General features: G+C 35.5%; 2 protein-coding genes and 2 long non-coding RNA genes across 4 annotated transcripts; all 4 read left to right on the top strand.

Moving 5' to 3' along the window:
• The first annotated feature begins 10,715 nt into the window (after positions 1-10,715).
• On the top strand, positions 10,716-14,717 carry LOC143614800 (serine carboxypeptidase-like 2). The gene is made up of 8 exons (XM_077088127.1): positions 10,716-10,871; positions 11,464-11,609; positions 12,232-12,305; positions 12,408-12,530; positions 13,394-13,496; positions 13,596-13,633; positions 14,542-14,643; positions 14,685-14,717. Exons 1-8 carry the CDS (start codon positions 10,747-10,749, stop codon positions 14,715-14,717), a joined length of 744 nt encoding a protein of 247 aa, XP_076944242.1. The 5' UTR covers positions 10,716-10,746.
• Positions 14,718-14,770: 53 nt separating this feature from the next.
• On the top strand, positions 14,771-21,579 carry LOC143614799 (uncharacterized). The gene is made up of 3 exons (XR_013150354.1): positions 14,771-14,812; positions 20,631-20,705; positions 21,480-21,579. It is a non-coding gene; the product is annotated as an uncharacterized LOC143614799 (long non-coding RNA).
• A 137-nt stretch (positions 21,580-21,716) lies between these two features.
• Positions 21,717-22,706, top strand: LOC143614798 (uncharacterized). Its single transcript, XR_013150353.1, has 3 exons — positions 21,717-21,831; positions 22,330-22,384; positions 22,580-22,706. It is a non-coding gene; the product is annotated as an uncharacterized LOC143614798 (long non-coding RNA).
• Positions 22,707-33,839: 11,133 nt separating this feature from the next.
• Positions 33,840-45,812, top strand: LOC143614797 (serine carboxypeptidase-like 13). Its single transcript, XM_077088126.1, has 14 exons — positions 33,840-33,973; positions 34,566-34,711; positions 35,334-35,407; positions 35,510-35,632; positions 36,496-36,598; positions 36,698-36,735; positions 37,644-37,745; positions 37,827-37,913; positions 43,744-43,818; positions 44,433-44,504; positions 44,581-44,729; positions 44,818-44,931; positions 45,427-45,481; positions 45,676-45,812. The coding sequence occupies exons 1-14, from the start codon at positions 33,849-33,851 to the stop codon at positions 45,778-45,780; spliced, it is 1,368 nt and encodes a 455-aa protein (XP_076944241.1). The 5' UTR covers positions 33,840-33,848; the 3' UTR covers positions 45,781-45,812.
• The last annotated feature ends 26,277 nt before the right edge of the window (positions 45,813-72,089 follow it).

The following is a 72,089-nucleotide window of genomic DNA, read 5'->3' as shown; positions in this document are numbered from 1 at the left end:
CTCCCACCTTATTATGCTTCTTGTGTTCAATGTATCACTATATGGACATTAAAAATATTTTCTATATATATACAGGATCAAAATAGGTTAACACAAACAAATCATACACACAACGAGATTCAAGGGGAAATTGATTTCAACAAAAAACAAAAGACAATTGAGTCATTTTTCAAGAAACCTTCATAAATCATTCATGTAATATGCTATATATAAGGAAGGGTGAGGTTAAAATAAAAAGTGAAGTGTGTCTAGTAAGTGTATGAAGAAATCTTGTGCGTTAGATTGAATGATTTGATGATTAAGATTGAAAGTGTGTTTATTTGTGGGTGTGTTATATTTTTATAATTGTTTTATAACACTCTAAGGGCATAATCGTCTAATGTGTTATTTTATATATAAAAACTATTAATATGTAATTAATTATTATGATCTTTAGGATATATAAAATCTAAAATTCCAAAAATACATTTTTTTTCCAGAATCATTGTGTTATTTTATTCATATATTTCAAATATCAACATTTTGGTAGATTCGTTCATGATCGATCATTCAACTTCATTGTGTTGTAGTTCATGTGTTAGAGTTTCAATATATTTTGATAAACTAAAACACATTGCGTGTCTAAAACACAAATATATTGCTATAACATATTTTTAACGAGTTAAAACACGATAACATTATTGAATATACAATAAACGTTAACATTTTTAATGAATTAAAACTATACATTATATAATGAACAAAAACACTATATACAAACTATGAAGTAAAACAACACATAAAGAAAACAAACACATCAACAACAACCACCCAATCACTATGACTATGAACTAAAACACTACGAAGAAAACTTGCTTTGCTGATGAACTTAACACACTAGTGTCGTCCTTGGTTTTAACTTGTGAGATGCGCTCCGTTATGTTTGGCAAAAAAATTAACGTTCGATAAACATAAACAAAATAACATAATTTCCTTAGCGCGTTTCTTTTCTTCTTTGAAGATCATCATCGCCTTAATAAAGCAAAAAAAAAAAGAAAAAACTCACTTTGAGTTAACAATAACCAACATATTAAAACAAAATTCAAAAGGTAACATACCAATTAAGCGTAACAGAAGCATTAAACCAAAAAGTAAAAAATAATCATTAGTTGTAATTCACTAAAACATCAAGTTACGTATTGTAATTTTGATTCGGCAAATTAAAATGTTTTGTTGCTGTGAACAGTATAATTCTAATTAATTGCCATCGGTTTTGAGAATAAAAAACACAATCGTATAGTGGCAATCATGCGTTGGGTTTGTGAATCCACACCTTTTTCTTTAGTTATTGCTTCAGCACCGTAATGTGGATTTCTTCTCATATTTGGAGATATTGAATGCCAAATGAATATGACGAGCGCTATGCCGATTTAATCTTTGTTTCGTATGTAGATCTGGTTCGGTTTATGGAATGAGAGCTCACTGATTTCAAGCAAAAAGATAGGAGGCATTTAGGAATAATTACCAATTAATTACTAAAATTAAAGAAAAAGTATATGGACGATCATGCCCTTGTATGTTATACTCAATTCAAGGATCAAGATCATTTCCTACATTTCTCACAAAACATTCACTTTTTATTTTAACTTTCCTCGTATAAGGAATTAATTATTTATATTTTATATGGGGTCTAAAGAAATTATCAAAAATGTATTATTTTATAATTTTAGCGAATTATTAATTTAGCACCCTATTATTGAGTTTCTTAAATAATCGAGTATTAATTTGTCGAGATTCTACTGTATATGAATGGTTGTGACAAAATAAAACTAGCGTATGTATTCTAGAAAATCTGGAAAAACATCTGGAAAAAAGCGGGGAATACGGAAAAAAAAATTATAAATGACAGAGACTTTTAGGGACACCGGGCATCGTCCCTAATACCCACCGGATTGTTGCAAGAGTTTAGCCGAAATCGTTTTACCGGCGACACTAATAGAGATGACATATGCTTTTAGGGACGACACCTTTTAGGGGAGACTATAGCACTATTAAGGACGACGGAAGGGTTATTAGTGACGGGGTACTAGGGTCGCTCCTAAAAGGGGTGACCCGTCGTCCCTAAAAGTATTAGAGTCGACATATTAGGGTTTTAGGAACGACGGGATCCTAAAATCGCATTTTCTTGTAGTCAAAGTTGTGATCCATTATATAGGACTTAAAAAAAATATAGTGATAATAATAAATAATGGTTTGATAGAGACATCAATGCGAGTAATCACCAATGTGGAAATGGGTTAGGTACGGTATAACCATCATACGTATATGGACACAAGTTTGCACGATAGGCATGTTAGCATAACTATCTTACTATCTTAGAATATTTCTGATCTGTTCGATCCGTTTCAAATTAAGTTAAATATTTTATTTTAAATTTACAATGTTCTTTTTATTACTAAAATAAAAGGATAACAAGCTTTCGTTTATATTATTATTGTCTCCCTAACATGTTTCACGCATACAACTAATTATGTATTTGAACGTGAAGGTTAGCTGGAGATTGGCCTAGTGGGTATAATGAAAACAATTGATAAGCTTTTAAAATTGGGGTAAACGTGTATCATGCTGAATTTAATATAAAAACAGCTATATATATATATATATATTAACAGATATAATAATAGGGGTAGGTCTTACGTTTTTTATGCGAATAAATTTGCTATATAAGTATCATCCATCTACCTAGCCATTGTTAAGACAGAAAGAAACGATGATGAAATATGTTATTTTCTTTCTTACTATTCAATCCTGCATGATAATCAAATCATATTCTAAGTCGATTATCAGAACGCTTCCGGGATATTCCGAAGATCTTCCTTTCAAATTAGAAACCGGGTATGTATCATCTCTATGTCTTATTCATTCTAGCTTCTGATTTGTAGGAATTGTAGTCTAGTGTCTTTCAGTCATTGTATCTACACCTTTTAAGTGTAAGCTTGAAGAATTCTATACACATTTAATCGTGTGTTATTATTTAATTAAGCCAAATAATAATAAGTAGGGTGATAGACTTGAACATAAAACATGAACTTAAGTGTGATAATAGGCCTAAAGTCCATAGGCGTAGACTATGAAAGCTCCTTAAATCTCCCTAAAACACTAGATCTCATAATACACACTTTCCATCTTTAGCCCACACACACACACACTTTATCAAAACCGTTTACGGATCTAAAGCAAGAACAAGGATTTAGAATCATTGGTGTTTGTTGTGTCGTGTATTTATAAGAAAGGTTAAAATAAAACACGTGTCAGGATTTAGATATGAACCGACCTCGAACCAAATCTGATCAACCAACATCGAAAAGGTATGTTTTAGTTAAAGTGGTTATGTATTTAATGTCGGGTCACCATACAAATTGGTAGGACGTTGATCAGGTTGTAGTGAGTGTTAAAGTTGGAAACTTTATCATAAAAGAGATGATTGGTTCGGTTTGGGTTAAATGAGTGAAGTTCATTTCGTTAAAAGGACGGGTAAACAAAGTCAATGTAGTGCATGTTGTGGGTCGATTTCTCTACTAAGATCCTGAATAATATCCTGACATCCGTGATCCTTAGCAGGTTTGGAGTCCTGAACCTTGTTTTATTTAAACTAACTAAAATTCTTCTAGGTTACTCTTTGGCAAACAACTTATAACAGCCAGAAGACTCAGTCCGGATGGTAATTCGAAAGATCAGTTGAACTAGGATGACACATCAGCTTTTACCTAACGGAGTTAGTGCTCCGTTAGTCGCGGACTGGTGGAGTCAACGTATGCGAAAGTTGGGACCGTTGCCAGCCAAAATGATAGTTGGGACCAGCGTCGGCAAAAATAAAATAGTTGGGACCAATAAAAACCAATTTTCCTATTATATATATATATAGAAAATGGTTAAAATAAAAATACATAGTTTTGTAGGAAGAGTAAGAATAACACATAATTTAGAGTTAAGAAACTATGTAGCATAAATCCTTAATCTTAGGAAACTATTTGGTAGTTTAAAAACTATCAATCTCAACCATTAGATTATAAATCCAATGGCCTAGATTGATTCTTACTCTTCCTAGAAAACTATTTCTTTTTATTATAACCCACCCCTATATATATATATATATATATATATATAGAATTGGGATTGTGAACTATTTTGAAATTGAAAATTTTGAGAACTATTTTTTACCACAAAAAACATAAAAATAAAAAAATTCATAAAACAAAAGAAAAACTAAAAAATAAAACAAGTAAAAAAATCAAAATTCTTATTTATTATCCCGGTTTCATAAAAAAACATCTCGGCTTAGCTGAATTATACATATATGTATAATATGTACATATATGTACATACATGTTTTTTTATTATACACATATGTACAATTTAAGGTAAATGATAATGTACATATGTGTACATTACGTAACTTGATATTAAATGAAATTATACACATGTGTATAATACGAAGTCAAATCAAACAATCAATTATCCCTATCCCTATCGTTCACATATCTTTTCTTTCTCATTAACATATATCATTTAATCATACACTCTACCTTTACTGATCTTGCTTGAGTGACACATGGCATTCTTGAACTGGCATCTTCTTTCTTTTCTTACTTAAATCACATTCTCTGTTCGAGTCTAAGCATGTAGGATGCTTAAATCTCTCGAAATTCGCTCTGATACCAACTTGTAAGGCCCGGTTACCGGTAGCCCTACTTTCGTGTTGGATTTACTCATAAACGCAGCTCTAAATATCAGAGTTAATTAAAACATTCGCAGAATAATAAAACTTTAATAAAACATTTCATAGCAATCCAAAACTTGTCTTAAACAACCAACTTGTCTTTCAAAATAAACAAAACATCAACTTAAACGCCTTGAGTCTTCCGATGCCAGCCTCTTATTCAGTGCCACGTGTCCCCTCAAGCGAGCTGCCTCATCCTACTCACCTGCGTGCATACTAAAAGTCACCTACGCTGAGTGAGTTCTAGTTAATCATACATTATACAATACACACAAACTTGTACTCTTTCATTCATACTTTCATACTTTCATACTTTCGTTTGTACTAACTTGCTTTCATATCTTACGTTATGAAGAGCATTACGCCCTACATTCCTCGAGTATTATTAGGTCTCGGTACCCTCCTTCCTCGAGTATTATTAGGGCTCGGTACCCTCCTTCCTCGAGTATTATTAGGGCTCGGTACCCTCTTTCCTCGAGTATTATTAGGGCTCGGTACCCTCTTTCCTCGACTATTAGTAGGGTTCGGTTCCCTAGTTCTCGAATATTAGTAGGGTTCGATTCCCTCTTCGTTACCATACAACCATACATCATACCTCGAGTATTATTAGGGCTCGGTACCCTTTTCGTAACCATACAACCATACAACCATCCTTTCCTTCTTTTATTAACTTTATCACGTTCATACACATAAGCATACATATCATACTTACCTTATACATAGCGTTACAACCTGACAGTACGTGCAATATCCGAAGATCGTTCACGTACCATCAAGCAATCATTCATACATTTCACATTATCCACATAAGGCATACACTTATCTCTTAGGATAAGCGTATTAACAAACATATTGAGTATGCACACAGCCCCGAAAACATAACACATAAATGGGGCTAGAAACTCACATGAATCCTGTTACGCTCTCCGTTAATCGTTATTCCCTTCTTGAGCTGTGCACGGCTAACTGTATAATATTTACATGTATCAATTAACTACTACTACTACTACTCATGTTGTATTTCTATCTTTATATAACCCACAACGAATGGGGGTCCGGGGGCAGCGCCCCTGGCAGCGGGGTCTAGGGGAGGCAGCCCCTAGCAGGGTCCAAGGGGCAGAGCCCCTGGCTAGGGTCGAGCTGCCAGGTCAGCTTGGAAAAATTTTATTTCCATTAACTGTCTTAACACATTTTTCATTAGGTTTTTAATTTATTTTCTAATTTGCTAACTCCAGCGAACTTATCATTAAGCGAACTTAACAATAAGCGAACTTACTGTAAGCGAACTTACTGTAAGAGAACTTAGTGTTAAGCGAACTTATCATTCAGCGAAGTTAAGCATTCAGCGAACTTAACTCAGGCGAAGTTAAGCTTGGCGAAGTTAAACATCAGCGAACTTGGGGTCCAGCGAAGTTAATTACAGGCGAACTTGTCAACAAGCGAAGTTGTCAGTTAGGCGAACTTGGCCTTAGGCGAAGTTACCAGTTAGGCGAACTTACATGAAGGCGAAGTTATGGCTTGCGGGCGAAGTTGCCCAGCTGCCGTCTCTGTTCAATCTTAATCACCAAAATCACCCTTATTTCATCGAGAATTTCTTGGATATTACGTTAACTAACTCCGCGATCATTCCCATGGTCTAGTTCGGGTAAAACTTAGCCCGGAAAGACATAAAGTTTGGACCTTTATGGTAAAAACGTTCAATACTAATGTTAAGGGTTCATTAATTGAGCCGTTTCCATTTTCGGGTTCATTACACTCGTATTTATCATCAAGTTTACAACTTTATGTTTCGTTTATACCCGATCTACTCTCGTTCTAAGTTTCAAGACTAAACGTTTATAAAAACGAAATATTTAGGATCAAAACATACCTTTTATACGTTCAGTGTGGTCGCGGTTTGCTTGGTTATCTCGTATATTGAAGATCTAATAATGGTCGGCTTGATTTTTGGACTCGAATCCGCTCTCTCTCTCTCGGCCGTATGAGGTGTAGTGTATGTGTATGTTTTTTGAGTGTGTAGAGATTTATGAAAGATGGAAATGATAGTTAGGGTTTTAGGATGGTTTAAGGGGATATTTATATCCCTTAAAGCCTATGGACCTAAGGCCCATTACCCTTAATCCATCTTAATTAATCTAAGTTCATGATCCGTTCTTTACTCGGCATTACTTACTTAATAACGCGAAATCACTAAACGTAAATTTCTTTATTTATCATTATAATATTCAGGATGTTACAATATATATATATATATGGTTAGAATAAAATAAAAACCCATTTAAGTGGTGAAAATTTTAGCAACTCATTCTCAATCACATGTTTTTAATTAAAGGTTGAAACTTTTGGTTCACAATTAAAGTTAATAAAAAAATGTAAAAATAAAGTTACGATTTCCTCTCCTGAAAAATATGTTTAAAAGTTAAAAAAATGTAAAAAAAATATGTTGCAAATTTTTTTCCTGATGTTTTGTATTCAAGGTAACAACATATATTACATATGTAAAAAAATTTAAAAAAACGCTATTACATAGGGTTTTCTTAACTCAAAAAAGTTTCAAACTATACTTCTCATATATATGGATCTTGCTAGAAGTGATATTACAGCGAGAAGTGAAGTTGTAACTCCATTAATCCCTCATTTTTCACTCTCTTTCTTATGATGTTACCTACATGTATGTAGGTTGGTTGTATTTATGTCTTAATACACATTCAAACCTACCCACACACATACAAATGTACCGAGCTACATTGAAACCTACGTACATACACACGCACAAACATACACATATACAAACATATGTACCTACACACGTACATATGCACCTACACAACACACCTACACATAAGAAATTGAGTGAAATTAGGGATTAATGGAGCGAGGATGATATGGATGAGGGCGACGAATGATAGTATGGATTTTAACTAGTTAACTAAAAACTCTATCGGTTTAAAGGTTGTTTTAGTACTAGTATGCTGACGTTTTTGTACTTTTATAGGTTTATATGTATATATAGTAGAAACTCTATAAAATAATACACTTGGGACCACTAAATTTATTAATTAAAAGAGTTATTAATTAATCGATAAATTAATAATTATTAATTTATATATTAATTAATATTTTAATAATTTATAGTATAATACTTAGTTTACAAACACCTTTCAACCTTCCACTTAATTATTGTATACAATGCATGTATATCAAATGAACGGCCCAATTTGAAAGACACCTTCAATCTCCCACCTTATTATGCTTCTTGTGTTCAATGTATCACTATATGGACATTAAAAATATTTTCTATATATATACAGGATCAAAATAGGTTAACACAAACAAATCATACACACAACGAGATTCAAGGGGAAATTGATTTCAACGAAAAACAAAAGACAATTGAGTCATTTTTCAAGAAACCTTCATAAATCATTCATGTAATATGCTATATATAAGGAAGGGTGAGGTTAAAATAAAAAGTGAAGTGTGTCCAGTAAGTGTAGGAAGAGATCTTGTGCGTTAGATTGAATGATTTGATGATTAAGATTGAAAGTGTGTTTATTTGTGGGTGTGTTATATTTTTATAATTGTTTTATAACACTCTAAGGGCATAATCGTCTAATGTGTTATTTTATATATAAAAACTATTAATATGTAATTAATTATTATGATCTTTAGGATATATAAAATCTAAAATTCCAAAAATACATTTTTTTTCCAGAATCATTGTGTTATTTTATTCATATATTTCAAATATCAACATTTTGGTAGATTCGTTCATGATCGATCATTCAACTTCATTGTGTTGTAGTTCATGTGTTAGAGTTTCAATATATTTTGATAAACTAAAACACATTGCGTGTCTAAAACACAAATATGTTGCTATAACATATTTTTAACGAATTAAAACACGATAACATTATTGAATATACAATAAACGTTAACATTTTTAATGAATTAAAACTATACATTATATAATGAACAAAAACACTATATACAAACTATGAAGTAAAACAACACATAAAGAAAACAAACACATCAACAACAACCACCCAATCACTATGACTATGAACTAAAACACTACGAAGAAAACTTGCTTTGCTGATGAACTTAACACACTAGTGTCGTCCTTGGTTTTAACTTGTGAGATGCGCTCCGTTATGTTTGGCAAAAAAATTAATGTTCGATAAACATAAACAAAATAACATAATTTCCTTAGCGCGTTTCTTTTCTTCTTTGAAGATCATCATCGCCTTAATAAAGCAAAAAAAAAAAAGAAAAAACTCACTTTGAGTTAACAATAACCAACATATTAAAACAAAATTCAAAAGGTAACATACCAATTAAGCGTAACAGAAGCATTAAACCAAAAAGTAAAAAATAATCATTAGTTGTAATTCACTAAAACATCAAGTTACGTATTGTAATTTTGATTCGGCAAATTAAAATGTTTTGTTGCTGTGAACAGTATAATTCTAATTAATTGCCATCGGTTTTGAGAATAAAAAACACAATCGTATAGTGGCAATCATGCGTTGGGTTTGTGAATCCACACCTTTTTCTTTAGTTATTGCTTCAGCACCGTAATGTGGATTTCTTCTCATATTTGGAGATATTGAATGCCAAATGAATATGACGAGCACTATGCCGATTTAATCTTTGTTTCGTATGTAGATCTGGTTCGGTTTATGGAATGAGAGCTCACTGATTTCAAGCAAAAAGATAGGAGGCATTTAGGAATAATTACCAATTAATTACTAAAACTAAAGAAAAAGTATATGGACGATCATGCCCTTGTATGTTACACTCAATTCAAGGATCAAGATCATTTCCTACATTTCTCACAAAACATTCACTTTTTATTTTAACTTTCCTCATATAAGGAATTAATTATTTATATTTTATATGGGGTCTAAAGAAATTATCAAAAATATATTATTTTATAATTTTAGCGAATTATTAATTTAGCACCCTATTATTGAGTTTCTTAAATAATCGAGTATTAATTTGTCGAGATTCTACTGTATATGAATGGTTGTGACAAAATAAAACTAGCGTATGTATTCTAGAAAATCTGGAAAAACATCTGGAAAAAAGCGGGGAATACGGAAAAAAAATTATAAATGACAGAGACTTTTAGGGACACCGGGCATCGTCCCTAATACCCACCGGATTGTTGCAAGAGTTTAGCCGAAATCGTTTTACCGGCGACACTAATAGAGATGACATATGCTTTTAGGGACGACACCTTTTAGGGGAGACTATAGCACTATTAAGGACGACGGAAGGGTTATTAGTGACGGGGTACTAGGGTCGCTCCTAAAAGGGGTGACCCGTCGTCCCTAAAAGTATTAGAGTCGACATATTAGGGTTTTAGGAACGACGGGATCCTAAAATCGCATTTTCTTGTAGTCAAAGTTGTGATCCATTATATAGGACTTAAAAAAAATATAGTGATAATAATAAATAATGGTTTGATAGAGACATCAATGCGAGTAATCACCAATGTGGAAATGGGTTAGGTACGGTATAACCATCATACGTATATGGACACAAGTTTGCACGATAGGCATGTTAGCATAACTATCTTACTATCTTAGAATATTTCTGATCTGTTCGATCCGTTTCAAATTAAGTTAAATATTTTATTTTAAATTTACAATGTTCTTTTTATTACTAAAATAAAAGGATAACAAGCTTTCGTTTATATTATTATTGTCTCCCTAACATGTTTCACGCATACAACTAATTATGTATTTGAACGTGAAGGTTAGCTGGAGATTGGCCTAGTGGGTATAATGAAAACAATTGATAAGCTTTTAAAATTGGGGTAAACGTGTATCATGCTGAATTTAATATAAAAACAGCTATATATATATATATATATATTAACAGATATAATAATAGGGGTAGGTCTTACGTTTTTTATGCGAATAAATTTGCTATATAAGTATCATCCATCTACCTAGCCATTGTTAAGACAGAAAGAAACGATGATGAAATATGTTATTTTCTTTCTTACTATTCAATCCTGCATGATAATCAAATCATATTCTAAGTCGATTATCAGAACGCTTCCGGGATATTCCGAAGATCTTCCTTTCAAATTAGAAACCGGGTATGTATCATCTCTATGTCTTATTCATTCTAGCTTCTGATTTGTAGGAATTGTAGTCTAGTGTCTTTCAGTCATTGTATCTACACCTTTTAAGTGTAAGCTTGAAGAGTTCTATACACATTTAAGTGCATGGGCATGCATGTGTTAGTGAGACCTGATTATTATGTGATATATTTTGTAAAAAGATATTTAGCCTTCATTTAAGATGTTGTAATTATCTATCAAATTACTCTCTACAATACTCTAAAGTGATCGTTATAGTGATTTGTACACATGGATGCCCATGGGTACGTAGGATATGCATTTGCGACCTGTGTTATTTAATATGTATATAGTATATATGTATGGAACTTTGTAAGACATATATACTTTCAAGATATATAATTCTTTTTTAATTTTCTTTCTGGATATGGCAAAGATTAAAAACATATAAAAAAAGAAAAAATAGAATTAAAAAAATTATTGTTTTAAAATAAGTTTCACGAGTTTTCAAGTATCCTTAAGTAATTTTTTACTAAAACAATGTACGTTACTTACCTTCCAATAATAAAATGAGCTCTAAATGTTGATTATATTGTATTGATTATTGAAGTTATGTTGGAGTAGGGGAAAATGAAGACGTACAATTGTTTTATTATTTTGTTGAATCGACGAGTAACCCAAAAGAAGACCCCCTTATATTTCATATACCCGGAGGTCCGGGAGCTTCCGCTTTAGTTACCCTCTTGTATGAAATAGGTATGTTTTCTCTTTTTCAATTTTGTAGTATGGCCAAGTGCCCAAGTATGTAATATTTTTATGTTCACACTCCAGACTAAAATTATTTATGTAATTATTTGTGACGTAACTTTTTACTCGCTTACTTGTTAATTGGTCTATTGTAATTAGACATAAACTAATGGAAAAAATGATTTATATCTGTAAAATAAATTATAAGGTGCAAAAAATCCGCTTGCCATAACAATCAAAAATAATCGTGTAACAAGTAAAAACAAGAATTTCTAAGTATACCGTTTTAAATCATTATAGTAAAATTATATGTATCGCATTGAAGAATGTATCTGCTTTTTTACACCAAAGGGTAGTTGATCAGATAGTGTCTTGGTGTGTTAAAAGATGTCTATTTTTTTTAGCACGTCGAGTGTTTAAGTTTCCAATGGATATTGATGTAGTATTATTAGGAGTAGGTTAAACTGCCGTTAAAACACTGCTATTTAACATCAAATTTATTGTTTGTATAATCTTAATTTTTAAACTCTGGACCGTTTTTATCATTTACAACTTTTTGGCTTAGTATTTGACTTGACTTGGTATAAATATGAAAATTCACATGCCTCATGCATTTTTTTCATATATGTAGGTCCACTTAGCCTTAATTTGGATGATGGCATAGATAATCTCAAATTAACATTGAATCCAAACGCATGGACGCAGGTTCACAAAATAAATTTATTACATTATTATACGTGTAAATGTTTGATATATCTGTCACGGCGAACCAATTATATTTAAGTTTGGTTGGTTGTTATATTACAGATGGCTAATATTTTAGTTGTGGATATACCTGCTGGCACCGGTTTTTCCTATTCAGAAACCAAGGAAGGATGGATTAGCAGTGATAGTATTCTAACCACTCACGCTGTTGACTTTATCAAAAAGGTTGAAGTCAAATTTAGCGATTATACAACATTTCGCTTTGTGCTTTTCGTTACAGGGTTGTTTTAACTGTGTATGGGTTGGCGGGTCTAAGAGATATGTATATTAAAATTTGACATAAATTAAATAAGAATACAACACGAGCCTTCGGAAACATAAACCTAAATACAACAAGAGTTTTCTTTTGTTGAAACTATATATCACATCCGTTACATTTTTCTTTTTTGGAACTGTAAACTTTATTTACAAAAGAAATCACACATCAAAGATAAAAATCTAAAATGACACCACGTTGATATGTTTTTAAACCACCCACCAATAATGTTTTCAAACTTGATATCCTTGCACTTGTATATTTTGTTTTTTTTTTCAAATTCTTTAACAAGATATGATAAATTGATAACAATACCATGGAACACCTCCTTCTCAATACTTCCCCGGCCCACCTACTCGTGAATGTTCAACAGATCTCTCATTGAAAAGGCACGCATAAAAATTGTGATCCACAGGGTTGGGACCCGAATCATGACATATGTTGTATTTAGCCGGAACCAAATACCCCATTTCATGACATAGCACCAACATCACTGTTTGAAACCAAAATATCGTAACCGACCTCAAAGAGAACTTCCCCGAAGGGTCTCCCAAACCGGCCGAATTAATAGCTCTTAAACTACTTTCCATTCGATCATTTAGCTAACAAATTTACATGTTCAACTAGAAATTGGTTCGCCTTATTAAAACTAAAGTTAAACCCATGAAAAGAACTTTGTTGTAGATTAGTATCTTGTTTAAAGTTCAGACCCGTGTTTTGAGACATATATATAGATTTTGTTGTGACGTTCACATAATTATCTCACGTACAGTTTTTGAAGGACCATCCCAAGTTTTCAAGGAATCCACTATATATAGCAGGAATTTCTTACATTGGCATTATCGTTCCAAAAGTCACTTTAGAATTATATGAAGGTACGCAATTGATAATTTCCTTTTCTTTTCTTAGTTAATTTGATGGTGGATGAATTTGTGATACACGATCATTTTCACTTTAATCTATTATCTATATAGGTAATGAGCTTGAAGATGATCAAACGGTCAACATCCAGGTAAATCACTAAACCCTCTAATATATGCATAATATTTTCTCACTTAATTAGAGATAACCTTTGGATAATTTAACATGATGAAAACCCTTAAAACTTTTTTACAATGTAAACAACATTCGTATAATTTTTATTTTCATTGATGTGAATACATAATTATTATTTTAGATCTTAAACCTGAACAAGTATTTTTTACCTACGCATTGTGGCGGAGCACGTTAAATATATAAATGCTCAAAAGCTACCACACTTTTTGATGTGGATGTGGTGAGAACAAGGAAGGTATTGGTCTGATTCGTTACGGTAAAACTTATGTGACTTAAGTTAAAAGTCTAAAAGTTTTATTGTAAAAATGTAAACATTATGTGATTAAAGTTGTGAAGCTAAAAGTTTTGTTGTAAAAATTTGGTAGCCAAAGATAAGACTAAAAATATTGTGGCAAAAGCTGAAAAAATTAATTACCAAAGTTGAGAGAACAAAAGGTAAAAGATTTAAAACTTAGTTGGCCAATTTATAAAGAACTAAAGTTTCAAAGTTGAGATGTTAATAGATAAAGATCGAAAACTTAGGTGTTCAAACTATGAGGAACTAAAGTTTAAAAGATGAGTTTTAACATATCTATATTTGTTTGCTTTCTAATAAAAACTTACAATGCTTCTATCACCGGTCACTCTTTCTATAATCCTTACAATTTGAAGCCAACAAAATTAATTCATAAATAATTATTTACTAATTATTTATTAATTGATAACTAATAAATAAATTTTAAGAAAGAAAAAACTAAATACAAACTTAAATTATTTTGAAGACTATTGTAAAATGTTTGTCTCTTTTATAATAATTTTGTTACATTTTGTACTTCGTTAGTTATTAAGTATTCTTTTCTCAGGCTACTATAATTTAATATGTAGGGCTACATTCTTACTAGTCCTCTCACTGATAAGTTCATGGACTTTAATTCAAGATTTGAATATGCTCATCGTATGGCACTCATATCAGATGATATTTACCAGGTGATCTCATACTTTTATAATATAAAATTGTCTATATTTAGATTTTTGGTCAAGCCTTGTGTATAACAACTTAACTTGCAGTCGGCAATAGACAATTGTCATGGGAATTATGTAAACGCTAGTTTTCTCCAACAAAGCATGTTCAAATAGCCTTCAAGGTTATGAAAAGGTGAGTATTATATAGAAAATTGGTTTTTATTGCTCCCAACTATTTTATTTTTGCCAGCGCTGGTCCCAACTATCATTTTGGCTGGCAACGGTCCCAAGTTTCGCATACGTTGATTCCACCAGTCCGCGACTAACGGAACACTAACTCCGTAAGATAAAAGCTGATGTGTCGTCCTAGTTGTCATAATCAGATGACATGGGCATCCTACATGGACCGGCTGTGTATTATACATACTCTTCAAATCCCCAACGTTCGAATACATCAAAATCCCCAAATTACACTAAAGCCCTAATTGAATCAATTTCACTCTTAACATTCTCCAATTTGGTTTTCTGTTCAACAATCTGCTCAAACGCAAGCTTCTGCTACCGTAACTCGTTCATTGCATCCTGCAAATCCTTCGAAACCAAACTCTTCTCATTAACTAAACACTAAATCCTCCTCTCGGTTTCTTTCTTCTCTTCAACCAAATCATCAATTCTACTCTTCATCTCCGCTTCATTATCCAACCTTGCAGCATACTTCTTCTCCAAATCAGCAATCTTCTCACACAATACTCCGTCTTCGGTTCAATTAGGGCTTTATTGTAATTTGGGGATTTTGATGTATTCGAACGTTGGAGATTTTGGGAGTATGTATAATACACAGTCGGTCCACGTAGGATGCTCATGTCATCTGATTTTGACAACTAGGATGACACATCAGCTTTTACGTAACGGAGTTAGTGCTCCGTTAGTCGCGGACTGGTGGAATCAACGTATGCGAAAGTTGGGACCGTTGCCAGCCAAAATGATAGTTGGGGACCAGCGTCGCAAAAATAAAATAGTTGGGACCAATAAAAACCAATTTTCCTATTATATATATAGAAAATGGTTAAAATAAAAATACATAGTTTTGTAGGAAGAGTAAGAATAACACATAATTTAGAGTTAAGAAACTATGTAGCATAAATCCTTAATCTTAGGAAACTATTTGGTAGTTTAAAAACTATCAATCTCAACTATTAGATTATAAATCCAATGGCCTAGATTGATTCTTACTCTTCTTAGAAAACTATTTCTTTTTATTATAACCCACCCCTATATATATATATATATATATATATATATATATATATATATAGAATTGGGATTGTGAACTATTTTGAAATTGAAAATTTTTGAGAACTATTTTTTACCACAAAAAACATAAAAATAAAAAAATTCATAAAACAAAAGAAAAACTAAAAAATAAAACAAGTAAAAAAATCAAAATTCTTATTTATTATCCCGGTTTCATAAAAAAACATCTCGGCTTAGCTGAATTATACATATATGTATAATATGTACATATAAGTACATACATGTTTTTTTATTATACACATATGTACAATTTAAGGTAAATGATAATGTACATATGTGTACATTACGTAACTTGATATTAAATGAAATTATACACATGTGTATAATACGAAGTCAAATCAAACAATCAATTATCCCTATCCCTATCGTTCACATATCTTTTCTTTCTCATTAACATATATCATTTAATCATACACTCTACCTTTACTGATCTTGCTTGAGTGACACATGGCATTCTTGAACTGGCATCTTCTTTCTTTTCTTACTTAAATCCCATTCTCTGTTCGAGTCTAAGCATGTAGGATGCTTAAATCTCTCGAAATTCGCTCTGATACCAACTTGTAAGGCCCCGTTACCGGTAGCCCTACTTTCGTGTTGGATTTACTCATAAACGCAGCTCTAAATATCAGAGTTAATTAAAACATTCGCAGAATAATAAAACTTTAATAAAACATTTCATAGCAATCCAAAACTTGTCTTAAACAACCAACTTGTCTTTCAAAATAAACAAAACATCAACTTAAACGCCTTGAGTCTTCCGATGCCAGCCTCTTATTCAGTGCCACGTGTCCCCTCAAGCGAGCTGCCTCATCCTACTCACCTGCGTGCATACTAAAAGTCAGCTACGCTGAGTGAGTTCTAGTTAATCATACATTATACAATACACACAAACTTATACTCTTTCATTCATACTTTCATACTTTCATACTTTCGTTTGTACTAACTTGCTTTCATATCTTACGTTATGAAGAGCATTACGCCCTACATTCCTCGAGTATTATTAGGGCTCGGTACCCTGCTTCCTCGAGTATTATTAGGGCTCGGTACCCTCCTTCCTCGAGTATTATTAGGGCTCGGTACCCTCTTTCCTCGAGTATTATTAGGGCTCGGTACCCTCTTTCCTCGACTATTAGTAGGGTTCGGTTCCCTAGTTCTCGAATATTAGTAGGGTTCGATTCCCTCTTCGTTACCATACAACCATACATCATACCTCGAGTATTATTAGGTCTCGGTACCCTTTTCGTAACCATACAACCATACAACCATCCTTTCCTTCTTTTATTAACTTTATCACGTTCATACACATAAGCATACATATCATACTTACCTTATACATAGCGTTACAACCTGACAGTACGTGCAATATCCGAAGATCGTTCACGTACCATCAAGCAATCATTCATACATTTCACATTATCCACATAAGGCATACACTTATCTCTTAGGATAAGCGTATTAACAAACATATTGAGTATGCACACAGCCCCGAAAACATAACACATAAATGGGGCTAGAAACTCACATGAATCCTGTTACGCTCTCCGTTAATCGTTATTCCCTTCTTGAGCTGTGCACGGCTAACTGTAGAATATTTACATGTATCAATTAACTACTACTACTACTACTCATGTTGTATTTCTATCTTTATATAACCCACAACGAATGGGGGTCCGGGGGCAGCGCCCCTGGCAGCGGGGTCTAGGGGCGGCAGCCCCTAGCAGGGTCCAAGGGGCAGAGCCCCTGGCTGGGGTCGAGCTGCCAGGTCAGCTTGGAAAAATTTTATTTCCATTAACTGTCTTAACACATTTTTCATTAGGTTTTTAATTTATTTTCTAATTTGCTAACTCCAGCGAACTTATCATTAAGCGAACTTAACAATAAGCGAACTTACTGTAAGCGAACTTACTGTAAGAGAACTTAGTGTTAAGCGAACTTATCATTCAGCGAAGTTAAGCATTCAGCGAACTTAACTCAGGCGAAGTTAAGCTTGGCGAAGTTAAACATCAGCGAACTTGGGGTCCAGCGAAGTTAATTATAGGCGAACTTGTCAACAAGCGAAGTTGTCAGTTAGGCGAACTTGGCCTTAGGCGAAGTTACCAGTTAGGCGAACTTGCATGAAGGCGAAGTTATGGCTTGCAGGCGAAGTTGCCCAGCTGCCGTCTCTGTTCAATCTTAATCACCAAAATCACCCTTATTTCATCGAGAATTTCTTGGATATTACGTTAACTAACTCCGCGATCATTCCCATGGTCTAGTTCGGGTAAAACTTAGCCCGGAAAGACATAAAGTTTGGACATTTATGGTAAAAAACGTTCAATACTAATGTTAAGGGTTCATTAATTGAGCCGTTTCCATTTTCGGGTTCATTACACTCGTATTTATCATTAAGTTTACAACTTTATGTTTCGTTTATACCCGATCTACTCTCGTTCTAAGTTTCAAGACTAAACGTTTATAAAAACGAAATATTTAGGATCAAAACATACCTTTTATACGTTCGGTGTGGTCGCGGTTTGCTTGGTTATCTCGTCTATTGAAGATCTAATAATGGTCGGCTTGATTTTTGGACTCGAATCCGCTCTCTCTCTCTCGGCCGTATGAGGTGTAGTGTATGTGTATGTTTTTTGAGTGTGTAGAGATTTATGAAAGATGGAAATGATAGTTAGGGTTTTAGGATGGTTTAAGGGGATATTTATATCCCTTAAAGCCTATGGACCTAAGGCCCATTACCCTTAATCCATCTTAATTAATCTAAGTTCATGATCCGTTCTTTACTCGGTATTACTTACTTAATAACGCGAAATCACTAAACGTAAATTTCTTTATTTATCATTATAATATTCAGGATGTTACAATATATATATATATATATATGTGGTTAGAATAAAATAAAAACCCATTTAAGTGGTGAAAATTTTAGCAACTCATTCTCAATCACATGTTTTTAATTAAAGGTTGAAACTTTTGGTTCACAATTAAAGTTAATAAAAAAATGTAAAAATAAAGTTACGATTTCCTCTCCTGAAAAATATGTTTAAAAGTTAAAAAAATGTTAAAAAAATATGTAGCAAATTTTTTTCTTGATGTTTTGTATTCAAGGTAACAACATATATTACATATGTAAAAAAATTTAAAAAAACGATATTACATAGGGTTTTCTTAACTCAAAAAAGTTTCAAACTATACTTCTCATATATATAGATCTTGCTAGAAGTGATATTACAGCGAGAAGTGAAGTTGTAACTCCATTAATCCCTCATTTTTCACTCTCTTTCTTATGATGTTACCTACATGTATGTAGGTTGGTTGTATTTATGTCTTAATACACATTCAAACCTACCCACACACATACAAATGTACCGAGCTACATTGAAACCTACGTACATACACACGCACAAACATACACATATACAAACATATGTACCTACACACGTACATATGCACCTACACAACACACCTACACATAAGAAATTGAGTGAAATTAGGGATTAATGGAGCTATACCTTCACTTTTCGCTGTAAAAAAACTTTTGAAATGATTCAATACATATATATATATATATATATATATATATATATATATATATATATATATATATGAGAGATGTTTGATTAATGAGAGAACCACCAAGTTACGAGAAAAACAAGAAAACTACTTTCAATCAAACATTTATTATTTATTATTAATTCTTCTTGTTAATTATAATTGTCAAAAATATAAATTTGAAACACAAGAAGTTATATATATTTAACTTGTGAAGTTAGATTATGTTTATCATACAAGAAATATATAGATGTCACTTATGAGTTACATATATGTAACTCGCTGATTATATATCGTATTTATTTTTTTAAAAGATTAATAAAAGTGTTTTTTTTTTCAAAATTTTTCTACTCTTCATAAGTTTGGTCATTGTTATTCTCTCTCTATGCGTGTCTATATAGACACACACACATATATATATATATATATAATGAGTATTAAGGTATTAAGGTGTTATCAAGTGAAAACTCATATTAAGAATTATAATTAACTTTTTTTTAAAAAAAATATTTTATAAATTTTTTTTGTAATTATTTTTATATGTTGATATTGTTAAAAAAAACATAACCCTTGTTTTTAATTTCGTCAGTGTAGTGCATATGTGCAATAGTGTGTATTGTATATATGCAAGAGTGTTATATTGCATAGTATATAACACTATTGCACATATTTGATACACAATACTGTATATATGTAATATAAAAATAATGCATACATCGAATACACGTTAGTTTATATGTGCAATACAACACTAATGCACATATGCAATACATCGACTTTTATTTGTATTTTTATTTTTTTCATATAATAAAACATTACTGCACATATACAAATACACAAATATTGAATATATGCAATTAAACACAATTAAACACAATTAAACATAAAAGTATACACTGTTGTACATGTGTAATATAGCAGTATTGCATAATAATACATATGTGCATTATAGCTTTTTATTACTTTTTCTTTCTCCTGTTGATGAGCAATAAATTATATGAAGAATGGAAGAAACGAAAATTTGAAAATATTTTCTTATTTTTAATTAAAAATAATTCTTTAAGAATTTTTAAGTTTTCTTTCTACGAAAGAGTTTTCTCATACACACATACACAGTAGATGAGAATCATATAATGCTACGAATTCATTTGTAGTGCACAAGAGCTATTAATTTGGAAAACGTTTTGGAGCCATTTTGTGATGAGAATGATCCGACGCAAGATTGTGAGGTAATCTCTCTCTCTCTCTCTCTCTCTCTCTCTCTCTCTCTCTCTCTCTCTCTCTCTCTCTCTCTCTCTCTCTCTCTCTCTCTCTCTCTCTCTCTCTCTCTCTCTCTCTCTCTCAGAGCATTGACGCTTATTAAGAGGGGTGAAGTATAAACTCTTTTAAGGCATGCATATTATCAAGTACATAGTAAACTCTAGGATCCGGTGCCTAGATCATGGGTTCTGAGGGCACCACCCTCTTGGTCGGATTTGGGGCACCAACCAGGCGGGGTCCATGGGATGAGCAATCATTGCTCAGCAAAACTATGGGCATTAGTGGTCGTAACTTCTAATTAGGTGTCTATTGTGGTTTATCTTGATAACTGACAACTTTTTCACCACGTAAAAATGAAAAATTTGGTCTGTATAAACACACCAAGTTAGAACTTTGTCATCTAATTAAATAAATGAATTCGTGTGCTTTAAAAAAGCTTTTATGTTATCTGATTAAAGATTTCATTCACTCAAAATATATAATTTGATAGTGACACAATACATGGTTTATAAAGCTATCTATAAAAATACGAAATCCACATCTCCCTTTCTATTTGAAAATTAAAGAATCTAAACCGTTATTTTGCTTGATTTAGAGCGATTTAAACAAGGCCTTAAGCAAATGGGCGAACAACGAAGCAGTACAGCAAGCTCTCAACATTCGCCAAGTATGTAGCAATATTTTTGCAAATAATATAATCTGTATATCATTATATCTCATTCCGTAATTTATTTATTTATTAGGGAAAGGTTGGAAAATGGGAGGCGCTCAACAGTACCTTGCACTACAATCAAAGAAAAAATGACACATTTTGTTATTCCTATGATATTTTTAGTAGTTTTTTCCTATCATAAGAAACTTTTGAGTAAAAAATGCAGTGCTTTGATTGTAAGGTAATGTAATATTGCTTATGTTTCCCACACAAACTCTTTAACATAATTGAACGCATGCATATCATTTTTTTTATTGGTGGATATATTGTGGTGATCATGATTTTACATTTCCATATGTTGGTGTTGAGCAATGGATAACTTCTCTCTCTATCAAAGTTGATGTGCCATGGAAACCGTTCTACATTGATCGCCAAGTTGGAGGGTGAGATCACTATGCTTTATATACAGGGTTGTGTTCCTTTTAACAATTCAAAATAAAAATTAAGATCATAAAAAATTTTTAACAAGCAATTATTTTTAATTATTTATATATATATTATATATAAATATTATTTAAGTGTCATTTAATCATTTTTTATATATATAAATTTCTGATTACATATAAAAATCACAACTGTAATACTGTATACATGGATAAATAAACGAATTAGATATATATTATCTCCTTTTATATTTCAAAGAAACATATAAAATAATTTTATAATTGTAATAAAAAAATATAAATGTAATAAGTTATAAAACTACTTTCAAATAATATTAATATTAAAAGAATTATTAAGTGATTGGTTATTAAAAGTTCTTAAACTTATTAAATTATATTAAAAATTAATTAAATTATTAATTCTTAAATATAATTAGTGATAAAAATACACTCAAATAACGTTAATATATACATAACAATTTTGGTTTCCTTATGCAGATATGTAACAAGATATGCACAAAATGATTATTCATTGACATTTGCTACGGTTAAGGTTAGAATCACCGACCACTACATTTTCGCTATTGAATTCGCCTATTGTGTCATATTTTGAAATGATAATATAATAATTTAAACAACTGATGTGTGAGACTGACATCGTAATATCTTGCAATACTTAAGAAATTATTCTTGTGTGATGAAATTATAATAAATATAAAGCATGTTTCATGTACTTGGTGGTGTGCAGGGCGCAGGACATTTAGTTCCACTTGACAAGCCTAAACAAGCCATGGTATTAACTCAAGTGTGGTTTTCCTCACAAACTTATTCAAGTGATTATTTGAGAAAATAAGATGGGGCAACTAGTCATACATTACTCGAGTGGCCGATGTTTTAAAAAATCTGTGGACATTCGTCTACATGAGTTGATCCTTTGTGTCCTTAGTATACCATTTATGTAATATCCTACTTCTATTAAAATAATAATGAAAGGAAATTTATTTATAATCGTGTGTTATTATTTAATTAAGCCAAATAATAATAAGTAGGGTGATAGACTTGAACATAAAACATGAACTTAAGTGTGATAATAGGCCTAAAGTCCATAGGCGTAGACTATGAAAGCTCCTTAAATCTCCCTAAAACACTAGATCTCATAATACACATTTTCCATCTTTAGCCCACACACACACATAGAGGTGGTCAAAAAAACCGGTCCGGGAACCGGTTTGGCGGTTTAAACCGGAAACCGGTTTTTAAGAAAACCGGTTTTTTAAAAACCGGTTTGACCGGTTTACAAACCGCCGGTTTGTATATCGGTTACACGTTTTAGAGCCAAAACCGGTTAACGAACCGGTTATAAAAAAAACCGGTTTTTTTTAATAACCGGTTTTAAAAAAACCGGTTAACCGGTTTTTTTATAAACCGGTTTCTGACCGTTATAAAAAAAAACCGGTTAACCGGTTTTTTATAACCGGTTAACCGGTTAAAAACCGGTTTTTTTTCCGTTGTATAACGGCTATATAGCCGTTTTTTTTTTTTTTTTTTACCATTTTACCCCCACAAACATCTATATATAGTTTAGGTTGGGTATTGGTTAGATCACACTCGATTATACAACTCCAAACGCTCTAAACGTTTATTTCATACGCGATTATTTTGTTATCTCACGCTCAATTATACCACATTACCACTGCATACGTTCTTATTTCGTAGTCGATTATCATGGCCTCCCAAAGTGCTGCTTCATCCGTCAACGTGGGTGCCTCGAACACGGGAGAAACGGTCGTTCGGGTCATCCCCACGAAACGAAACCAAGATGTTTGGCAACATTTCGACCTATGCGAAATGTCTAACGGTAGCCAAAAAGCTCGATGCAAGCATTGTTTGAAGTTTTATGGCAAAGATGCAAACTCCACTTTAAAAGCGCATGTACAAAGGCCCTTTTGCAAGGCCTTGAAGGACGAATCGGGAAGTAGTTCGCAGCCGGAGATGACGAATCAAGGAACGGTGTTTACGTACGACCTTGAAGCGGTACGTCAACAGTTTTCAAACTTTGTGATTCAACAAACACTTCCTTTCAACCACTTCGACAACCCTCAATTCACGGAGATGATGCAAAAGTATGTTCAACCACGCTACCAACACGTAAGTCGTTCGACCCTTAGAAGAGATTGTCTTAAAGCATGGAAAAACGCTAAATCCGAACTAATTTCATACTTTTCAAACTTACAAACTGGTGTAAACTTAACAACGGATGTGTGGTCGGTACCTAATGGTTCGCCCGACTCATACATTTGTGTGACGGCTCATTGGGTTGACCCCGAGTCGTGGCAAATGATGAAACGAACCGTTGCGTTTCAATTGTTTGATTACCCGCACACGGGTAGAAATATTTTTAAACTCTTGGATAAAGTCATTCGACAATACAAGATTGAACATAAAATCTTTTCAATTTCGTTTGATAACGCGTCCAACAATACGGCCGCGGTTGGCCATTTAAAATTAAAGTATAAACCTATTTGTGATGGAGCGTTTTTTCATAACCGATGCATTGCACATATTATCAACTTGGCCGTGCAAGATGGGTTAAACGTGATCGAAACGAAAAGAAACAATTTTAAAAGAATGTTACGAGATGTTTTTAGCAACAATACAACATTTTCAAGATACAAAAAATTTTGTGTAGAAGCTAATTGTCAATGGTTGGGGCCAAATTGGGATTGTCCAACAAGATGGAACTCGACTTGTGATATGTTTGAGAAAGCCATCCAACAAAAAGAATCATTAATTGCGTTTCATCAAATTTTGTCAAGTAGGGGTAAATGTGCACCGTACGATCCTAGAAACTGGTTATTGATTGAGATCGTTACGGAGGTCCTTCAAATTTTTAAATCTTGCACAAGTAGTTTATCCGGGGTTTACTATCCAACAAGCCCCATTGCTTTACCAAAAATTGCTGTCATGTGCACAAAGTTGAGTGAACTTCATTGTAGGGGTGCACCTTATTTTGATATGGGTGTAAAAATGAAAGAAAAATTTAGAAAATATTTTCAAGAACTACCCGCTGTTTTGACATGTGCTGCTGCGTTAAACCCTTGCATCAATGTTGGTGGTGTTGAAGCTTTAATAGAAAAAATTTGTGATGAGCTAGAGTTAAACGACGATCAAAACCCCTATTATAACCAAACTTTAAAGAATGCTTTCAACACCACCTTGTCAAACATGTATGATGTTTACCTTACAAAATACGGGTCGTCTTCCCAAATTCATGACTCGTTAAGAGCTGTTGCCCAATCCCAATCCCAAACCGACCTTGAAATGGGGATGTACTACATGATTTGGGAAGACGCCGGTAAACGTCAAAAGGTAAACACCCCAAGCAGTGAACTTGGAAGGTATGGTGGTACCAACTTTGTGAAACACATGACTCCGGATGAATTTAGAAGTCTTGATTTGCTGGCTTGGTGGAGAGGTAAGGAGGATGAGTTTCCGATCCTCGCCGCCATGGCCAAAGATTTACTAACGGTCCAAGCTTCCACGGTAGCTTCGGAGTCTGCTTTTTCTGTTTCTGGCAGGGTTATATCGATTAGGAGGACTCGACTCACTCCAGCAGCTGTAGAGATGTCGATTTGCTACAAGGATTACTTGGACTCTTTAGATAGGGCACAACATCAACGCTCACTCGAGGGGGAAATGGACTATGAGGCGGGCTTGTATGAAGACGAGGTCAATCAAGGACACACTCAACCAATGACCGATGAAGAAGCCGCGTACGACGATTACCTAAGGAATAGCTCGGGATCGGGTAGCGAAGAAAATTAGTTAAAGAAACAACAAACATGGAGGCAAATAATGAGTAAGAAACAGTAAGTTGTTAATGTAATCGTGTCTAAGCATTCTTTAATGTTTGTATTTTTGAGTTACGAATATGCGATAACGATTTAATGTTTGTATTTTTAATGTAAAAGCTATAAATGAAAGTTATGTGTTTTTAATCTTCCAAGCAAAGAACCCTAACAACGAAAGCAAAGAATGGAGTCAGTCCGTTTTGCCTTGTAGTTACCGGTTTGCCTTGTAGTTACCGGTTTGTTTATACTATGAAAAAATAATGGTTATTTAAACCCTAAACCCTAAACCCTAATTTAAAAAGAAAAAAAAAAAAAAAAAAAAACCAGTTAACCTAAAAACCGGTTATTAGAAAACCGGTTAATAAAAAAACCGGTTTATTAACCGGTTCTAACCGGTTTCTAAACCGGTCCTAACCGGTTAGACCGGTTAGGGTTTTCAGCTACAAAAACCGGTTATTAACCGGTCCGGTTATTAACCGAACCGGTTTTTTTCCGGGCCAAAAAAACCGGTCCGGTTAATAACCGAACCGGTTTTTTTAAAAAAACCGATTTGTGCACCTCTACACACACACACTTTATCAAAACCGTTTACGGATCTAAAGCAAGAACAAGGATTTAGAATCATTGGTGTTTGTTGTGTCGTGTATTTATAAGAAAGGTTAAAATAAAACACGTGTCAGGATTTAGATATGAACCGACCTCGAACCAAATCTGATCAACCAACATCGAAAAGGTATGTTTTAGTTAAAGTGGTTATGTATTTAATGTCGGGTCACCATACAAATTGGTAGGACGTTGATCAGGTTGTAGTGAGTGTTAAAGTTGGAAACTTTATCATAAAAGAGATGATTGGTTCGGTTTGGGTTAAACAAGTGAAGTTCATTTCGTTAAAAGGACGGGTAAACAAAGTCAATGTAGTGCATGTTGTGGGTCGATTTCTCTACTAAGATCCTGAATAATATCCTGACATCCGTGATCCTTAGCAGGTTTGGAGTCCTGAACCTTGTTTTATTTAAACTAACTAAAATTCTTCTAGGTTACTCTTTGGAAAACAACTTATAACAGCCAGAAGACTCAGTCCGGATGGTAATTCGAAAGATCAGTTGAACTAGGATGACACATCAGCTTTTACCTAACGGAGTTAGTGCTCCGTTAGTCGCGGACTGGTGGAATCAACGTATGCGAAAGTTGGGACCGTTGCCAGCCAAAATGATAGTTGGGACCATCGTCGGCAAAAATAAAATAGTTGGGACCAATAAAAACCAATTTTCCTATTATATATATAGAAAATGGTTAAAATAAAAATACATAGTTTTGTAGGAAGAGTAAGAATAACACATAATTTAGAATTAAGAAACTATGTAGCATAAATCCTTAATCTTAGGAAACTATTTGGTAGTTTAAAAACTATTAATCTCAACCATTAGATTATAAATCCAATGGCCTAGATTGATTCTTACTCTTCCTAGAAAACTATTTCTTTTTATTATAACCCACCCACCCATATATATATATATATATATATATATATATATATATATATATATATATATATATATATATAGAATTGGGATTGTGAACTATTTTGAAATTGAAAATTTTGAGAACTATTTTTTACCACAAAAAACATAAAAATAAAAAAATTCATAAAACAAAAGAAAAACTAAAAAATAAAACAAGTAAAAAAATCAAAATTCTTAATTATTATCCCGGTTTCATAAAAAAACATCTCGGCTTAGCTGAATTATACATATATGTATAATATGTACATATATGTACATACATGTTTTTTTATTATACACATATGTACAATTTAAGGTAAATGATAATGTACATATGTGTACATTACGTAACTTGATATTAAATGAAATTATACACATGTGTATAATACGAAGTCAAATCAAACAATCAATTATCCCTATCCCTATCGTTCACATATCTTTTCTTTCTCATTAACATATATCATTTAATCATACACTCTACCTTTACTGATCTTGCTTGAGTGACACATGGCATTCTTGAACTGGCATCTTCTTTCTTTTCTTACTTAAATCCCATTCTCTGTTCGAGTCTAAGCATGTAGGATGCTTAAATCTCTCGAAATTCGCTCTGATACCAACTTGTAAGGCCCCGTTACCGGTAGCCCTACTTTCGTGTTGGATTTACTCATAAACGCAGCTCTAAATATCAGAGTTAATTAAAACATTCGCAGAATAATAAAACTTTAATAAAACATTTCATAGCAATCCAAAACTTGTCTTAAACAACCAACTTGTCTTTCAAAATAAACAAAACATCAACTTAAACGCCTTGAGTCTTCCGATGCCAGCCTCTTATTCAGTGCCACGTGTCCCCTCAAGCGAGCTGCCTCATCCTACTCACCTGCGTGCATACTAAAAGTCAGCTACGCTGAGTGAGTTCTAGTTAATCATACATTATACAATACACACAAACTTATACTCTTTCATTCATACTTTCATACTTTCATACTTTCGTTTGTACTAACTTGCTTTCATATCTTACGTTATGAAGAGCATTACGCCCTACATTCCTCGAGTATTATTAGGGCTCGGTACCCTGCTTCCTCGAGTATTATTAGGGCTCGGTACCCTCCTTCCTCGAGTATTATTAGGGCTCGGTACCCTCTTTCCTCGAGTATTATTAGGGCTCGGTACCCTCTTTCCTCGACTATTAGTAGGGTTCGGTTCCCTAGTTCTCGAATATTAGTAGGGTTCGATTCCCTCTTCGTTACCATACAACCATACATCATACCTCGAGTATTATTAGGTCTCGGTACCCTTTTCGTAACCATACAACCATACAACCATCCTTTCCTTCTTTTATTAACTTTATCACGTTCATACACATAAGCATACATATCATACTTACCTTATACATAGCGTTACAACCTGACAGTACGTGCAATATCCGAAGATCGTTCACGTACCATCAAGCAATCATTCATACATTTCACATTATCCACATAAGGCATACACTTATCTCTTAGGATAAGCGTATTAACAAACATATTGAGTATGCACACAGCCCCGAAAACATAACACATAAATGGGGCTAGAAACTCACATGAATCCTGTTACGCTCTCCGTTAATCGTTATTCCCTTCTTGAGCTGTGCACGGCTAACTGTAGAATATTTACATGTATCAATTAACTACTACTACTACTACTCATGTTGTATTTCTATCTTTATATAACCCACAACGAATGGGGGTCCGGGGGCAGCGCCCCTGGCAGCGGGGTCTAGGGGCGGCAGCCCCTAGCAGGGTCCAAGGGGCAGAGCCCCTGGCTGGGGTCGAGCTGCCAGGTCAGCTTGGAAAAATTTTATTTCCATTAACTGTCTTAACACATTTTTCATTAGGTTTTTAATTTATTTTCTAATTTGCTAACTCCAGCGAACTTATCATTAAGCGAACTTAACAATAAGCGAACTTACTGTAAGCGAACTTACTGTAAGAGAACTTAGTGTTAAGCGAACTTATCATTCAGCGAAGTTAAGCATTCAGCGAACTTAACTCAGGCGAAGTTAAGCTTGGCGAAGTTAAACATCAGCGAACTTGGGGTCCAGCGAAGTTAATTACAGGCGAACTTGTCAACAAGCGAAGTTGTCAGTTAGGCGAACTTGGCCTTAGGCGAAGTTACCAGTTAGGCGAACTTACATGAAGGCGAAGTTATGGCTTGCGGGCGAAGTTGCCCAGCTGCCGTCTCTGTTCAATCTTAATCACCAAAATCACCCTTATTTCATCGAGAATTTCTTGGATATTACGTTAACTAACTCCGCGATCATTCCCATGGTCTAGTTCGGGTAAAACTTAGCCCGGAAAGACATAAAGTTTGGACCTTTATGGTAAAAACGTTCAATACTAATGTTAAGGGTTCATTAATTGAGCCGTTTCCATTTTCGGGTTCATTACACTCGTATTTATCATCAAGTTTACAACTTTATGTTTCGTTTATACCCGATCTACTCTCGTTCTAAGTTTCAAGACTAAACGTTTATAAAAACGAAATATTTAGGATCAAAACATACCTTTTATACGTTCAGTGTGGTCGCGGTTTGCTTGGTTATCTCGTATATTGAAGATCTAATAATGGTCGGCTTGATTTTTGGACTCGAATCCGCTCTCTCTCTCTCGGCCGTATGAGGTGTAGTGTATGTGTATGTTTTTTGAGTGTGTAGAGATTTATGAAAGATGGAAATGATAGTTAGGGTTTTAGGATGGTTTAAGGGGATATTTATATCCCTTAAAGCCTATGGACCTAAGGCCCATTACCCTTAATCCATCTTAATTAATCTAAGTTCATGATCCGTTCTTTACTCGGCATTACTTACTTAATAACGCGAAATCACTAAACGTAAATTTCTTTATTTATCATTATAATATTCAGGATGTTACAATATATATATATATATGGTTAGAATAAAATAAAAACCCATTTAAGTGGTGAAAATTTTAGCAACTCATTCTCAATCACATGTTTTTAATTAAAGGTTGAAACTTTTGGTTCACAATTAAAGTTAATAAAAAAATGTAAAAATAAAGTTACGATTTCCTCTCCTGAAAAATATGTTTAAAAGTTAAAAAAATGTAAAAAAAATATGTTGCAAATTTTTTTCCTGATGTTTTGTATTCAAGGTAACAACATATATTACATATGTAAAAAAATTTAAAAAAACGCTATTACATAGGGTTTTCTTAACTCAAAAAAGTTTCAAACTATACTTCTCATATATATGGATCTTGCTAGAAGTGATATTACAGCGAGAAGTGAAGTTGTAACTCCATTAATCCCTCATTTTTCACTCTCTTTCTTATGATGTTACCTACATGTATGTAGGTTGGTTGTATTTATGTCTTAATACACATTCAAACCTACCCACACACATACAAATGTACCGAGCTACATTGAAACCTACGTACATACACACGCACAAACATACACATATACAAACATATGTACCTACACACGTACATATGCACCTACACAACACACCTACACATAAGAAATTGAGTGAAATTAGGGATTAATGGAGCGAGGATGATATGGATGAGGGCGACGAATGATAGTATGGATTTTAACTAGTTAACTAAAAACTCTATCGGTTTAAAGGTTGTTTTAGTACTAGTATGCTGACGTTTTTGTACTTTTATAGGTTTATATGTATATATAGTAGAAACTCTATAAAATAATACACTTGGGACCACTAAATTTATTAATTAAAAGAGTTATTAATTAATCGATAAATTAATAATTATTAATTTATATATTAATTAATATTTTAATAATTTATAGTATAATACTTAGTTTACAAACACCTTTCAACCTTCCACTTAATTATTGTATACAATGCATGTATATCAAATGAACGGCCCAATTTGAAAGACACCTTCAATCTCCCACCTTATTATGCTTCTTGTGTTCAATGTATCACTATATGGACATTAAAAATATTTTCTATATATATACAGGATCAAAATAGGTTAACACAAACAAATCATACACACAACGAGATTCAAGGGGAAATTGATTTCAACGAAAAACAAAAGACAATTGAGTCATTTTTCAAGAAACCTTCATAAATCATTCATGTAATATGCTATATATAAGGAAGGGTGAGGTTAAAATAAAAAGTGAAGTGTGTCCAGTAAGTGTAGGAAGAGATCTTGTGCGTTAGATTGAATGATTTGATGATTAAGATTGAAAGTGTGTTTATTTGTGGGTGTGTTATATTTTTATAATTGTTTTATAACACTCTAAGGGCATAATCGTCTAATGTGTTATTTTATATATAAAAACTATTAATATGTAATTAATTATTATGATCTTTAGGATATATAAAATCTAAAATTCCAAAAATACATTTTTTTTCCAGAATCATTGTGTTATTTTATTCATATATTTCAAATATCAACATTTTGGTAGATTCGTTCATGATCGATCATTCAACTTCATTGTGTTGTAGTTCATGTGTTAGAGTTTCAATATATTTTGATAAACTAAAACACATTGCGTGTCTAAAACACAAATATGTTGCTATAACATATTTTTAACGAATTAAAACACGATAACATTATTGAATATACAATAAACGTTAACATTTTTAATGAATTAAAACTATACATTATATAATGAACAAAAACACTATATACAAACTATGAAGTAAAACAACACATAAAGAAAACAAACACATCAACAACAACCACCCAATCACTATGACTATGAACTAAAACACTACGAAGAAAACTTGCTTTGCTGATGAACTTAACACACTAGTGTCGTCCTTGGTTTTAACTTGTGAGATGCGCTCCGTTATGTTTGGCAAAAAAATTAATGTTCGATAAACATAAACAAAATAACATAATTTCCTTAGCGCGTTTCTTTTCTTCTTTGAAGATCATCATCGCCTTAATAAAGCAAAAAAAAAAAAGAAAAAACTCACTTTGAGTTAACAATAACCAACATATTAAAACAAAATTCAAAAGGTAACATACCAATTAAGCGTAACAGAAGCATTAAACCAAAAAGTAAAAAATAATCATTAGTTGTAATTCACTAAAACATCAAGTTACGTATTGTAATTTTGATTCGGCAAATTAAAATGTTTTGTTGCTGTGAACAGTATAATTCTAATTAATTGCCATCGGTTTTGAGAATAAAAAACACAATCGTATAGTGGCAATCATGCGTTGGGTTTGTGAATCCACACCTTTTTCTTTAGTTATTGCTTCAGCACCGTAATGTGGATTTCTTCTCATATTTGGAGATATTGAATGCCAAATGAATATGACGAGCACTATGCCGATTTAATCTTTGTTTCGTATGTAGATCTGGTTCGGTTTATGGAATGAGAGCTCACTGATTTCAAGCAAAAAGATAGGAGGCATTTAGGAATAATTACCAATTAATTACTAAAACTAAAGAAAAAGTATATGGACGATCATGCCCTTGTATGTTACACTCAATTCAAGGATCAAGATCATTTCCTACATTTCTCACAAAACATTCACTTTTTATTTTAACTTTCCTCATATAAGGAATTAATTATTTATATTTTATATGGGGTCTAAAGAAATTATCAAAAATATATTATTTTATAATTTTAGCGAATTATTAATTTAGCACCCTATTATTGAGTTTCTTAAATAATCGAGTATTAATTTGTCGAGATTCTACTGTATATGAATGGTTGTGACAAAATAAAACTAGCGTATGTATTCTAGAAAATCTGGAAAAACATCTGGAAAAAAGCGGGGAATACGGAAAAAAAATTATAAATGACAGAGACTTTTAGGGACACCGGGCATCGTCCCTAATACCCACCGGATTGTTGCAAGAGTTTAGCCGAAATCGTTTTACCGGCGACACTAATAGAGATGACATATGCTTTTAGGGACGACACCTTTTAGGGGAGACTATAGCACTATTAAGGACGACGGAAGGGTTATTAGTGACGGGGTACTAGGGTCGCTCCTAAAAGGGGTGACCCGTCGTCCCTAAAAGTATTAGAGTCGACATATTAGGGTTTTAGGAACGACGGGATCCTAAAATCGCATTTTCTTGTAGTCAAAGTTGTGATCCATTATATAGGACTTAAAAAAAATATAGTGATAATAATAAATAATGGTTTGATAGAGACATCAATGCGAGTAATCACCAATGTGGAAATGGGTTAGGTACGGTATAACCATCATACGTATATGGACACAAGTTTGCACGATAGGCATGTTAGCATAACTATCTTACTATCTTAGAATATTTCTGATCTGTTCGATCCGTTTCAAATTAAGTTAAATATTTTATTTTAAATTTACAATGTTCTTTTTATTACTAAAATAAAAGGATAACAAGCTTTCGTTTATATTATTATTGTCTCCCTAACATGTTTCACGCATACAACTAATTATGTATTTGAACGTGAAGGTTAGCTGGAGATTGGCCTAGTGGGTATAATGAAAACAATTGATAAGCTTTTAAAATTGGGGTAAACGTGTATCATGCTGAATTTAATATAAAAACAGCTATATATATATATATATATATATTAACAGATATAATAATAGGGGTAGGTCTTACGTTTTTTATGCGAATAAATTTGCTATATAAGTATCATCCATCTACCTAGCCATTGTTAAGACAGAAAGAAACGATGATGAAATATGTTATTTTCTTTCTTACTATTCAATCCTGCATGATAATCAAATCATATTCTAAGTCGATTATCAGAACGCTTCCGGGATATTCCGAAGATCTTCCTTTCAAATTAGAAACCGGGTATGTATCATCTCTATGTCTTATTCATTCTAGCTTCTGATTTGTAGGAATTGTAGTCTAGTGTCTTTCAGTCATTGTATCTACACCTTTTAAGTGTAAGCTTGAAGAGTTCTATACACATTTAAGTGCATGGGCATGCATGTGTTAGTGAGACCTGATTATTATGTGATATATTTTGTAAAAAGATATTTAGCCTTCATTTAAGATGTTGTAATTATCTATCAAATTACTCTCTACAATACTCTAAAGTGATCGTTATAGTGATTTGTACACATGGATGCCCATGGGTACGTAGGATATGCATTTGCGACCTGTGTTATTTAATATGTATATAGTATATATGTATGGAACTTTGTAAGACATATATACTTTCAAGATATATAATTCTTTTTTAATTTTCTTTCTGGATATGGCAAAGATTAAAAACATATAAAAAAAGAAAAAATAGAATTAAAAAAATTATTGTTTTAAAATAAGTTTCACGAGTTTTCAAGTATCCTTAAGTAATTTTTTACTAAAACAATGTACGTTACTTACCTTCCAATAATAAAATGAGCTCTAAATGTTGATTATATTGTATTGATTATTGAAGTTATGTTGGAGTAGGGGAAAATGAAGACGTACAATTGTTTTATTATTTTGTTGAATCGACGAGTAACCCAAAAGAAGACCCCCTTATATTTCATATACCCGGAGGTCCGGGAGCTTCCGCTTTAGTTACCCTCTTGTATGAAATAGGTATGTTTTCTCTTTTTCAATTTTGTAGTATGGCCAAGTGCCCAAGTATGTAATATTTTTATGTTCACACTCCAGACTAAAATTATTTATGTAATTATTTGTGACGTAACTTTTTACTCGCTTACTTGTTAATTGGTCTATTGTAATTAGACATAAACTAATGGAAAAAATGATTTATATCTGTAAAATAAATTATAAGGTGCAAAAAATCCGCTTGCCATAACAATCAAAAATAATCGTGTAACAAGTAAAAACAAGAATTTCTAAGTATACCGTTTTAAATCATTATAGTAAAATTATATGTATCGCATTGAAGAATGTATCTGCTTTTTTACACCAAAGGGTAGTTGATCAGATAGTGTCTTGGTGTGTTAAAAGATGTCTATTTTTTTTAGCACGTCGAGTGTTTAAGTTTCCAATGGATATTGATGTAGTATTATTAGGAGTAGGTTAAACTGCCGTTAAAACACTGCTATTTAACATCAAATTTATTGTTTGTATAATCTTAATTTTTAAACTCTGGACCGTTTTTATCATTTACAACTTTTTGGCTTAGTATTTGACTTGACTTGGTATAAATATGAAAATTCACATGCCTCATGCATTTTTTTCATATATGTAGGTCCACTTAGCCTTAATTTGGATGATGGCATAGATAATCTCAAATTAACATTGAATCCAAACGCATGGACGCAGGTTCACAAAATAAATTTATTACATTATTATACGTGTAAATGTTTGATATATCTGTCACGGCGAACCAATTATATTTAAGTTTGGTTGGTTGTTATATTACAGATGGCTAATATTTTAGTTGTGGATATACCTGCTGGCACCGGTTTTTCCTATTCAGAAACCAAGGAAGGATGGATTAGCAGTGATAGTATTCTAACCACTCACGCTGTTGACTTTATCAAAAAGGTTGAAGTCAAATTTAGCGATTATACAACATTTCGCTTTGTGCTTTTCGTTACAGGGTTGTTTTAACTGTGTATGGGTTGGCGGGTCTAAGAGATATGTATATTAAAATTTGACATAAATTAAATAAGAATACAACACGAGCCTTCGGAAACATAAACCTAAATACAACAAGAGTTTTCTTTTGTTGAAACTATATATCACATCCGTTACATTTTTCTTTTTTGGAACTGTAAACTTTATTTACAAAAGAAATCACACATCAAAGATAAAAATCTAAAATGACACCACGTTGATATGTTTTTAAACCACCCACCAATAATGTTTTCAAACTTGATATCCTTGCACTTGTATATTTTGTTTTTTTTTTCAAATTCTTTAACAAGATATGATAAATTGATAACAATACCATGGAACACCTCCTTCTCAATACTTCCCCGGCCCACCTACTCGTGAATGTTCAACAGATCTCTCATTGAAAAGGCACGCATAAAAATTGTGATCCACAGGGTTGGGACCCGAATCATGACATATGTTGTATTTAGCCGGAACCAAATACCCCATTTCATGACATAGCACCAACATCACTGTTTGAAACCAAAATATCGTAACCGACCTCAAAGAGAACTTCCCCGAAGGGTCTCCCAAACCGGCCGAATTAATAGCTCTTAAACTACTTTCCATTCGATCATTTAGCTAACAAATTTACATGTTCAACTAGAAATTGGTTCGCCTTATTAAAACTAAAGTTAAACCCATGAAAAGAACTTTGTTGTAGATTAGTATCTTGTTTAAAGTTCAGACCCGTGTTTTGAGACATATATATAGATTTTGTTGTGACGTTCACATAATTATCTCACGTACAGTTTTTGAAGGACCATCCCAAGTTTTCAAGGAATCCACTATATATAGCAGGAATTTCTTACATTGGCATTATCGTTCCAAAAGTCACTTTAGAATTATATGAAGGTACGCAATTGATAATTTCCTTTTCTTTTCTTAGTTAATTTGATGGTGGATGAATTTGTGATACACGATCATTTTCACTTTAATCTATTATCTATATAGGTAATGAGCTTGAAGATGATCAAACGGTCAACATCCAGGTAAATCACTAAACCCTCTAATATATGCATAATATTTTCTCACTTAATTAGAGATAACCTTTGGATAATTTAACATGATGAAAACCCTTAAAACTTTTTTACAATGTAAACAACATTCGTATAATTTTTATTTTCATTGATGTGAATACATAATTATTATTTTAGATCTTAAACCTGAACAAGTATTTTTTACCTACGCATTGTGGCGGAGCACGTTAAATATATAAATGCTCAAAAGCTACCACACTTTTTGATGTGGATGTGGTGAGAACAAGGAAGGTATTGGTCTGATTCGTTACGGTAAAACTTATGTGACTTAAGTTAAAAGTCTAAAAGTTTTATTGTAAAAATGTAAACATTATGTGATTAAAGTTGTGAAGCTAAAAGTTTTGTTGTAAAAATTTGGTAGCCAAAGATAAGACTAAAAATATTGTGGCAAAAGCTGAAAAAATTAATTACCAAAGTTGAGAGAACAAAAGGTAAAAGATTTAAAACTTAGTTGGCCAATTTATAAAGAACTAAAGTTTCAAAGTTGAGATGTTAATAGATAAAGATCGAAAACTTAGGTGTTCAAACTATGAGGAACTAAAGTTTAAAAGATGAGTTTTAACATATCTATATTTGTTTGCTTTCTAATAAAAACTTACAATGCTTCTATCACCGGTCACTCTTTCTATAATCCTTACAATTTGAAGCCAACAAAATTAATTCATAAATAATTATTTACTAATTATTTATTAATTGATAACTAATAAATAAATTTTAAGAAAGAAAAAACTAAATACAAACTTAAATTATTTTGAAGACTATTGTAAAATGTTTGTCTCTTTTATAATAATTTTGTTACATTTTGTACTTCGTTAGTTATTAAGTATTCTTTTCTCAGGCTACTATAATTTAATATGTAGGGCTACATTCTTACTAGTCCTCTCACTGATAAGTTCATGGACTTTAATTCAAGATTTGAATATGCTCATCGTATGGCACTCATATCAGATGATATTTACCAGGTGATCTCATACTTTTATAATATAAAATTGTCTATATTTAGATTTTTGGTCAAGCCTTGTGTATAACAACTTAACTTGCAGTCGGCAATAGACAATTGTCATGGGAATTATGTAAACGCTAGTTTCTCCAACAAAGCATGTTCAAATAGCCTTCAAGGTTATGAAAAGGTGAGTATTATATAGAAAATTGGTTTTTATTGCTCCCAACTATTTTATTTTTGCCAGCGCTGGTCCCAACTATCATTTTGGCTGGCAACGGTCCCAAGTTTCGCATACGTTGATTCCACCAGTCCGCGACTAACGGAACACTAACTCCGTAAGATAAAAGCTGATGTGTCGTCCTAGTTGTCATAATCAGATGACATGGGCATCCTACATGGACCGGCTGTGTATTATACATACTCTTCAAATCCCCAACGTTCGAATACATCAAAATCCCCAAATTACACTAAAGCCCTAATTGAATCAATTTCACTCTTAACATTCTCCAATTTGGTTTTCTGTTCAACAATCTGCTCAAACGCAAGCTTCTGCTACCGTAACTCGTTCATTGCATCCTGCAAATCCTTCGAAACCAAACTCTTCTCATTAACTAAACACTAAATCCTCCTCTCGGTTTCTTTCTTCTCTTCAACCAAATCATCAATTCTACTCTTCATCTCCGCTTCATTATCCAACCTTGCAGCATACTTCTTCTCCAAATCAGCAATCTTCTCACACAATACTCCGTCTTCGGTTCAATTAGGGCTTTATTGTAATTTGGGGATTTTGATGTATTCGAACGTTGGAGATTTTGGGAGTATGTATAATACACAGTCGGTCCACGTAGGATGCTCATGTCATCTGATTTTGACAACTAGGATGACACATCAGCTTTTACGTAACGGAGTTAGTGCTCCGTTAGTCGCGGACTGGTGGAATCAACGTATGCGAAAGTTGGGACCGTTGCCAGCCAAAATGATAGTTGGGACCAGCGTCGGCAAAAATAAAATAGTTGGGACCAATAAAAACCAATTTTCCTATTATATATATAGAAAATGGTTAAAATAAAAATACATAGTTTTGTAGGAAGAGTAAGAATAACACATAATTTAGAGTTAAGAAACTATGTAGCATAAATCCTTAATCTTAGGAAACTATTTGGTAGTTTAAAAACTATCAATCTCAACTATTAGATTATAAATCCAATGGCCTAGATTGATTCTTACTCTTCTTAGAAAACTATTTCTTTTTATTATAACCCACCCCTATATATATATATATATATATATATATATATATATATAGAATTGGGATTGTGAACTATTTTGAAATTGAAAATTTTGAGAACTATTTTTTACCACAAAAAACATAAAAATAAAAAAATTCATAAAACAAAAGAAAAACTAAAAAATAAAACAAGTAAAAAAATCAAAATTCTTATTTATTATCCCGGTTTCATAAAAAAACATCTCGGCTTAGCTGAATTATACATATATGTATAATATGTACATATAAGTACATACATGTTTTTTTATTATACACATATGTACAATTTAAGGTAAATGATAATGTACATATGTGTACATTACGTAACTTGATATTAAATGAAATTATACACATGTGTATAATACGAAGTCAAATCAAACAATCAATTATCCCTATCCCTATCGTTCACATATCTTTTCTTTCTCATTAACATATATCATTTAATCATACACTCTACCTTTACTGATCTTGCTTGAGTGACACATGGCATTCTTGAACTGGCATCTTCTTTCTTTTCTTACTTAAATCCCATTCTCTGTTCGAGTCTAAGCATGTAGGATGCTTAAATCTCTCGAAATTCGCTCTGATACCAACTTGTAAGGCCCCGTTACCGGTAGCCCTACTTTCGTGTTGGATTTACTCATAAACGCAGCTCTAAATATCAGAGTTAATTAAAACATTCGCAGAATAATAAAACTTTAATAAAACATTTCATAGCAATCCAAAACTTGTCTTAAACAACCAACTTGTCTTTCAAAATAAACAAAACATCAACTTAAACGCCTTGAGTCTTCCGATGCCAGCCTCTTATTCAGTGCCACGTGTCCCCTCAAGCGAGCTGCCTCATCCTACTCACCTGCGTGCATACTAAAAGTCAGCTACGCTGAGTGAGTTCTAGTTAATCATACATTATACAATACACACAAACTTATACTCTTTCATTCATACTTTCATACTTTCATACTTTCGTTTGTACTAACTTGCTTTCATATCTTACGTTATGAAGAGCATTACGCCCTACATTCCTCGAGTATTATTAGGGCTCGGTACCCTGCTTCCTCGAGTATTATTAGGGCTCGGTACCCTCCTTCCTCGAGTATTATTAGGGCTCGGTACCCTCTTTCCTCGAGTATTATTAGGGCTCGGTACCCTCTTTCCTCGACTATTAGTAGGGTTCGGTTCCCTAGTTCTCGAATATTAGTAGGGTTCGATTCCCTCTTCGTTACCATACAACCATACATCATACCTCGAGTATTATTAGGTCTCGGTACCCTTTTCGTAACCATACAACCATACAACCATCCTTTCCTTCTTTTATTAACTTTATCACGTTCATACACATAAGCATACATATCATACTTACCTTATACATAGCGTTACAACCTGACAGTACGTGCAATATCCGAAGATCGTTCACGTACCATCAAGCAATCATTCATACATTTCACATTATCCACATAAGGCATACACTTATCTCTTAGGATAAGCGTATTAACAAACATATTGAGTATGCACACAGCCCCGAAAACATAACACATAAATGGGGCTAGAAACTCACATGAATCCTGTTACGCTCTCCGTTAATCGTTATTCCCTTCTTGAGCTGTGCACGGCTAACTGTAGAATATTTACATGTATCAATTAACTACTACTACTACTACTCATGTTGTATTTCTATCTTTATATAACCCACAACGAATGGGGGTCCGGGGGCAGCGCCCCTGGCAGCGGGGTCTAGGGGCGGCAGCCCCTAGCAGGGTCCAAGGGGCAGAGCCCCTGGCTGGGGTCGAGCTGCCAGGTCAGCTTGGAAAAATTTTATTTCCATTAACTGTCTTAACACATTTTTCATTAGGTTTTTAATTTATTTTCTAATTTGCTAACTCCAGCGAACTTATCATTAAGCGAACTTAACAATAAGCGAACTTACTGTAAGCGAACTTACTGTAAGAGAACTTAGTGTTAAGCGAACTTATCATTCAGCGAAGTTAAGCATTCAGCGAACTTAACTCAGGCGAAGTTAAGCTTGGCGAAGTTAAACATCAGCGAACTTGGGGTCCAGCGAAGTTAATTATAGGCGAACTTGTCAACAAGCGAAGTTGTCAGTTAGGCGAACTTGGCCTTAGGCGAAGTTACCAGTTAGGCGAACTTGCATGAAGGCGAAGTTATGGCTTGCAGGCGAAGTTGCCCAGCTGCCGTCTCTGTTCAATCTTAATCACCAAAATCACCCTTATTTCATCGAGAATTTCTTGGATATTACGTTAACTAACTCCGCGATCATTCCCATGGTCTAGTTCGGGTAAAACTTAGCCCGGAAAGACATAAAGTTTGGACATTTATGGTAAAAACGTTCAATACTAATGTTAAGGGTTCATTAATTGAGCCGTTTCCATTTTCGGGTTCATTACACTCGTATTTATCATTAAGTTTACAACTTTATGTTTCGTTTATACCCGATCTACTCTCGTTCTAAGTTTCAAGACTAAACGTTTATAAAAACGAAATATTTAGGATCAAAACATACCTTTTATACGTTCGGTGTGGTCGCGGTTTGCTTGGTTATCTCGTCTATTGAAGATCTAATAATGGTCGGCTTGATTTTTGGACTCGAATCCGCTCTCTCTCTCTCGGCCGTATGAGGTGTAGTGTATGTGTATGTTTTTTGAGTGTGTAGAGATTTATGAAAGATGGAAATGATAGTTAGGGTTTTAGGATGGTTTAAGGGGATATTTATATCCCTTAAAGCCTATGGACCTAAGGCCCATTACCCTTAATCCATCTTAATTAATCTAAGTTCATGATCCGTTCTTTACTCGGTATTACTTACTTAATAACGCGAAATCACTAAACGTAAATTTCTTTATTTATCATTATAATATTCAGGATGTTACAATATATATATATATATATGTGGTTAGAATAAAATAAAAACCCATTTAAGTGGTGAAAATTTTAGCAACTCATTCTCAATCACATGTTTTTAATTAAAGGTTGAAACTTTTGGTTCACAATTAAAGTTAATAAAAAAATGTAAAAATAAAGTTACGATTTCCTCTCCTGAAAAATATGTTTAAAAGTTAAAAAAATGTTAAAAAAATATGTAGCAAATTTTTTTCTTGATGTTTTGTATTCAAGGTAACAACATATATTACATATGTAAAAAAATTTAAAAAAACGATATTACATAGGGTTTTCTTAACTCAAAAAAGTTTCAAACTATACTTCTCATATATATAGATCTTGCTAGAAGTGATATTACAGCGAGAAGTGAAGTTGTAACTCCATTAATCCCTCATTTTTCACTCTCTTTCTTATGATGTTACCTACATGTATGTAGGTTGGTTGTATTTATGTCTTAATACACATTCAAACCTACCCACACACATACAAATGTACCGAGCTACATTGAAACCTACGTACATACACACGCACAAACATACACATATACAAACATATGTACCTACACACGTACATATGCACCTACACAACACACCTACACATAAGAAATTGAGTGAAATTAGGGATTAATGGAGCTATACCTTCACTTTTCGCTGTAAAAAAACTTTTGAAATGATTCAATACATATATATATATATATATATATATATATATATATATATATATATATATATATATATATATATATATATATGAGAGATGTTTGATTAATGAGAGAACCACCAAGTTACGAGAAAAACAAGAAAACTACTTTCAATCAAACATTTATTATTTATTATTAATTCTTCTTGTTAATTATAATTGTCAAAAATATAAATTTGAAACACAAGAAGTTATATATATTTAACTTGTGAAGTTAGATTATGTTTATCATACAAGAAATATATAGATGTCACTTATGAGTTACATATATGTAACTCGCTGATTATATATCGTATTTATTTTTTTAAAAGATTAATAAAAGTGTTTTTTTTTTTCAAAATTTTTCTACTCTTCATAAGTTTGGTCATTGTTATTCTCTCTCTATGCGTGTCTATATAGACACACACACACAGATATATATATATATATAATGAGTATTAAGGTATTAAGGTGTTATCAAGTGAAAACTCATATTAAGAATTATAATTAACTTTTTTTAAAAAAAATATTTTATAAATTTTTTTTGTAATTATTTTTATATGTTGATATTGTTAAAAAAAACATAACCCTTGTTTTTAATTTCGTCAGTGTAGTGCATATGTGCAATAGTGTGTATTGTATATATGCAAGAGTGTTATATTGCATAGTATATAACACTATTGCACATATTTGATACACAATACTGTATATATGTAATATAAAAATAATGCATACATCGAATACACGTTAGTTTATATGTGCAATACAACACTAATGCACATATGCAATACATCGACTTTTATTTGTATTTTTATTTTTTTCATATAATAAAACATTACTGCACATATACAAATACACAAATATTGAATATATGCAATTAAACACAATTAAACACAATTAAACATAAAAGTATACACTGTTGTACATGTGTAATATAGCAGTATTGCATAATAATACATATGTGCATTATAGCTTTTTATTACTTTTTCTTTCTCCTGTTGATGAGCAATAAATTATATGAAGAATGGAAGAAACGAAAATTTGAAAATATTTTCTTATTTTTAATTAAAAATAATTCTTTAAGAATTTTTAAGTTTTCTTTCTACGAAAGAGTTTTCTCATACACACATACACAGTAGATGAGAATCATATAATGCTACGAATTCATTTGTAGTGCACAAGAGCTATTAATTTGGAAAACGTTTTGGAGCCATTTTGTGATGAGAATGATCCGACGCAAGATTGTGAGGTAATCTCTCTCTCTCTCTCTCTCTCTCTCTCTCTCTCTCTCTCTCTCTCTCTCTCTCTCTCTCTCTCTCTCTCTCTCTCTCTCTCTCTCTCTCTCTCTCTCAGAGCATTGACGCTTATTAAGAGGGGTGAAGTATAAACTCTTTTAAGGCATGCATATTATCAAGTACATAGTAAACTCTAGGATCCGGTGCCTAGATCATGGGTTCTGAGGGCACCACCCTCTTGGTCGGATTTGGGGCACCAACCAGGCGGGGTCCATGGGATGAGCAATCATTGCTCAGCAAAACTATGGGCATTAGTGGTCGTAACTTCTAATTAGGTGTCTATTGTGGTTTATCTTGATAACTGACAACTTTTTCACCACGTAAAAATGAAAAATTTGGTCTGTATAAACACACCAAGTTAGAACTTTGTCATCTAATTAAATAAATGAATTCGTGTGCTTTAAAAAAGCTTTTATGTTATCTGATTAAAGATTTCATTCACTCAAAATATATAATTTGATAGTGACACAATACATGGTTTATAAAGCTATCTATAAAAATACGAAATCCACATCTCCCTTTCTATTTGAAAATTAAAGAATCTAAACCGTTATTTTGCTTGATTTAGGGCGATTTAAACAAGGCCTTAAGCAAATGGGCGAACAACGAAGCAGTACAGCAAGCTCTCAACATTCGCCAAGTATGTAGCAATATTTTTGCAAATAATATAATCTGTATATCATTATATCTCATTCCGTAATTTATTTATTTATTAGGGAAAGGTTGGAAAATGGGAGGCGCTCAACAGTACCTTGCACTACAATCAAGGAAAAAATGACACATCTTGTTATTCCTATGATATTTTTAGTAGTTTTTCCTATCATAAGAAACTTTTGAGTAAAAAATGCAGTGCTTTGATTGTAAGGTAATGTAACATTGCTTATGTTTCCCACACAAACTCTTTAACATAATTGAACGCATGCATATCATTTTTTTTATTGGTGGATATATAGTGGTGATCATGATTTTACATTTCCATATGTTGGTGTTGAGCAATGGATAACTTCTCTCTCTATCAAAGTTGATGTGCCATGGAAACCGTTCTACATTGATCGCCAAGTTGGAGGGTGAGATCACTATGCTTTATATACAGGGTTGTGTTCCTTTTAACAATTCAAAATAAAAATTAAGATCATAAAAAATTTTTAACAAGCAATTATTTTTAATTATTTATATATATATATATAAATATTATTTAAGTGTCATTTAATCATTTTTTATATATATAAATTTCTGATTACATATAAAAATCACAACTGTAATACTGTATACATGGATAAATAAACGAATTAGATATATATTATCTCCTTTTATATTTCATAGAAACATATAAAATAATTTTATAATTGTAATAAAAAAATATAAATGTAATAAGTTATAAAACTACTTTCAAATAATATTAATATTAAAAGAATTATTAAGTGATTGGTTATTAAAAGTTCTTAAACTTATTAAATTATATTAAAAATTAATTAAATTATTAATTCTTAAATATAATTAGTGATAAAAATACACTCAAATAACGTTAATATATACATAACAATTTTGGTTTCCTTATGCAGATATGTAACAAGATATGCACAAAATGATTATTCATTGACATTTGCTACGGTTAAGGTTAGAATCACCGACCACTACATTTTCGCTATTGAATTCGCCTATTGTGTCATATTTGAAATGATAATATAATAATTTAAACAACTGATGTGTGAGACTGACATCGTAATATCTTGCAATACTTTTGAAATTATTCTTGTGTGATGAAATTATAATAAATATAAAGCATGTTTCATGTACTTGGTGGTGTGCAGGGCGCAGGACATTTAGTTCCACTTGACAAGCCTAAACAAGCCATGGTATTAACTCAAGTGTGGTTTTCCTCACAAACTTATTCAAGTGATTATTTGAGAAAATAAGATGGGGCAACTAGTCATACATTACTCGAGTGGCCGATGTTTTAAAAAATCTGTGGACAGCTTGTCCCTTGTTTATAAACATTCGTCTACATGAGTTGATCCTTTGTGTCCTTATTAGTATACCATTTATGTAATATCCTACTTCTATTAAAATAATAATGAAAGGAAATTTATTTATAATCGTGTGTTATTATTTAATTAAGCCAAATAATAATAAGTAGGGTGATAGACTTGAACATAAAACATGAACTTAAGTGTGATAATAGGCCTAAAGTCCATAGGCGTAGACTATGAAAGCTCCTTAAATCTCCCTAAAACACTAGATCTCATAATACACACTTTCCATCTTTAGCCCACACACACACACACACACACACACTTTATCAAAACCGTTTACGGATCTAAAGCAAGAACAAGGATTTAGAATCATTGGTGTTTGTTGTGTCGTGTATTTATAAGAAAGGTTAAAATAAAACACGTGTCAGGATTTAGATATGAACCGACCTCGAACCAAATCTGATCAACCAACATCGAAAATGTATGTTTTAGTTAAAGTGGTTATGTATTTAATGTCGGGTCACCATAAAAATTGGTAGGACGTTGATCAGGTTGTAGTGAGTGTTAAAGTTGGAAACTTTATCATAAAAGAGATGATTGGTTCGGTTTGGGTTAAACGAGTGAAGTTCATTTCGTTAAAAGGACGGGTAAACAAAGTCAATGTAGTGCATGTTGTGGGCCGATTTCTCTACTAAGATCCTGAATAATATCCTGACATCCGTGATCCTTAGCAGGTTTGGAGTCCTGAACCTTGTTTTATTTAAACTAACTAAAATTCTTCTAGGTTACTCTTTGGCTAACAACGTAAAACAGCTAGAAGACTCAGTCCGGATGGTAATTCGAAAGATCAGTTGAACTGCACGTGGAGTTGAAGAATAAGTCATACAACAGTCACATAGTTAGGGTTCTTGGATTTATAGCTTAGTTTGTTATTTCAATTCTCTATAAAAGGAGGCTAATGAGAACATTTAGAACACATCATCTCTGCACTCACTACTTACACTTATGTATTTAGCGATTGTTCTCATTCAGTTCTCGAGTTGTACTCTATATTTACTTATTAATAAATTGAGGCACAAGATAGTTTTCCCCTCCCGAGGTTTTTTTCCAAAAATCCTCAGTGGGATCCTAGGTTTTTCCTTGCTACATCGTTGTGTCACCCTTTACTTATACCGCATTTGTTTACCATATTATTGAAGATCACACTACCCCACTTAACGAATTGCTCAATTATTGCTTTGGTAATTTTTGACCAAAACAGTGTGGTACCCACCATGGGGAAGTGGGGGTTTTCATACACAAATCCATATTCACTTTCATCCTAAACCGTTACCTTGCGAAACTATACTCAAATATGGCCTCTCAATCAAAAGCTACATCTTCATCAATGCAAGTTTTCGGAGTTGCTCAACCACTTCCTCCTCGGCCTGCTATCCAGAGGAAGCCGACTATTGCCGGTGTTAACATCTTAGGAGCCGGAGGATCAAGCAACATGCTTCCTCCCACAACAAGGCCTTATACCGGCGTGCCCATTCAAAGATCTGGATCTCCCAACACAAGGCCAGTCCTTATGTCTAACGATGAAATTTTTTGTGACATCCGGCATTTTTAGGTTAACTCCGTTAACTAAACCCAGTTAAATCTTGTTGACTATGTTTGTAAACTCAGTTAGTTCTGTTAACAATGTTAATGAACTCTTATACATGTAGTGTCATGTATGCGTACATTTAAGTTAATGTGTCGTTGGTGACTTAAACAAGAATAAGTGACTAGTTATTGATATCTAGGATAATAAACTTGTCACACATGATAGGTTACTTGTATTATATATGATAGATATAATTGTGTTACATGTTTAATATGTTACATGATTAGTTGTTGTATAATTAAAATAATACAACATATGATATAATGCATGACAATTAGGTAAAGGAACTATTAAACCTTAGGTTAACAGATTACTTAGAAAATACTTTTTAAAAATGTAACAGGTCACAAATTAAATAAAATAAAGTTTAATAAGATTGATGATGACTTAATGAGGGTGTAAATGAATGTGTAATGAGGATTAAATAACAATGATGATTAAAACTTTTCTTTTCTTCTTTTGGCCGTCCAATTCACACACACATACACACATTTTATTTTCTCAAAATCTCTCTCAACAATCATAAACAATTTGGTGAATTTGGAAGAAAGAATATTGGATTCTTGGACCAAGCAATAGGTAAATATGGTTTAGTACATATTCTTATTCATATTTTGATTTGGATCAATCAAGTGAGTAGGTTATTATGTTTTATTTTATAAAATGAACCTTGTATCCAAATGATTTGGATCATAGAAAGGGGATGATCAAAGTTTGATAAGTCAAAAGAGTTGTATGTGTTTTGGTCTAGAAGTTTGAATCTTTTATAAGTATATTTGTTATTGTTATGAAATTAAATGGATAATAGAAAGACAAGAAATTTGATTGTGTGATAATGATCTTTGATGATTTAGAATCATAAGGGTGTAAAAATCATGGTTTTTGTGGATTGTGGTTTGAATCTGCTTGCTGGCAGACATTTTGTTTTAGATTGTATGGTTAATAACTTGATGATAAATTTGTGTTTCTGGTAGAGTTTTGATTCTATGAACATGTATTTTGAATCTAGTTTTCAAAAAGTCGAGAATCTTAATTTTTGGACTTTGTTTGAATGCTTTTTATTAATTTATAAAATCGGGTTGCAAACCTGATTTAGAGGTAATGTTTCTGAGTTGAGTTATAAATTGCACAAATTGATGTTAAAAATAGATATGGATATGATTCCACTTCTGGAATGTTTTAAATTGAAGTAGGAATCTAATACAATTGGTCTTGCATCAATTGGACAAATATAGAATTTTTGACAAATATTTGTGTACTGCTGTGTTATAATAGAGATAAAAATTAGATTGATGTAGTGTGTTAATATTCTGTATGATTTGGTGAATTATAAAATTATGAGAAAAATATATGTTATACCTAATACTTGTGAGAACATGTGTGATTTATTTGGTAAATTAATTTCAAGTTTTGGTTGATGAGAAAAATCGGTTTTGGATGATTGAAATTTGTTAAGGATGATCAATATATTGATTAGTTAAAATAGTTGTAAATTGTAATATATTGATTATGCTAATTTGAATTTTGACTTACGGGTCAACTTAGAACTATTTGACTAAGTGGTTAGTCTTACTTGTGAAATGTTAAAAGAAATAGAAGTTAGACTTAGTCATAGAATTGCATGAAAAGTGACTAAGTGCACATCACTTGATTGTTGTTAAAGTTGTGACTAGGAACATAATATAAACATTCTGAGTCTAACGAATTGGTCAAAAGTCATCAACGGGCCGTCGGTCAACATTTTGGTCAAAGGTCAACATTTTGGTCAAACGGTCAACAAAACTCAATTTTTAGTCTTCGGTCATCGAGACTTGAACTTTTTAGTCAACGGTCAACAACTTGGACCTTTTGATCAAAAGTCAAACAAAAAGTCAAACTTTGGTCAAAGTCAACAAAAGTCAAACTTTGGTCAAAGTCAACAAAAAGTCAAACTTTGGTCAAACTTCAAATAAACAAGGGAATTGTTTGGATACTAAGGGTTCTAGGAATCGCTTAGCAAATACTTATAGTGCTTGTGTGATTTAGGCACTAGAACAACATTGACTTAAGAAGTTGACTTTCAATTTGAACCGCATTCGAGGTGAGTTTCACTACCCCACTTTTTGCTTTCTCCTTTTGGGGGGAAAGCATGCAACATACAAACTTTTTGGATAATTGTAGGCTTTTTAATACCTCATGTGTACATTGTGAACTTATACTGAAGTCCCCCATGCACATTGGACCGTTAACAATTGTATATTGGCTGGGTAATAAAAGGTAGTACTACTGGGTTTGACGAACCCCCTCGGGGCTCTTGGTTGAGGGAGTCGCCGGGCGTCTCATTTACTAGAAACACACTAGTCTTATATTAGAATTCGTGTGTGGCAAACAAAACTAACATGTCAGCCTCGGTCACAATGGAACACACACTAATGTAACGTGATTGCTAGTCTAATTAACTAGCGGTATTACTAATGCATACATTATCCATGCTTTACTACTTACACTGTTTACTTACTAAATGGTTTGTTTGACAAACTTGTTTTTTAAACTCAAACCTGTGAACTCACCAACCGTTGTGTTGACCCGTTTTAGCATGTCTTTCTCAGGTGTTTAAGGTGCATGTGCGAAGTTGAAATGAGTCTAGGATGCATGGATCCCACTAAGCATCGAATTATGCTGGGAGTCTTTAATGAAATGTTATGTCTGGGTGTCTTAACACGCATTCTGGGTTTTTAAGTGTTTTTCATAAATTATACGCTTCCGCAAATGTAACAACTTTATTGTAAATGTACTTACCTCATTTATGATGAGCAATAATATTTAAATATTTTCCATTATAAATTGATTGTTCGTTATGACACATTGCTAGATCCTGGTATGTCACGCACCTCACGGTAAAACCCCGTTAGTCGAAAATTGAGGGTGTGACATTTTTGATGTTTTAATACAGATGAAGGAGCATTTGGAGACTCAGAAGCGAACCAACAACTCTATATTGAGGGAGCTTCAGGATATCCGGGCATAATGGAAGAAGCCGGTGGAGGAATCCTTCACTCCATTGCTACCTAGGAACCTGAATTTTGAGGCGTCAGGATCCCAAAGGAATCGCTATGATGACTTCCTCCCCATGCAGTCTGCGGCCATAACATGTGATCCCGTCCAGGCCACCAGGATCACTCATACTCGATAGTTTGGTGTTATTTTGGGATCCCCAACTAGGTTTCTTGATACTGGTAATATCTATAATGCTACTATTTCTATGACTAACCTTGATGCTGTGCAGGATTCTGGTATTAGTCCAATGGTTCAGAAGGAGTTGCAGAAACTAAAGGAATTAATCTCAAGCGTACCTAGGATAGTCCAGCAGCCACAAGATCTCAAAATTCGCACCTCCCATATGTGATGATGAGATCCCGAAGCGGTTCCAGACTCCAAGCATGAAGGTGTATGACGGAACCACGAATCCTGAAGAGCATGTTGCCCAGTATCGCGAGAGGATAGAGATCAACCCCATACCTCAGAATCTCATGGAAGCCTGTTTATGCAAAGGTTTTGGCTCAACCCTGACCGACATTGCATTAAAATGGCTCCTAAGTGTCCCTCATTTCTCTATTAAATATTTTTCTTATTTAGTTAATCTGTTTAGAGTAACACAGGGTAATGATGAGTTACTTAGGCAGTTTGTTAGAAATTCAGCAAGGAAGCTCTAAATACCCCAACCTTGATGTTGCAATGGTTGTACATGCTTTCAAAATGGGTCTTAAGAAGGATACCTCTTTCTATGAAGATCTTCTGGAATCTAGACGAAGCAAGGAACATGCCTTTAAGATTCATCAGATTGGAAGAAGACATGATGATTCATCAAAGGCTATGGTAGTCGACTAGAAGACTCAATACACACTCTCCTATAACACTCACACTTAGTTTTCTCTTGTAATCACTACCATAGTTCTCACTTTGTACTTGATAACTTTGTTTGCTAATAATATCGGTGATAGACAATTGTCATCACCCGTGGTTTTTATGCCTATGATCCTACACTGATCAAGGGATTTTCCTCGTAAGATCCTCGTGTTCATCGTTATTTTATTTACATAATCACCATTGTTGTTCAAGCACTCTACCTCACAAAACCGATATGGTTACATTATCCTTAAAACTGATTTTTGACCAAAACAATTTGGCGCCTACCATGGGGCAAGTGGTGCTTTAATCCAGAAGAATTCTCATCAATTTTCAACCAATACCATAACCAATGGCATCTCAACAAACCTCTTATTCAACTACTACGCTATCATCAGTTTCTCTTTCATCAAAGGCCTCCTTGCCGATGCCTCCTCCACCCGTAGAGTTGGAAAGGACCAACGTTACTGGAAGCAAGACGCAAACTGCAGTATTCCAAGGTTCAAAACCCTCTGCTGCTACCCCTGGGGTAACCACTAACAACGATGTTTGTGTTTTCTGTTCACAGGTTAAGGCATACATGGAGTAACAGAACAAGACTAACCAAAGGATCCTATGTGAAATTGAAGACATCAAGAAATCAAAGAGGCCAGTGGAGGATCAAACTCCCTTGGTGTCTAGGATGTTGGATTTCACCATGGCTTTACGCAGGATGCAAGTCTCAATCAAGTTATGGCTAAGGAATTACAAAAGTTAAAAGATATGATATCTAGCGTTTCAGGAGTGGTCATGCCTATTCCTCAGATTCCAGATGGAAGTCACGGGATATCTAGGTTTGTTTCACCCATCTGTGATGCTGAGATACCAAAATGCTTTTAGACTTCCAACATGAAAGTCTATGATGGCACAACTGACCCGGAGGAACACGTAGCCCAGTACAAAGAAATAATGGAGATTGACCCCATTCCAAAAAGACTCAAAGAAGCATGTTTGTGAAGGGTTTTGGATCAACACTAATTGGATCTGCTCTAAAATGGCTTCTAAGTCTTCCTCCTTATTCAATTACTTCATTTTCTCACTTAGTTAATCTTTTATAAAATTTAGTTTTCTTGTAGTAATAAGTTTGAAAAGTTAACTAGTGATTTATATCATATTAGTCAATCTCGTGATGAATCCTTAAGGGATTTTGTCACTAAGTTTGGTAGGAAGCCTTGGAGATCCCAAATCTTGATATGGCTACGGCTGTTGAGGCATTCAAGATGGGATTGCAAAAGGATTCCTCCTTTAATGATGATCTTGTTATGACTCTAAGAAGGAACTTAGATGAAGTCAGAAATAGGGCACTCAGGTTCATCAGGCTAGCAGATGACAAGAGGGTCTAATAAATATTGGGTGCTTCAACAAAACATGAGCAGCTCGATAAGAAACAAGGATCCTCGTACCAAAACAACAACTCCAAGCCCTATTCAAAACTCAACAACCAAAACGTCCATGCAGTAGAAGAAGACGAGGACGGAGAAGAATACTCAAGAATATCATAGTATTGTTTCTCTGTTGATACTTCTGGGCTAATATGTGCAATGAGGGATGTAGGTGAAAAAACAAGGTGACCAAGAAAGACCGAAAAGACAACCTCATACAAAGATAAATCGAAGTAGTGTGCTTATTGTTTTGGTCAAAAATCGGTTTAAGGATAATGTAACCAAATTTTTTAGTGAGGTATAGTGCTTGTATAACAATTAGAATTATGTAAATGAAATAAAGATAAACACATAGATTTGTTACGAGGAAAAGACCTTGATCGTAATAGGATCGCCGGCACAAAAACCCCGGGCGATGATAACTCGTCTATCACCACTATATTAATAAAAATGTAAGGTACAATGGTGGATCTAAAGATCGGTGAATTCAATCCTAAGTGTAAGTGGCGTGGCTAGAATGATCTCTGCGAACTAGACTGTGTAGGTTGTGTGTAACGTAGGCCGATCATAGCTCAATTAATACACAAAAAATAATAAACTGTTGGTTCAGTCGGGACCGAGACGATCCGAGCCGGTTCGAGACGGAAGGTTTGATAACCAAAGACGGATAGAAACAAACACGAAACAAACGATTTCATTGATAAAAACGAAAGATTACATGCTTGTTAAACACTGAAATCACGATCTATGGCAGGGGGAGGTCGAGCATGGCCTCCCCCCTCATCCAGCAGCCTGTCGGCGTCCGGGAACCCTAAAAACCTCTTTTGTTCACGCCTGAAAGCTGGTATTTATACCCGCTGCCATTCGGTCAGGACTCATTCGATCTAATGAGTCCTATTCGATCGAATGGCAGACTCATTCGATCGAATCAGAAACTCATTCGATCGAATGAGTATCCATTTGAAAATGCTCTTTCAAATGGATCACTTTCAGCGTGAACCACTACCTAGGTGTACAGCATATAACATAAACATTCTAAACTATTCGCCAAGCGACGGCCACACAATGTGCACCAACATATTCCCCCTTGGACGTTGCTTGCGAATTGCTGTAGACACCTCTTGCAATCTTCAGTCAAATCTTCTGCTTTATCTTGATAATCACGTTGAAGAATACCATCATTGCAGCAAGATTCCCCCTTAGACTGAACTCTCGGTTAATGATGCAAAGTGTTCTCCATTGCTGACATCTTCAGACAAAATAATCTGTTTAAAACAACCAACTGTAGAAATTCCCCCTCAACAGTAACTGTATCCCAATGTATAAACTTGACAATACATGCACGCTTCCGCTGCGCGACTTACTATCGGCGAATCTTCACCCACACGGTTACTTCACCAACATGTATTGGGCAAAGGACAGAGGCTTCCAATCCACAGCTACTCCCCCTAAACAGATTAGTTTGTATGCAGATTCATCATCGGAGACAAAGACACATCATTAACTCCGTGATTGCGAACCAATATTCCCACCATTCTGTAAAATCTGATAAAATAACTTCTAAAAACTGTCTTCTTGGACCGGCTAAGTATTGCATTTTGATCTCGGCATCAATACTCTAAGGAGCCACCTCCACCAAGTAAATCCTTTGCTCTGATCGGACTTGAAATGCCTTCGTGAAGTCAACCCAGTAATGCACAGCAGCCCGCTGGCGTCCATATCCAGGTGGTCAGCTTGACCGGATACTTCATCCGCGGGAGGCCGATCAAATCTTCAGTAGAAAGCGTTGTACCAAACCCTTTAAACTTCTAACCTGAGTGACTATGCAGAACCCTTCACGTAGCCTAGAGAATTTCAATTGAGAAATTGGTACTCTCAATCAAAAAGATTAACGTAAGCAATACACTCCAAGCAGACCCCTTAGGTATCACCAGATAATCACAGACTGATTCCCTCCACAAAGCGGAATCCTCACATGCGGAAGATAAATATAACAATGATTGGCCCATAAATAGTCAGATGCTCCTGACTACCCCACAATATCAGCACCAACTGCTGATCTCTTCACTACTCTCTTTTGTGTTCTTCTAGCAATCACCATTGTAGAAGCTCAATGAACAAGGGTTATCCATTAAACTTGTAGACGATAATCCTTCAGGTGATTGTGCTTTGTTCATCTCCAAATTTGCCGCTTTAACCGTTAAACATTTAAACGCTCTGACTTTCCCGGCAAATATCAGTGAAAAATTTCACTATCACCAAAACTTTTCTGGATTGTGATCAACTTGTAGAGGATGTCCAGAAAAATCTTCATCACTGACCCGGAAATTTTGTCGAAAAATTTTATTTTTGCCAAACTTTTTCAGAAGGCTTCCCGACTGATAAAAATGGCTTGGGCAAATTTTCGTGTAAGCGGGCGTTCCATACTCTTTTTTTTTTTTTTGGTCTGGAACACGTTCGATCGAATGAGAACTGGTTCGGTCGAATGAACCACAGATTCGATCGGATGAAGAACTGGTTCGATCAGCCTGGTTCGATCGAATGTGACCCTGATTCGGTCGAATGAAGACATCTGGTTCGATCGAATGAACAGGCTGTCTGGGCGGGAACACTGGCGTTTGAAAGTGACAGTTTTGAGCGGGAAGACCGATTCGATCGAATCAGTCAATCGAATAGGCCTATTCGATCGAATGGGGAACTCGTTCGATCGAATGGACTGATTCGACTCCTTCAACGCCAGCCCAGAAAACGCGAAGAACACGAAGAACACACCAACAGTTTAACGTCCAGAACGCATAAAATCAAGAGCTCGGCTTGCTAGATCGGTTGTTAGACCCTTCTAGCGGTAACCGTGGCTCTGATACCAATTGTTGGTTCAGTCGGGACCGAGACGATCCGAGCCGGTTCGAGACGGAAGGTTTGATAACCAAACACGGATAGAAACAAACACGAAACAAACGATTTCATTGATAAAAACGAAAGATTACATGCTTGTTAAACACTGAAATCACGATCTATGGCAGGGGGAGGTCGAGCATGGCCTCCCCCCTCATCCGGCAGCCTGTCGGCGTCCGGGAACCCTAAAAACCTCTTTTGTTCACGCCTGAAAGCTGGTATTTATACCCGCTGCCATTCGGTCAGGACTCATTCGATCGAATGAGTCCTATTCGATCGAATGGCAGACTCATTCGATCGAATCAGAAACTCATTCGATCGAATGAGTATCCATTTGAAAATGCTCTTTCAAATGGATCACTTTCAGCGTGAACCACTACCTAGGTGTACAGCATACAACATAAACATTCTAAACTATTCGCCAAGCGACGGCCACACAATGTGCACCAACATAAACTACTTTCCCTACAAATCCGCCATTATCTCCATGATAAGTTGCAGCTCTTTGACCACGTGCTAAACTCCATGGACTTGCGAATAAATAGGTAGATTGAGTCTCTTAGCCGTTATACCTGTTCACTACAACATTATTCAAAGAATACAATCGTTAGTGAACAATAAGTACTGAGGATCCTTGATCCTACATAGCCTGAAACATATCCTAAGCATAACTGATCCAAAAGTCACATAAGGATAATACATCCTCAACACAAAAATTTGTGCCCTAACAATTACCCCCAAAATGGCGGTTATAAGTGGATAATAGCTGTCATTTTGAAATTCAATATTTCCTGCAAAATAATAAGATTAGGCGTGATAGGTAAGATGTAATTATCACCCATCCTGAGTTAATGCCTCCCGCCTATATATGCGATCACCATTATTCATTTATAATCACATTTTTAACAACCATATAGGTATCCTTTTGTTTCCTTTCTTTTCGTCTTTTTTTATTATGTCTGCGATTTATGTCTCGTCTTCTTCCGAACAGTCAGACTCTAGTGATCTTCGCCCCCAAGGTCTTCTTAGTAACCCCTCATCGGAGATCTGTAAATTTACCGACCCTGAGATCGATGACCTCCGCTCACTATTTCCGGCCTGTACCCCTTTTCGACCGTTTGATTCCGGTGTCTGAAGCTACTGCATTTCCAAAGCTTGGATATGCTTCCTGACACAACCCTTTTTAATGGCTATTCCTATACCTTTCCAGTGTTTACCCAAAGCTTTTTTACTTTAACCGGTATCAGCTACATTCAAGCAATGCCGATGCTTTGGAGAGTGTTACACACAATTGAAAGAATCATTGAGGAAGAGGGTATCAAATTTTAGGTTATCGAAAATGTGTTATCTCTATACTTTAGTTACCCAAGGCTCTAATCGTTTTGCCTTGAATTCAAAGCCACATCAACCAACTCCCATTTCCAAAGCCACCCAAAATGGTGCTTTTTGGAAAAATCAGTTCTTTTTCGTAAAAAAGGATTCTATCCATGGTGGGTCTGATCTACCCAAAAGGTGGATCAAGAAAGGTAGGATCCCGGATCCATAGATAACGCGGAGAGAATAACATATCCTTTATCTAACCATTTCATTCTTGTTTCACAGTTGATAACTTTGCTTTGCTGGCCGAGCTACCCGGAGTCAAAGAGAGAGAGGAAATTTCTTTCGCTGGATCCAGAAATCAGCAGCTTTCAAGCCTAGTTTATTGAAGCCTTCCAAGAGTCGATCTCAGAATCAATAAGCAATATGTCAAGTAAGAATTTTAATAGAATTATTTGATATTAATTGAAAATAAGAGGGAAGTTATCTTTATGTTGTATTTTGTAGGTGCACAAAAATCTGGTAAATCTTCTTCTCATTTCTCTCTAGAAGACATTAACTGTCTTATCGTGAATAAGGAGACCTCAAAGAGCACACCAGTCCATGAACCGTGCCCAGTAAAAGTCGTGCCAAGTCTGGAGCTTCAAAGAGAAAGAAAACTGCTAAGTCAGAAGTTCCTTTCGAGACCGGAAAGTACCTCGCTTGCTCTGTAAGGATCCTTTATCCTCTTTATTTGCTGTTGTGAATCCCAAATCCTTCTGAACTTATTTTGCTGTAATGTACAGCCCATGGATTCCGCCAAGAGATACTATGACAAGATGGTCAAGTACTATGAAGAGACTCTATCGGAATGAGGTCTATGGCCCTGCTAAGGACAAGACTATCTCCAAGCTGACCAAGAAGAAGAAATAGGCTGAGGAACACGCATCCTCGATTGAAGCTCAACTGCAAGAGGAGGTGACCCGTGCTACCAACGAGTCTAAAATTTGGTGTGACATACCACATCGGTTGGGAAGGAGAACTAAGCCTTCTTTATAAGGATGTGGATACCTTCCGCATCATAACGCGTTTTGGGCGCTTAATGGTAGTGGATGACAGGAGAATTCAACAGTTAAGCGTGCTCAGGTGGTAGTAGTATGAGGATGAGTGACCACCTGGGCAACCAAAAGCAAATCCGTGAGGAGATGGTGGTATGTCCCGGCCAAAGCGGACAACATTATGGTGCAGTGGTAGCTGGGCTGTTACAGATGGTATCAGAGCCAGGGCCGGACCGGTGGTGCCAGGTCCCGCGAGGATGCCGGACCCCTAAAAGGGGTGGATTGTGACATCCCACATCGGTTGGGAAGGAGAACTAAGCCTTCTTTATAAGGAGGTGGATACCTTCCCCATCATAACGCGTTTTGGGTGCTTAATGGTAGTGGATGAGAGGAGAATTCCACAGTTAAGCGTGCTCAGATGGGAGTAGTATAAGGATGGGTGACCACCTGGGCAACCTAAAGCAAATCCGTGAGGCGATGGTGGTACGTCCTGGCCAAAGCGGACAATATTATGGTGCGGTGGTAGCTGGGCTGTTACATTTGAGCGCCAAGTCTGTTCTACAAGCTAGGATCAAGATTGTGACTGAGGCTAATGATCCTTCCTTTGACAAGTTGGCATAGGATTTGGCAAAGTGGAAGCAGGCTCTAGCAGCGTTGGGCGGTGGCGAAGATGAAGCTGGTGAAAGCACGAATACTGCGGCTGGTGGTCAAGAGGCTGAGATGGCTGAAGCGGGAAGGATGCAGCGACTGAGGAGAAGGCTGCTAAAGTGGGCAATGAAGGATAAAGAAGACAAGGCCCGAGCCCACTGTTTTTTATTTGTTTGTGTTTTTATGGATATTTGATGGTTTGTATTAAGACAATATTTAACCAGGGTAAAGGATCTGTGATCCTTAAGACAATTACGAGGGGTAACAAAGGTGGAGGGATACTCTTTTTTCGGGGATGAAGCCTTTGATGCCCCTTTCCTTTATCTTTCATGCACTTTAAAACTGTTAGTAACACCTACTTAACCTTGGTAAATGGTCCTTATTTTATATGGTGAAATCTGGGTTAAGGTTTTTGGTAAGACGAGGTGGGTGACCTTTTAATAATAATAACTTAAACCTTTTGACTATTTGCTTATTGTTTATTATTCTGAAAGCATAGCTGTTATAGTTTAGATCCATTAAGAGGTTTAAGAAATGTTTTTAAGGAAACTTTTAAGGATAAACTATCCATATAAAAACAGACCAAGGATCCTCGATCCTTTCATATTTGAATTAATTAAAGATATAATCTGTATAAATACAAATTGATAAGTTAAGATCATACCATAAGGTCAGATTAGACCTAAGTTACCACAAGTGTGAATGCTACAATTATTCTCGTAGTTAGACTTAGGATACCTGATGCAAATACCTTATCAAAATAACTGGGCTTAAACCCAACAAACTAGGGACAAGCCCAAATAAACTAGGGACAAGCCCAACTACTAGGAGAAGCCCAAATAAACTGGGGACAAGCCCAAATAAACTAGGGACAAGCCCAACAACCAGGACAAGCCCAAATAAACTGGGCACAAGCCCAACAACTTGGGACAAGCCCAAATAAACCGGAGACAAGCCCAACAACTGAGGCAAGCCCAAATAAACTGGGGACAGGCCCAACAACTGGGGGCAAGCCCAAATAAACTGGGGACAAGCCCAACAACTGGGGACAAGCCCAAATAAACTGGAGACAAGCCCAAACTGGGGTCTGTCCCAAAGAAACGGATGTTAAACTGGGACTCGCCCGAACCGGGATTTAGCCAAAACGTGAGTGACGTGAAAACGCCAAAACCATGTGTATGGTACGTCTACCATTAATTCGTAGGATCCTCCATACAGCCGAAAGCAATGAAATTGTCAGCCACTAAACGTGTACTGGTCCCAGTGCCCCGAACTATACTTTGGATAGCGTGCGCTACAGGCGAGAGTGTAGAAACTCTCATGAGAAATGTGAAAACCTTTAAACCTTAGAAGGTGTGATCATCGGGGATCGCACCTTAATCGTGGGATTAGACCAGAGATATATTGATGTACCTTAAGCGTGGGGGAGAGGTGGCCAACCTCTTGATTATTGAATGTAACATCCCGAAATTTCTAAGAATAATATTTAATATATTATTTAAGTACGGTGGAATAGTTTACTTGAGTTAGTAGAGAAATAATAAAATAATAAAGATGGAAGGATAAGTAGGCTAATTAAATGAAATTAATTATGAACCAAAAAGAAAAGATGGGCTTAAGTTCCATTGGCTTTAGGGGGTATAAACACCCCTTAAACCTTAATCCTTTCCATTTTCATCCATCTTTACACTATAGCCTACATCATCAAAAACACACACTTATCCAATTCCCGTTTTTATAGAAAACCACCCATAAAGACACAACGATTCCTAGAGATCTAACCGTCGGATCGGTCTAAAATATTAACTGAGTGTACATGAAATATATATGAAGATTTTCACCGGTCAGATCTTTGATCAGAGATCGAGAAGTCCGGTTTATATCAGCTAAACCGTAGCAGCTCAAAAATGAATATTACGACGTCTGTTTAGCTTTTCTGGAGACTGTAGCGGTGGTTTCCGGCGAAGGAGAGCTGATGCATTTGTATATCGGGACAAGACAGTTCCGTGGCCGCTTGAATCACTCAAATCGGTTTTTTTTGATATGGTTTTAAGCCTCTCGAGTGATTTCAGAAAAAAACTTCAAAGGTACATTTTTGTTAAAAAGGCTTAATTTTCATGAACGGATTTACCTGAAAATTGGTAGGATGATATATTGGGTCATGATTATTGATAAAGTAATGAACTTGATAGTATACGGGTTAGTTGGTTCGTTTCGGGTAAAACGAGTAGTGTTCGGTTTGTGAAAAGAACGGGTAAACGAAGTTGGTTTTGCATGAAACCTAGTAGAATAGTAAATCGGACCTTATTATGTGATAGAGTTGCAAACTTGATGTTTGAAATGGACTTAATGAACTCATGATTATATATGGCTCATAAAAGAAACCCTAAATCTAGCGTATGGGCATTTTAAGCCATAAAGGTTCAAGCTTTATGGTTGCACGGGTCAAGTTTTGGCCGAAAACGGTTAGGGAAATGTTTACGGGCTAATACCAAACCATAAGAGGGTATTAAAGTCATGATATGTAATTATAATGGTGATAAAAAGGACCAAACTGTTCAGCCCGTTCAAATACAGTAATGTAGTCGATTACATCGTTAAGGTCGATTACAAATGGAAACTCGATTACTATGAATGGTTCGATGACATTGTAACTTTCGCACACATTAGATACATTCGATTACAATAAGCTCATTCGAATACAACAGCTTAATTCGAATATGGTCCATTTCGATTACAGGAGTACAATCTTTTAGGGAAAATAATTTTGACACTGAGGATATGTTATTCTTGATGGCAGATCTGGATCAATTATCCTCCTGAAGGGCTTCAGAGCTATGACAAGATCAAGGATCCTCAGTAGTTGGTATTATTAACAATTGTCTCTTGTGTGTAGGTTGTTATTTTATGAATGCAACGACTCTAAGACTTAGTCCACCACCTATTTCGGTACTGGACTTCTATAGCACGTGGTTAAAAGGCACGAAGGAAGAGAGTGGAGAAATGACGGATTAGTATGAGTTAGTTGTTAGTTGCATTTTTCTTTTCCTCGCAACAAATCACGGTGTTCATCTCTATTTCGTTCCTATATTTGACGATTATTATCTTAGCACTAAACCTCACATAACAGATTTGGATACATTATCCTTGGTAGATTTTTGTCCTAAACAATTTGGCGCCTACCGTGGAGCAATTGGTGCTATAATTCATATTATCCCTATCAATTTTCCATTTTTCATACCCGTATCACCATCAATGGCTTCTCAATCAACTTCTGCTTCATCAACCATGCCATCTTCGGTTCCTCTCTCATCAAGAACTTTTCCGCCGATGCCTCCTCCAATTACGGGAGCACCATAGGCTGCTGCTGCTGGAAACAAGAAGCAACTACCAGTCTTCCAGAGCTCGAAAACCGCTATTGCCACATCGGTGGTTAATACTAACAATGATGTTTCTGCTATGTTTTCACAGGTTAAAGCATATATGGAGCAGCAGAACAAGACCAACCAGAGGATCCTTCGGGAGATTGAAGATCTCAAGAAGACTAAGAGCCCAACGGAGGATCAGACTCCCTTGGAGCCTAGGATGCTGGATTTCACCACTCCAGGATCCTTGGCTCAGTTCACGCAAGGATCATCTATCCTCCAACAGGGATCCATGGGTCAACAAACTCAAGGATCCTCGATATTTCACCCAGGATCGTCCATCCTTAACCAGGGATCCATGGGTCAATAGGTTCAAGGATCCTCAACCTTTTAGCAAGGATCATTTATCCTTCACTAGGGGTCCATGGGTCAACCAGCTAAAGGATCCTCAACCTTTCAGCAAGGACCATTGATCCTTCAACCAGGATCCTCCGGATCACATCTTCAAGGATCCTTCAACTCCCAACCACTAGGATCCTTCGTCCATAATCAAGGATCCTTCTTTCGGAATCAAGGATTCTCAGGGGTTCAACATCAGCGGTCCTCTGAGGTCCATGAAGGAGATATAATCCCCATGCAGACCATAGCTTCCGGTGGACCAACTCCTGTAGCAGACGCTTCTTATCTCAGATATTCCTCTAGAATGCCGACCTTTGCACAACAAAGAGGTAACACACGTGATCCTATATCCTTATATGCTAACCGTGGTTCCATGCAGGATGAAGGTATCAACCAAGCCATGGCTAAAGAACTGCAGAAACTTAAGGATATGATATCCAACGTACCCGGGGTGATCCGTCCAATCCCCGAGATACCGGAGGGAAGCCACAAATTTTCTAGATTTGCTCCACCAATCTGTGATGCAGAATTCCAGAAACGCTTTCAAACCCCCAACATGAAAGTGTATGACGGGACCACCGATCCTGAAGACCACGTAGCTCAATACAGAGAAAGGATGGCAATCAACCCGATTCCTGAGAGGCTCAAGGAGTCTTGTTTATGCAAAGGCTTTGGAGCCACACTATCAGGATCTACTTTGAAATGGCTGCTAAGTCTTCCTCCCTTTCCTGTTACTTCTTTCTCACACTTAGTTAACTTGTTCAATAGTCAATTTTCATGTAGTAGGAAATTTGAGAAGTTAACTAGTGATCTATACCGAGTTATCCAACCTAGTGATGAATCCCTTAGGAATTTTATTACAAGGTTTGGCAGGGAAGCCCTAGAAATCCCCAATCTTGACATGACTACTGCTGTTGAAGCATTCAAGATTGGACATCATAGGGGTTCCCCCTTTTATGACGATCTTGTGATGACTCCTTGCAGGTCTTTAGATGAAGTAAGGAACAGAGCACTGAGGTTCATACGGATGGAAGATGACAAAAGGATTCAAGAACGATTGGGGGCTCAGACAAAACAAGAATCCCCTGACAAGAAAAAAGGATCCTCATATAGAAACAACAACTCGAAGCCGTAAACCAAGTTCAACAATCAAAACATTCGAGCAGTTGAAGAAGGAGATGATGATGAAGATTACCCCAGCATCTCAGAATATTGCTTCTCCGTAGATACCCATGGCTTGATTTGTGCCATGAAGGATCTAGGGGAGAAGGCAAGGTGACCCCGAAAGAACGAGAAGTAAATCACCTTCAGAGACAAATCCAAATGGTGTGCTTTCCATGAAGATTTTGGCCACATGACGGATGATTGCATCAGTTTAAGGAGGGAAATTGGATACCTCCTTAGTAAGGGCCATTTTAAGGAACTGTTGGGAAGAAAAAAGTCCAGGATCTAGGATCATGAAGAGGTTCCTCATAAAGAAACTCCGCCCCCACCAGATGCTCAAGTGATCAACTTCATCTCCGGAGGCTCAAACATATGCGAAACTTCCTTCTCCACAGCTAAAAGGCTCGCCAAGGAGACAAAGTTGGATAACGGGGAACGACCGGTTATATCCACCACTTTGACGACTGACAAAAGGATCTTCTTTGATGATGAAGATAAATCAAACATCTAGGATCCGCGCCTTGAAGGTTTGATTGTTACTTTGTTTATTGCTAACCATTATGTACGCAGTATCCTAGTCGACGGTGGAAGCTCGGTCAATTTCATCCAACACGATGTGCTTAAGAAGATGAATATACCAGAATCGGAGATCATCCCAAAGACGTCGATACTACTCTGTTTCAGTGGCGAAACCAAGAAAACATTGGAGGACATTAATCTCCCGATATACATCGAATGGTTAAATTCTTACCAAAAATTATGTGTTATTGATAACCTTTCTTGTTGCAATGTTATTTTAGGCAGGCCTTGGCTAAATGGGATGAAGGCAGTGGCCTCTACTTACCATCAATGCATCAAACTACCGACCCCTTGGGGAGTTGTAAGGATAGATGGTGATTAGGTGAAAGCCAAGAACTATTATTCTTCATCTATGAAGCCAACAACCAAACAAACTATAGCATAGCAACCACAAGAACATCCTAGGGACATGCTGGAAGCTCGGGAGACAGACATTAAAGAAGTATCCTTGGATTTCGAGGATCCAGATGTAAAGGTGTTCCTAGGATCCAGTATCCCTAGCAAGATCGAGGAGGATATAGTATCCTTCCTAAAACGAAGAAAGTCTACGTTTGCCTTCAAACATTCAGACATGACAGGTATTTCTAAGGATGTAATTACTCATAAGTTAGGCCTTGATTTATCTGTTAGACCCATCAATCAGAAGCGAAGAAAATTCATTCCTGAGAGGAACACGATCATACATGAAGATGTTGAAAAACTTCTTAAGGCCGGTATGATCAAAGAGGTTAGATATCCTTGATGGTTAGCAAATGTGGTTGTTGTTTCTAAAAAGAATGGAAAGTGGAGGTTGTGTGTCTATTTTATTGATTTAAACAAGGCATGCCCCAAGGATCCTTTTCCGTTACCACATATAGACTCCATGGTGGATGCAACAGCAGGCATGAGATGATTACCTTTATGGATGCTTCTTCTGGATTTCAACAAATTTAGATGGAACCGTCTGATCAAGAGGATACAACATTCATGACTCCTACCGACATATACTGCCATATTGCTATGCCTTTTGGACTAAGAAATGCAGGGGCAACATATCAAAGATTAGTCAACATGATTTTTAAGGATCAGTTAGGCAAGACTATGGAGGTCATAGATTGTAACAATTCCGGCAAATTCAGGTATACCCTAGCCGGAATATACTACTTACGTGTTATTTAATACTGAATATATGAATTATAATGTGATTATACGAGTATATAAGATTCTCAGTACGAATTATACTCAAATGTACAACTAGTCGTATCGGAATTACGATTAATCGATGAACGGTTATTGAAACCCGAACGAATCGGGAATTACATTATAGACGAAATATATAATGTTTAGTGATGTTTACGAAGTATTAAAGCTTCGGGAGAAGTGAATTATAGCACAGAAAAAGGATTTCGATTTATTAGTACGTCGGTACGATAAACGAATCCTTTAACATCAAACCAAGCAAGAGACGATCGATCAAGCCGAAAAAGATGCACAACGACCGACAATATGATGTGTTGAGTCAATAAATGTCATGGTTTAAGTTTTTAAAGATTTTAAATCGGTTTTATATAAAGTTTATTTTTAAGCCGAAAAACGACCGTTTTAGCCTCGTTTTAAGCCGAATTAAGCGTTTAACCGAAAAACGAACTGAACCAGATTATCCACAACGTTATCTGGATTACACAATCCAAATGTGTGGCCATGGTTGGAGATGTGGGCCCCCCCACTAACATAACATGGACCGATCGGTCCATGCTACACACATATACACATTCATTTTCTTTTTTCTCCAATCTTTCTCCCAAAATACTCTCAACCCCTTTACACATTCATCCAAAATCTTTGATTTCTAACAAGATTCTCAAGGTATAAACTTGGTTTTAATGGTTGATTCATAGTTTTAATTCCATAATCTTGAGAAAATGAGGTTTCAAATGAAAAATGGGTGAAAACCCGAGATGAAACCGATTCTTGGAGGATCAAGTGATGTATACAAGTTATACAAAGGATCTTGGTCCAAGAAAGTAGTTAAAAGAGTCAAAAACGAATTTTTACGGTCAAAATCTTTGTTTTGATGTTTTAATCGAAACCATGAAAGAAATGGCTTGATTTTGGGTATAACTTGCTTGGTGTGGTGTTGTTGTGCTTGTAAGTGTTGTATCTAGTGGCTAGCAAAGGCTAGAAACCAAGATCTTTGCGATCTAACGCTAGAAAACACAAGATAGTTCGGTTTTCGTATGATTTAGATAATTTGGACAGATTGTGATAGACCTAGAGTTGGGTCACGAAATTTCACAGAGATGATCTATACATGAAAATATGAGATCTGTGAATTTTTGGTAATTTTTGGATAAAGGATGAATATTTGGTGAATTTAATGCTCGGTTTTGGCCAAAAATGGTGAAAAATAGCTAAACATCATGAACAATTCTGGAAAATTGAAGATAAGCTTTTTATAACATATAAAAGTCACACACAAAATTTCAGGTTCATTGGAGAAGTTTAAGTAGGCTTTTCGGTAAAACGAGTTCTAGGGATTTCTAGCTCGGTTTTTGTAAAAATGGCATGAAAAATGAGTTTTTGGTTCTGGAAAAATTACAGGGAACTATGTGGGTGACAGGGGTCATCCCAAAAAAAATTGGGATTTTTCGAAGGTCGTTTGGTATTTTCGACATATTTGGTGTTTAAATGACGTTTAAAAATGGTTAAATAAATTTTAGATATCAAAATTAATTCTGGAAAAATTTTATTAAATTCCTTACTGTCAAAATATGGTTTGTACAAAATTTCAAGTTCCGAGACTAAACGGATATTTATTTGTGCTAAATGGAACTTAAAAACAAACTTTTAAAGCTTAAAACGAGTAAACCGGCGAAGTTCGCCTAAGCGAGCTGACTGGTGTTTGAAAACCTTAAAAATGGATGATTTTTATGACACTAAGTTAATCAAGTAAAAATAAATCATCCGAAAATAATTCGGATGATTTGGGTAATTTTACCCGACTTAACCGTTTCCGGTGTATTAAAGGCGGAAACGGGCCCCGCGGCCAAACGGGGTGTCTAACCGAGCTCTAATTTCACCACTTTAATGAAAATATCAATAATGACTATTTTCGGGACGTATGTGGTCAAACTCATTTTTTGAAAACATAACGACGAATAACCGTGCTAGGCACGCAAAACGAGAAAACAAACTATCGGTAGTTTTGACTAAAGAACTCTAAGTGATATCACAATCTAAGTCCTGAAAAGTATTTCGGGGTTAACATTGTCCCCGGATCGTGTACGGTACTGGGTTAACAGTGTCACCAGACGTACCGGTTAACACGAATTTAAGATTATATTGATAGAAATTGTGTAGTAACGATTTGGGGGATCGTATTACAGATCTGTACCAGTAGCCGTGCACCGTAGTACATCTTGCTCACAAGAAGGTGAGTTTTCACGAGCCCCTTTTTACTGAACTGTTTTAAATATTTTCCCGGGGCGGAAAGCATGTTTTTATCAAAGTGTTTAAGTACATGCTGATCGCATGGAAATGAACGTATTTATATAATGTTTATTGTACGGGAATCGTACGGTAATGAATTAAGATGGTAATTGTCTGAGTTGCTAACAGTGTAAGGCCCGAAACAGTGTTCTGGGGTAACCGAGTTCCCAGAGGTTATTAAATGTGTTTCTGGGGTAACAAAGTTCCCAGAGGTTATTAAATGTGTTTCTGGGGTAACAGAGTTCGCAGAGGTTATTGGAAGTATTCTGGGGTAACAGAGTTCCCGGAGGTTTATCGATATGTTTTGGGATTAACAGAGTTCTCACTTGTGGGCTCAGCATAATTACATCGCTTATTTATGATTATTATAATGATTTGATATGGTTTATTTAAATTAGTGAAACTCACCAACTATTCGTAGTTGACCCGTTTTCTTTACATGCTTTCTAGGTACACTCAAATTGGAATGAGTGATATGTGTTCGATGCTGTGTGCTATTTTGTGGAAGTCTAGAGATCTATATTTTGCATTAAATATGTTAATGCACTATCGGTAACACTTATGTGATAACGCTTAGATGGTTATGAAACTCAGAACAATGTAATACGTTTAAATTAATGTAGTGGTGTTTTCTTTATAAACAATGCTGTTGATATCATATGTGTCTGTTGCATCCCGTGTACGTTTCCGCTGCGGTTACGGGGTGTTACAGAACTTGGTATCAGAGCCATTGGTTATAAAGAATTAGGATGTCTTTAAAAGATACCTAGAATATAACCAGTAGCTCAAGTATTATAGGATCTGAATATCAACTAATAATTTATTGTGACGAGATCGGGATGAACTTGGATGGACAAGTGGGTTATTATGGTCCGGAACATAATAACAGACTTATCTGCACGAGGGAATTCAGGGAAAGTCACGGGGGACTTTAATAGGTAAAATTGGCAACATACGTGCAAATATGTGATAATATTGTTATGTGGTCAAGTTGTATAAGTAAGTGTATATTAATTTGATTATGATTTACACTATGGAAAGAACTATATGTTTGTTAACTTGTGTGCAGGTAAAATGTCAAGAACTCCTAGTTTGTCGATTGAGGAGGACCCGGAGGAGGTCAGCTCCGGGGACTCTGGGAGCCCACTCGTAGCATCTAGCACAGAGCCTAGCGAGGCTAGCCTTAGGAGTTCCGGCCAGTCCTCCCCAGCTAGGATTGCCAGATCCCCTACCCCACCCGCACCACAGGCCGCCCCTGCACCCCCCGGATTCGGACCCCGCCTCACGGCGCGGATCAGTATCCCACATGTCCGACCTACCTCGCCCCCACCCAGACCTGCTACCCGCAGGGGCGAGTCCTCCCGCTCTCAGCCCGAGCCTGCGACTCCACCTGTGTGGGGGTCTTCCTAGACAGGAACGGGACGCGGCGGCCTGGCTCCGAGTGCTCACCGAACAGGTGAATGAGCACTCCGCCGCCCTGACGGTGGGAGTCCAGAGGAGGATGTACTTGGGGGATTGCATACTGGACCATCAGTATGCGATTGCCCAGCTGAAGAGGTAGTGCTCACACTCCCAATGGATGCTCGGCCGGATGGAGATGCGGGTCCGGGTTATGATGGCTGTGTTGGTGGTGTTGGTGGCGATATTGGTGGGGATGGTTTACCACCGTGTTTAGTTGTGTTGGGATGGGAATAGACAGGGACCGCTTTTTGATACTCTGTGTAAGCAGTTAGTGGTGATGCTAACATGGAGTGAATCTTGTTTAGTTATAATACAACCACTGGCCCTTAGGGGGGTCTCTTTTGGGGCATATCAGTATAGATACTTTTGGGTATCATTCAAGCACTGACCCGTTGCGGGTTATGTCGAGATGATGCCGACATAGGCCCTACGTATGAAAACTTAACTAATGTAATAGTGACAGGAAAGTAATATGAACGGATGTTTGTGTAACATGTACTAACGTTTATTAATGAATGGAATGTTTGTTGTGTTTTATGATTGGAACTTGTATTGATTATATATATTTTCTTGATGTTGTGTAGAATGGCACCAAAACGTTCAGCCCAATTGTTGGAAGTGGACGTGAGCCGTCTGATTGCTCGCCAGTTGGAGGCGGCGATACCGGATATAGTATCGCGCATCGCCGCCAGTATTAACAATTCGACCCATCCAACCCCTCCGAGCAATCAAACGACCACCAATAATAACGGGGAACAAAATGCTAATCCTCCACAGAATGATAACACGATTCCGAGTAATGACGCACCGCCTAGGGTGGTCGTTACAGACAGTAATGGCCCTATACCTACGGTAGAGACGAACCGTACTGAACCGATTCGTGCATCCAGGGGATGTTCGATCAAAGACTTTATGTTGTGCAAACCTCTAGAGTTTAGCGGGTCTGAAGGACCAAATGGATTAGTTAAATGGATTGAGAAAATAGAATCCGTGGTGAATATCAGCAACTGCCCCGAGGATTGTGTTGTTAAGTATGCTGCCTGCACATTCACGGACCATGCCTTGACATGGTGGAACACGATAGTGCAGACCCGGGGCCAGGCGGCGACAAACCGCATGACCTGGACGGAGCTTAAGGCTCTTGTACTGGAACATTTCTGCCCGAAAAACGAATTGCAAAAATTAGAAAATGAATTGTGGAACCTGGAGATGCAGGGGGCAGACCATTTGGGTTATACGAACCGGTTTAATGAGTTGTCGCGATTGGTACCATGGTTGGTCACCCCAGAGTTGAAGAGGGTGGAGCGTTATATTTGGGGGCTAACTCCAGTTGTAAGGAGTATAGTCAATTCTGGGGGACACCAGACGTATGAGGGTGCGGTGACGCAAGCTGGTATCGTCACGTATGATTTCGTAAGAAGCGGGTCACTGAAGGTGGCAGGAGAGTCCGCTGGGGGGAAGCGGAGTTCACATGACCATAGGACCCAGGAAAAGCAGCAAGGTAAACGTGCTAGACCCACTGCCCAGAACTACGCCATGACTAGTTCGGGCGGAAGGCAAGAACCGCAGAAGGGAACGTTTCCTAAGTTTGGGAAATGTGGTTACCACCATGGTGGCGTGTGCAAAGAGGTGGTGTGCCACCGGTGTGGCAGGATTGGACACTACGCACCAAATTGTAAGACAAATCTGAACAACCTGAACCGACAACCGCAACCTATCCGTGCGCAGCCATTTAAGACCCAACCAGCCCGACAGCAGAACCCGCAAGGAAACCAAATGGTGACCGCCAGCCGTGCTTGCTATGAATGCGGCAGCACGGAACACTTCAAAAGGCACTGTCCGAAACTGAACCAGGGAGGAAACGGGAGGCAACCCTCGGGTCAGGCATCGTCGTCCAATCTGGCGCGAGGCCGAGCATTCGTGATGGGGGCGAACGAGGCACACTAGGACCCCAGCGTAGTGACAGGTACATTCCTCGTCTCTGATCATTACGCTTCTGTATTATTTGATACAGGCGCCGATAGAAGTTTTGTCTCCGTTAGATTCCTGTCGATAGCAAACCTTCCTATTGGTGAAACCATAGAACCTTACACCGTAGAAGTCGCTAACGGTAAAACCATGATAGTTAATCAGATAGTTCGGAATTGCCCTTTTATTCTGAACGAACAATCCTTTCTGATTGACTTGTTACCGGTAGAATTGGGTAGTTTTGACTTGATAGTGAGAATGGATTGGTTAGCACGTAACAAAGTAGAAATAAACTGTGAAAAGAAAATCGTCAAGATCCGGGTGTCGGATGACGAAGAGGTATTAGTGCAGGGTGAGAAGTCGGGCAATATGATACCATTTATATCCCACCTCAAGGTGTTAAAATATATACGCCAAGGAGGCGTGGCGTATCTAGCAAGCTTGATGACCACTGATTCTGAGGAGAAACGGGTGGATGATATTCCAGTGGTACGCGAATTTCCACAAGTTTTCCCAGAGGAACTTCCTGGATTACCGCCAACCCGACAGGTCGAATTCCGAATCGATCTGTTACCTCAAGCTGGCCCTGTTGCTAAGGCACCTTACCGACTTGCACCATCTGAGATGCAAGAATTATCCAACCAGTTGCAAGAATTGTTGGATAAAGGATTTATTCGTCCTAGTTATTCCCCGTGGGGTGCACCTGTACTATTCGTGAAAAAGAAGGACGGGAGCCTTAGAATGTGCATTGATTACAGGGAATTGAACAAGTTGACAATCAAAAATAGGTATCCTCTCCCCCGAATCGATGATCTGTTCGACCAACTACAAGGTGCGAGCTACTTCTCAAAAATAGATCTTAGATCGGGATACCATCAGGTTAGAATTCAGGAGGAGGATATCCCAAAAACCGCATTCCGGACTCGCTACGGTCATTACGAGTTCTTAGTTATGCTTTTTGGGCTAACAAATGCGCCAGCAGTGTTCATGGACCTCA

Source organism: Bidens hawaiensis, unplaced genomic scaffold (assembly GCF_021521415.1).
Source record: "Bidens hawaiensis isolate Kalapana, Puna unplaced genomic scaffold, B.hawaiensis_p1.1 tig00041119_1, whole genome shotgun sequence".
In the NCBI taxonomy this organism is placed as follows: domain Eukaryota; kingdom Viridiplantae; phylum Streptophyta; class Magnoliopsida; order Asterales; family Asteraceae; genus Bidens; species Bidens hawaiensis.
Note: the sequence above shows the minus strand (reverse complement) of the source record. Positions and strands in the feature narration are given on the sequence as shown.

Excerpts from the sequence above, each read along its gene's own strand:
- LOC143614797 (XM_077088126.1), top strand. The coding sequence starts at position 33,849 with ATGATGAAATATGTTATTTTCTTTCTTACTATTCAATCCTGCATGATA. Across the intron at positions 36,599-36,697 it reads CACTTTAGAATTATATGAAG|GTAATGAGCTTGAAGATGAT; the intron begins GTACGCAATTGA and ends TTATCTATATAG. Across the intron at positions 37,746-37,826 it reads TATCAGATGATATTTACCAG|TCGGCAATAGACAATTGTCA; the intron begins GTGATCTCATAC and ends CTTAACTTGCAG.
- LOC143614800 (XM_077088127.1), top strand. The coding sequence starts at position 10,747 with ATGATGAAATATGTTATTTTCTTTCTTACTATTCAATCCTGCATGATA. Across the intron at positions 13,634-14,541 it reads ATCAAACGGTCAACATCCAG|GGCTACATTCTTACTAGTCC; the intron begins GTAAATCACTAA and ends TTTAATATGTAG. Across the intron at positions 14,644-14,684 it reads TATCAGATGATATTTACCAG|ATTTTTGGTCAAGCCTTGTG; the intron begins GTGATCTCATAC and ends GTCTATATTTAG.